General features: G+C 49.0%; 1 long non-coding RNA gene across 1 annotated transcript; it reads right to left on the bottom strand.

The window, feature by feature from the left end:
* Nucleotides 1-17,032: 17,032 nt before the first annotated feature.
* LOC138498544 (uncharacterized) lies at nt 17,033-35,019 on the bottom strand. The gene is made up of 6 exons (XR_011278735.1): nt 34,939-35,019; nt 34,698-34,810; nt 34,502-34,604; nt 32,768-32,850; nt 32,459-32,570; nt 17,033-24,839 (listed from the first exon to the last, which is right to left on the bottom strand). It is a non-coding gene; the product is annotated as an uncharacterized lncRNA (long non-coding RNA).
* Nucleotides 35,020-72,089: the final 37,070 nt, after the last annotated feature.

Genomic DNA, 72,089 nt, shown 5'->3' with positions numbered 1-72,089 from the left:
CCCAAGGTGGCGTCGGACTTCCACCTCAACGAGCCCTTGGTGTTGCCAGTTTTCTTCCCATCGCCTTTGTCGCCGGCTGAGAGGACTCTGCACTCGCTGGATGTGGCTAGAGCACTGAAGTTCTACGTGGACCGCACGAAGAGTTTTCGGAAGACATCACAGCTGTTTGTGAACTTTGGACCTGTGAATCAAGGGAAGGCTCTCTCGAAGACTTCCATTTCCAGATGACTCTCCGGCTGCATCATGCACTGTCACCACTTGGCAAACCGACCATTGCCAGGCCGTCCGAGGGCCCATTCGACCAGAGCGATCGCTGCTTCTACGGCGTTCCTGTCTGGTGTGCCCCTGCTCGACATCTGCAGGGCTGCTACGTGGAGGTCGACGCACACCTTCATGAGATTCTACTGCGGCGACCGGGATTCCAGGGAGGAGTCCAGAGTCGGCCAGGCAGTGCTGCGCAACCTGTACGCCTAAGGTGAGCCTGGTGAGGAGGTAAGAGTTGCTTAATGTTGAGTTGTTTTATTGCTTGATATTGAGCCTTGTGCCACCTCCCGTGGTTGTGCGTGTGTATACTGCTATGTATTCTTATATTCATGAGCATGTGAATCCATGCCAGACCCCAAGCTGGAGAAGGAACAAGTTACTTACCTGTAACTGTTTTTCTCCAGCATGGGTCTGGCATGGATTCACAAGCAAACCCTCCCGCCTACCCCTCTGCGGCTCTTCACTTGGTCATACTGCCACTTTACGTGCTACCAAATCTGAGGATGGCTGCCAGGGGCGGGGCTTAGGGAGAGGGTAGTCATTGGCTGGGGGCAGTATGACCCAGAGACCAGTGATTGGTTACTACTGAGAAAGACAGATCAGAAACGAAACTGATACTGATTTTTTTCTATTACGAGGATTCCCGGCCTGACGACGGGGAATATTCATGAGCATGTGAATCCATGACAGACCCATGCTGGAGAACAACAGTTACAGGTAAGTAACTTGTTCCTTACAACAATGCAATAACATATAAGTTGAATCTTTAAAAGTGTCTCTCGGAGTGATTGTAGGTTGGGAGCGAGGATGATGCTGGTCTCCTGGCCATTGACGGCAGGTCATCTTGGTCACGGATAGGTGTCCGACTTGACTCTGGCGAGTTTAGGGGATCTCCTGGGTTCAGAAAAGTGGGCTGCATTGGAGCCACCTGGTGAGTGGGGGTCTTCTAGTGAGTGCTGGGAATTTGGCCGCATAATCTAAAAATGGGTCCCACATATTCCAGGTTCTATTTAGGGAGACTGTTCGTATTGCCGTGATTTGATTTTTTCAGCTACTGCTATGTCCCAGCATTTGGCCCACCATAGGGCAATCGATGGGCCACTTTCGTCTTTCCATAGTCGGGCCATTGCGATTTTTGCACCTAATAGGTGATTGCATAGGCTAGGTATTTGTCCTGAGATCGGGAATGCTCCGGTCTCCGGTTTCGCCTATAAGGACAATTCCTGGGTCCCAGGGAATGGAGAGTCCGGAAATATCTTTGATGTGTTTTAGGACTTCCTTCCACTATACCTCCGCCTTTGGGCAGGACCATAGCAGGTGGAATAGGGATCTGGGCTTTGTGGATTTGAGTAGGGGTGATATAGTATCTGTAGCACAGTTTGCAACCCCCTCCCCTGTTCGTGATGCATTGTGAGCTATTGTGCAATCTAGCCCATATTTTCCCCCATTCTTCTACCGCTATTTCTCACCCAAGATCCTTTTCCCATTCTGTCATGTATCTTTCTTTTTTTGTAGGGTCTGACCTGTCTAGGAGCTGGTAAATGGTGGACGTTCTGCCTCTGCTGGTTGGCGTTGTTAGCGTGAGTTCCAGCGCTGGTAGTTCTCTAGAGCATTTGTCTTGGGTTTTCCTGTGGGACATGCAGTGCCTGATTTGGGTGTAGCGGAATCTTTCTCGCTCTCCCACTCCGAATTTTATTTTGCATCTTTCGAATGTGATGGGCCCCCCTTCGTCTAGAAAGTCGCTAGTTTTTGCCAGGCCCCTACTGTCCAGGCTTGCGGGGGATTTCCTGGTGAGAATTCAGGGTTGTTCCATATGGGGGACAAGGGACCCAGAGCGCATCGTACTCCCCATTTCCGTGCTGCGGATTTCCAGCAATGGGTCGTTACATTCATGGCTGATAGGGGCCCGCTGTTTGCCTGTGGCTTTATGGGTGGTAGGGGCGGGAGATCGGGTAGTGGGACCGGGCACCAGGATTCTTCGATTTGTCGCCATTTCGGAGGGTCTACTTCTTGCACCCAGGAGAATGCATGTGATAATTGGGTGACTAGGGAGTATCTGGCCAAGTCAGGGACTCCCAACCCCCCCTGTGATTTCCCCTTTAGCATAATTTGTTTGTTAATTCGAGGCCTAAGTGTTGAAGGACCGCTTGGATATAGCCCCAATCCGCCCGGTCAAAGGCTTTGTGGGCATCTAGTGAGATCACCGCCATCCCTATCTTTGTTTTGTGGGCGCACTCAATTAAATTTATCGTTCGCCTGATGTTGTTGTGGGTCCCTCTTCCAGGGATAAACCCTGTCTGATCTTGGTCGATTAAACCTGGGAGGACCGGCCCTAGTCTTCTAGCTAATACTTTGGCGAACATCTTGCCGTCGTTGTTCAAGAGTGATATCAGACGGTAGGAATTGGGGATCCTTCCCGGGTTTGTGTAGTAGGACTGTGATTGATTCGGCCATTGATTTCATGACTGTTCTTGTGGATAGGAAGGAGTTAAATAAAGCGGCTAGCTGTGGAGCCAAAACTCTGGCAAATTTTTTGTAGAAGTTTGCGGAAAGGCCATCTGGGCCAGGGGTGGAAGATTTGAGGGCTTTGATATATTCAATGACTTCTCCATCGTCGATAGGGGCTTCCAGGGGTTCTAGTTGAGATGAGTTGTGGATTGGCAGCGCCCTCAGATATTCTGGTAGATCTTTTAGGACCGTGGGCTCTCCGGCCATTATGATCAATCATGAGTTCATTGATTTTGTCCGACTCGGAGTAAAGCAGCTTTCCATTTACCCCTCGTAGCTTTCGACTTCGGATCGCCCTTAGCCTCTGCACTAGTATCCTTTTTGCTTTGTTCCCTTTATTATAATAGAACTGTTTTGTATGTGCTAGGGATTTGGCCGTCCGGTCGGCGCAATGCATTTCCAGGGCGATCTTCGCCTTCCTCAAGACTCGTTCGGATTTTCTATCGTGCTTTTAGCTGTGCTTCCTGTTGGAGTACCTCTTTTTCCAGCTTGGTTGTAGCTATGTTTGAAATTCTTCGCTATTCCACTCCTGCCCCAATCAGCACGCCTCTGACCACCGCCTTCATTGCGTCCCAGATTATGTTGATGGGGGATGACTCCATGGTGTTTTCCTTGAAGTAGTTGGATATTGAGTCCTCCACTTCGGCCCTTATGCTAATGTCTAGTAAGAGTGAATTTAGCTTCCAATACCTCTGGATAGGATTTCTTTGTCCTGATATGGCTAGGTTCACGGAGACTGGAGCGTGGTCGGAGATCATGCATGTGTGGATTTCCGCATTGTTAACGCATGGGAATAGTATTCCAGAGATTAGAATGAAGTCTATTCTTGAATAGCCCTTGTGAACTTTGGAGTAGTGCGTGTAGTCTCGTGAGGTATCTTTGTATAGTCTCCAGACATCTACGGTCTCTGTTTCCCTAAACAGTTTGGCTAGGGCCTGTGTGAAGTCTGCGCTTGTGGGGGGGAAGCGTTTTGTTTAGCTGCGGGTTCGGCATGGAATTGAAATCTCCGCCGATAATCAGGTGGCCTTCGTGGAAAGCTGAGATGGTCGGGAGGATTTCTGTGATGAAGCTACCTTGGGAAGTGTTGGGGCTGTAAATTGTCACGATCGTAATGGGGAGCTCCTCGAAGAAACCTTTGAGTTGGAGATATCTGTCCTCTGGGTCTCTCCTTATTGTGATCTTGGACAGTGGGATTTTGTCGCTGAGTAGTATTGCTACTCCCCTTTTCTTCGACCCTGATGAGGCGAAGAAAGCCTGCTTGAATCTCTTGATTTTTATGCAGTGTTCGTCTTCCATTAGTAGATGTGTTTCTTGTAGTAGGACGATGTCTCTGGACAGATGACCCAGGCAGTGTTCAACTGATCTGCGCTTTCTTGGTGAATTCATCCCTTGGATGTTCCAGGAGAGGTTTCTTGTTTTGTTCGTATTAGCCATCCACTGCATTGTTGTGCTGAGTGTACCTCATGGATCTTTCCCCCAACCTAAACTGTGAGTCTTGGAGCGGCTTTTGCGGTTGTATTGAAGTGATAATATGCTTTCTGTTGTTGCATGTTGCGTTGAAGTACCATAGGACAAAGTCAGAGACGCCTGATGTCCATTGCTTTGGGTTTGTCCGTCTGGATGGAGCTCTGGTGATTGTCCTCCGTGCCCCACCGTAGCTGCCGCCGGATATGGAGATGTGAGATCTGGGCGTTGGTGGTAACCAGGTGGTGGCGGTGGGCTTGGGGGTCGGGGGGGGGTGTACATTGGTTTTAGGTATAGGACCGGGGTGGCCTGCTGTTGAGTGTTCCTGGATACCGGGCCACTGTGTCTGCGGGAGCCATCTCCAGGGACCCAGCCGGGTCAGGGCAGGCAGCTCTACTCTCCCTGACTCCTCACCTCTTATCTCTGGAGTTGGTATGCCGATGTGATGCTGTGCGGGACTGTGGCTCCAGGGTCTTCCCGTTCCTCCGGGGGGAACTTTTTGGGGCGCAGCTTTCTCTTCCTTGGAGCTGCAGGCCGCCTTTCAGAGCTCCCCTGTGAGTGCGGGAGCCAGTCGGGCGATGGAACCCATGACAGGGGACCGCCTGGACAGATGGACGGGTCTGTAGACCCTGCAGGCCCGTGGATCGCCGGTCCCAGGAGCCAGAGGGCCAGAAGGTGCCGAAAAGCATGGCGCAGATAGCTGAAGGGTGGTGCATTTCCGGGGGTCTACCCCCGTAGTTGAAGTAGGAGTCCGTGCCCTCAGCGGGATCAGAGGGTGGGGTCCGCGGCAGAGGTGGCTGGTGGAAAAGCCTTCCGATGGTGCTGGAGGGGAGCGGGCGGCAAGCCCTGCTGCTGTGCTGGAGGATTTGAGATCCGGCGGGAAGTTGCGAGATGGCTGTCGGGCCCGGAAGGTCCAGGGCCCCCAGAGGTTGCTGCTGGAGGTGGTTGCGAGAGGCCGCCTCAGGGGGTAGCTGGGACAACGTTTGCTGGGAACGCTTCCCGGCTGTCTGGCACCCAAAGCTGGGGAGGTGGAGACCTCGGACAGGAGCCCCGGCGGAATCGGAGCTTGTGTTGCTTCGCCAAGGGAGACTACGGGGGCTCTCCTGGCGGGCTGGGCTGGAACCGGAGCACCCGGGCTCGATCGGGGTGGGAGGGAGGCTGATGGGTGTCTACGCCGGGTTTGCGTGAGATGAGTCTACTTGGTTGCTCACGATAAGTTGGGCGAGGTAGCCTTTTCCCTGATCCGGGAAGAGTGTAGCCGGGCGGGAGACAGCGAGCCAGCCCTGGCAGGTGGGGGATGGTGGAGAACTGGAGATCCTCCTGTGTCCGCAGCAGAGCGCCGCTTCAGCAGGCGATGAGGACGAAAGATGGTCAGTGGATCCGACGCATGTGTAGCTCAAAGGCGGGCAGCGAGCAAGCTGAGGTTGGCTTATTCCACTCGGCGGCTGTTCGGCGACGATATTATGCCTGCTCCGCCCCTCCTGGGAAGCCTCCCGGCCGAGGAGATGCGGTGGCCATTTTACCACTGAATGTGTCCCAGAGCTGGAGAGGGACCGCATCAAGCCGTATGAGATCGGAAACGGGACCCACTCGAGCAGAGGGTGCAGAAGAGGATCCCCCACCGGTGGTTTCAATTCCGGGCTCAAACAGGTTCAGAGAGCGGCATTTATGATGACAGGTGTAATGGGCCGGGCGGGAGCTCTCAGGCAGACATGCCAGTCGAAGCAGCTCCAGGCCATGCCCCCACTCTCCCACCTTTTGATGGTTCCGCTTTTTAGCCTCCTTGGCTAATATAATTGGTTTCTTATATATGGTCTTTGTCTCATATGCTTGCAGCATGCATTGACTAACTTGAAAGTCTCTCCTCTTAGAAAACTGCTCTTTCAGTCTTTCTCTGGGTTTAGAAACTGTTCATTTTCTCTCTTTCTTGGTTTTGCTATCGGTAATTTAAGTTTGGTGCAGCCGCCAATACATCCCGGTTTTCTCTGTCCGTTTATGGGTGCACTGTTCTTGATGGCATCTCGTTTCTTCTACGGTCCCCTGTTGATGGTCTCCTGTTGCTTTCTGCTTGCAACCGTTTCTCCACTGTTGTCATGCTTCCTGAAGCTTCTGCTGTGCTTGGCTGCTTCGCATGGGATTCTGGTAAGCAAAACGCTGTGCTCCAACGCCAGCAAGTGCCCAGGAGCCCTGCACTGGCTTTTTGCGTTCTTGCTGTGTGTCATCCACTTCCAGCAGCCTTCTCCCTTCAGGTTCCTAAGCCAGTTAGCTTCACCAACTTCCTGCCAGGCGTCACTTTGCACAGAGACATGTAACTCTCTCCTGCCAGCAGCCTGCTTGCAAAGCTTTAAAAAAGAATTTAGCACTTGAATTAGGGATCTTTGTTTGTTTGATGTTTTTTGATTTCTTTTGCTGTTTACATTTAACTTTTTCAAAATGTTTGGAAGGAGAACGGTGAGGTTCAGGGCCCAACCCTTCCACTTCCGCTCTTTCTTCCACTATAAAAACCTCCTCTGTACTAGGACACCCTAGATCACCCCATGACTGAGACACGCTCAGAGTTGATTGTCCCAGTTTCTAAAACACTCTTGTCCGTCCATGGGGTCTTTTATTAGCAAATCGACATTCATTTTCTGTAAACTTGAGCCAGTGTAATTACATTTTTCCAAAATAAAACCTCAGAACCTTGTTTAATTCCATAGAAATGGAGTCTGTTGCCCCTCCCACTAATTGATCAATGTTCCTGATCGTTGTGGACAAATGTTTATGTTGTGCTGGGGCCGGAGTTGAAGAATAAGAGGCTATTGAGGAGTCCGACTCTGTATCTGCAGACTCTGAAAATACTGCCAGGGTATTAAAAATAAAAATCCTCTGTACCGATCGCCTCTTCTTCTCCCTCCTGTACCACAGAGAGTTCCCGGTCTGTCACCAAGGGTAACAAGGGATCACTGTACTCCGATCCTCTCTCCTAGCCAACGTGCTTGGTGGTTGTTGGTCATTCACTTTACTCCTTGGTAATGTAGAGAAATAGGAGGCAATGGGCCTCATTAAGAGTTTGGCGGTAGCCATGCCTGTAAAACAGGCACGGCTGCTGCCAAACTCGTGATTTTATTGGCACCCACAAATGGGCAATTACCGGGTTGTGATGAGTTCGGTGGACCCGGTAATTGCCTATTCGCGGGTGCCTGTAATAAGGGGCTCCCCATCCCCATTCTGTCCCAAAGGGCTGAATGGGAATGGAGAGCAGGGATGCACCGGCACCGTTCATAACAGTGCCCGTGCATTCACGAGTTGTGCTCATGGGTGCCCGCACTTCCCGCCAGGTCAGACCTGGCGGGCAGAGTGAGACCCGCGAGTACAACTCGGAGTATGGCGGTACGGTGACAATGGTGCCAGGAAGCTTACCGGCACCGTTCTCACCATACCGCCATACTCGTAATGAGGCCCACTGTATTTAGAGACCGAGGTCTTATCTCGTGGAATGGGTGTGTCGCCCCCCACCCCACCCAGGCATAGCCGGTGGCAATGGTATAGATAGAACAGGGACTTATAAGGCGGGGGCTGTAACTGTAACCAGAGAAATAGGTAAAGGAAGTTCCATTTCGAGAGACATTGCTGCTGAGACATTCATTACTCCTGCTTTGCCCCACTCCTCAATTCATATATGGATTTTATTAGAAAGAATCGCTTGGTCTGCCATATTTTCCTACTTTAGGAACCACGTTTCTAAGATTATAACCCAAAGTGGTCAACTTGAGAATACATTTCAGTCCAGTTTGATGATTGTAAACATAGGTAAAAAGAAGCCTTGATAAAAATGTTTATCCACAACTTTCCAAGCCCTGATGGTTCACCTACCGCTTTAAGAAGAATGCTGCTGACAGGAGAATATTTCAGGGAAAGCGATCCAGCCCTCAAGCCAGCAAAACTGTAACAACTTGACTTTCTCCACGACTTCGCATGCCCATCGTGCTGGGCGGGGCTTTTGTGTAAGCAGTAGGAATTAGAAGAGCGTCTACCTCGCAGAGCTCGAGAAGCTCCCAGGCATGATAGGTAGAAATCAGATACAGCACTGAGGGGTAAAGAGAAAGAGCTGGTAATGGGTTCAGTGGGGGCGGAAAGAGGTGAACATGGAGGGAGCTCGTAGTGACACAGGAGGTGGGGGTAAATATGAGGTGGTAGTTCCAGTGGAAGGGTGGTAAGGAGGTAAAATATGGACCGGGTAGTGGCAGAGGAGGTGGAAATAGGTTTGGTGGAGACGTGGAAAAGAGCTGAAGATGGAGGGAGCTGGTAGTGGGTAAAGAGGTGAACATGGTGGGAGGTGGTAGGGTCAGAAGAGATAGGGTAAAGAGGAGGTGATAATAGGTTCAGTGAGTGGATGGGTGTGATAGGTGAGCATGGAGGGAGGTGGTCATGGTGGAGGAGGTGGGGTAAAGAGAAGGAGGTTGTAATCTTTTCAGTGGAGGGGTGTGAAAGAGGTGAACATGGAGGGAGCTGGTAGTGACAGAGGAGGAGGGATAAAGAGAAGGAGGTGCTAATAGGTTCAGTGGGGAGGTGGGGAAGAGGTAAACATGGAAGGAGCTGGTAGTGACAGGGGGTGGGGTAAAGAGGAGCAGGTGGTAATAGGTACAGTGGAGAGGTGGGAGAGAGGTGAGCATGTAGGGAGCTGGTAGTGACATAGGAGGTGGGGTAAAGAGGAGCAGGTGGTAATAGGTACAGTGGAGGGGTGGGAAAGAGGTGAGCATGTAGGGAGCTGGTAGTGACAGAGAAGATGGGGTAAAGAGAAGGAGGTGGTAATAGGTACAGTAGAGAGTTGAGAAAGGTGAGCAGGGAGGGAGCTAGTTGTGACAGAGAAGGTGGGGTAAAGAGAAGGATGTTGTGTTGGTAAAATCTGCAGGGTGTGCCCTTCCATACCTTAACCCTCAGCTAAAGAAGATATGGCATTAAAGAACAAATTGAGGAAATTAAGATAAAAGTGCTCACAAATCAATGAATTGATAGAAAATGATTAATCAATCCAGTGAATTAAACCCACGTTCTACATTTCCTGTCTTTGTAAGTAGAAGAGGATGATACCTTTAGTCATCAAACTAAGCTTGACAGGTTGCCACGCCCCTTTAACCGGATGTCCCGCCCTAGCGGAGGTCCCGGGGTCGGAAGTACCATCATTGCGGGGCTTCCCCGGAAGTTCCGCCTGAGCAGAATTCCCATCCCGGAAGTGATGTAGGGGTGTTTAACCAGAGCTTAGGTGCTAGCGGGTGTGTTCCACTGGATGTGACATCATAGGTGCTAGCAGGAAGGTCCCCCCAAGGCCTGGAGTCCCTAGGGCCCCCACTGGTGCTGCCACCGGATGACCCCCACAAAGGCTGATGTCCCCCACAGAAGTGTGTTGCAGTGTTTTTACAAGGTGGGGTGTCTGAAGGTGATGTCTGATCGGCGGCCATCTTTAGGGGTGTGGCATGTAGGGTGTATATATACAGCTGGGGTTTGGGCAGGAGGTACAAGCCACTCCTGAAGACCTGGAAATATCCCATAGCTCAGCGATGGCCATCCCGGGAATTATGAAGCGCTACAGCTACTACTCTAAGAATAATACAGAGGCCGATGATTTGAGCACCCTTCAGAAATACTACAGCCTTGAAAGTCAGCCGGCAACGACAACTGTTCGTCGAAAACGAACCTGATGACGCTGCGGTTATGGATAAGATGTGCGAAAGCCAGCCTGTGATGACTTGTGATTACTTGACAGAGCCTGTTTCTACTATCATGCCCTCTGATGGTGTAGATGACTCCTACACAGATGCCGACTATGCGGATATGGAAGAGTCAGTTAAGGCTCTTAAGGAGCACCCATATGAGAATCGGGATGTTTTAGAGAGCCTGTTTCCAGAGTCCGCAATGACACCTTCGTTGGAACCAGCGTCCACTCAAGACAAGTTGTTTATGGATATAACTATCGCCTCTTTGCTGGAAGATGCTGGCTCTGAAACGTGTACTATGGTAAGTAATAAAGTATGCCACGGTGTGGGTGTGTGAAAAAACCTGTGAAAACATGGGCTCAGGAGTTAAACTTCTTTCTTTATTTAATTGCAGAAAACGCCAGATAAACCTGACCAACGCATTCAATCCTGTCAATTATTATTGCGCGTGCTGTCCAAAAACGATTGAAAGTCCAGCATTCCCAAAAGGTGATATGTATAAGAAATGTGACATATTAAAACGCTTTGAAAGCTCTGATGAAGAAGAAAATTCAACTATGACCCCTTTGGAGCTTTTAGCAGTTCAAGCTTTTGCTGCGTGTGTTGTGAAAACATGTTTGAAGCAGGGCTATTACCGATGGTGTGAAGGGCATAAAGGCGAAGACCCCAGCAGGATGCTCATGATTATTTACTCCTGCATCATCATGCAGGAGCAATACGGCGGATATGTTTTATGTTGATTCATATAAAGATTTTCAGATGCTTAAATGTGTTTATAAAGCCATGGGTATGTGTGTACATGCTAGTGTGTGGAGGGGGGAGGGGTCTACTAGCAAAAACAGTCGTGGAAATATACACATGTCGCAAGCATGAGAAAAAAATAAAATCTTTACAACTGGCAGGCCGCATGGTTTTTAGAAACCATGTAGCCCATTTAATGCAAAAAGACTTTTCTAACCTGTACAGTGTTAGGAAGAGTATCCACAATATTGGAACCTGGTTGGGGGATCTGTAGCTCAAATCTTCCCTATCATCATATCACAAATTAGTTTGAGTACATTCTATTCAAGTATTGCTTTTTCTTATGGGGGATTCACTCTACAGTGTTAAGTTCCTGTTTTTTCTTTATCCTTCCAGGTTTTTCACATAATATGTTGTTTCCCAAATAAAACTGAACAATTTTATTTCACTTCTTTTGAATGCAACCTTTATTAAAAAACTAGAGGTGTTGATCTAATATCTTTCAGCTACTAAGAAAATGATATAAGTCGAGAGGTAGACTTCATGAAACTGTTTCATAAGTCATATTTGTTAAAAAACATCATTTGGGCGTGTATAGCATGTTTTATAATGTTTTATAATGCGTCCAATAAAATATCAGTGGTGGTAACACTGCATCACACCCCACTTGTATAAGACCCGTTCTGAAAAATAAAACCTTATATAACAGCTTGGTCTCTGGTTATTTATTTGTAGTGCTTCAATGGATAACAACATTCAAGATTGCATAAAAGCTATTATGATAAGAGTGGTGTTGGGAGTTATGGTGGTGTTGAAGGGCTTTATCGGAAATTACAGCGTGATAAACACACCATCACATGTGGAGATGGCTATCTGGGCAGGAGACATATACCCTTCATAAAAATGCTAGAAAACATTTTAAAAGAAGAATGACCGTTGTATCCTCCAAAGACCATCAGTGGCAGGCTGATCTCGTGGATGTTTGTCCTTCTGAAAAGCAGAATGACGGTGCACAGTACATCTTGACGGTGATAGATGTTTTATCAAAATACACCTTTGCAGAGATCTTGAGGGATAAGACTGGTGCAAGAGTGGCCGCGACTTTCAAGCATATCTTCAGCAAGGGATGAGTACCGATAAAATTACAAACTGATGCCAGTGAAGAATTTCGGAATAGGACCCTTCAAAACCTTATAAAACAACACGCCGTGCATCATTTTATAACACACATGGAGGTTAAAGCAGCGGTTTTTGAACATTTTAATAGAACCCTGAAATCTAAACTATGGAGATATTTCACAGCCTATAATACACAGCGCTATGTGGATATATTACAGCCTTTTATAGATGTGTATAATGACAGCTATCACCAGTCTATTAGAATGACTCAAAAATCTGTGACGTCTGAAAACTCATTAGACGTGAAGAAACCTGTAGGCTGGAAGGTTAACAGAGAAGATCAAGAAAACAACCTTACGCATAGGGGACCACGTCCAAGTATCCAAGTTAAAAGGTGTCTTTACAAAAGTTTACAATCAATCCTTTACCAATTAAATTTTCATTGTGACAAAAGCAACCGTGAAAGAGGGGGTGTACATATACCATCTGATGGATTATGCTGGTGTAGTTGTAAGCAGTAATTTCTATACCGAGGAGTTACAAAAAGTGGTTGATGATCCCGAGCGTCTTTATAGGGTTGAGAAAATGATTCAGAGTAAAGGTAAGGGGTCTAAGAAACAGCACCTGGTAAAATGGGTAATTTGGCCTGAGAAATTCAACAGTTGGGTCAACCCGGCTTCTCTAGAGGATGTAAAAAGCAGAGGAGCTCCGTGAGAAGAAGAAAAAGATGTAAAACACCAGCTTTTATATCACCTTGGCCAGCAACGCCTCTTTAGATATATTCCCCAACAACAAAATAGCAGATTATTCTGTTAAACTGGCTAAGCGTGTTAATTTACAAGGTCAGTGGGAAGTGAGCCTGATGGAGATTCAGTACCCCCATACGTGGGACACCCTGGACAAAAAAGAATCCTGGTATACCATCAAACGTGGAGAACCTGCTGAATTGATAAACATGGGTTTTCCTCATGGCTTCTACCCCACAATACAAGTGCTGCTCGATACTATCATCAAATCGATCGCAAGCATTGAGCGCTATGCAGATATACAGCTGTTTCTAAATAGCTCACGGCCGAAAGTATTTGTAAGATTGCCCAATCTTACCGTGGAGTTTATATGTAGCGGAAAACTTGCTATGGTGTTGAGGAACATTCAACATGTAAACAATTATAATAAAAATACGGAATAGGACAAAATTACCGAAATGGAAACGTCCGACCACCAAAAGTCCGACCCCCATTTATTCGCATATGTATATGTGGGGGGGGTAATGTTAATAAAAATGTATAGGTGTAAGGTGGGGAGGGGCTTTGGGAGGTCTCCCCCACATATATATGTGAACAAATTAAGAAAAAAAAATGTTTGGTGGTCAGACTTCTCAACTCAGTAATTTCACGCCCATCCTAAAAATATAGATAGAACACATGCTGATATTGATGGTGGATTTTACAGCCTCATGATCTACAGTGATATAGTAGAATACCAACGGGTTGGCGACTCATATGCCCCCCTGATGGGAACCGCACAAGTCAAGGGTGAAAATAACAGCATTGTTAATATACAATACATGAAACCTGATTATATTCCTGTTTCTAAGTGTCATTTTGACACCATCAACATACAATAAGGGACGATCAGGGTGAGCTGGTCTCATTTAAATACAGGAAGGTCCTAGTGAAACTACATATGCGCCCTAGACTAGAGAAAGACAGTTAGACCATGGTAATCATGAAGAATTACGAGGAGCCGCATGCTTATAGCAATTATTACTGCAGACAGGCCGTTATGGAGATCACCCATACTTCCAAGGAGCGCTGGTTATGTATGGTGAGAGTCTAGGAAATATTTTCAGAAATCTTTTTCAGAGAGCCATGCCCTTCCTGCGCAAAGGGTTTGAATTAGCCAAGCCGCATATGAAAACAGCTGCTACAAATATTGCTAAGGATGTGGTGTCTACGGCAACAACCTCCATCGCAAATCGTTTCAACCAACCAGCACAAGAGGGTTCGGGCCTGGTTTATGTAGGTAAAATCCCAGCAAAATGAAAAAGGCGAGCTTCGCACAGACGGCGGCATCCGAAGCCGCATGAAAAACGAAGATCAACAACTATAGCCCCTCAGAAGAGAAAACGCACGTCAAAGAACAGACGGGGCAAGCGAAATAAAAGCAGGCCAAGCATCAATATTGTCTAAAAGAGGGCCTTTATCCATTGTACCTCGGGGGAGTGTGTGAAATCTGAACTAGGCCTGTTAGTCGTACCCCTGACACAGACGAGCATCGAAAACAGTTATTTCATGGAATTTGTGCCCCTAGCAGCACTATCTCCTTTAGTGCCCATAGGGTTTTACATATCGGGCTCAACGGAGACGTACCTGGATCTGAATGACACCTTACTCTACCTATCCTGTAGAATAACAAAAGCGGATGGGACAGCTATCGGAGCTGCTGCTAAGGTCACCACGATTGCCTATCCCGTGGCAACCCTTTTCAACCATGTGGATATTATTCCAGGCGATTGACTGATTACACAGTGTGACAATATGTATGCCTATAGAGCGTACATAGAAAGCATTCTGAACTACAGCAATGACACTTTGGACACACAGCTCACTGCAGGGCTTTTTTTATAAGGACACTGCGGGGCCTTTGGAGTATTATGCTCTAGATGGAAACAACAAGGGGTTTATAAAGAGCACATCATTTGCGCGCAATAGCAGAACTTTTGATTTACTAGGGCGTCTACACGCGGATCTGTTTTTCCAGGAGAAACTTATGGTGAATGGTGTTGAACTGAAAATTAAACTCTCTCGAAATAAAGACGCCTTCTGTCTTAACAATGATGTTGCAGAAGCATACAAGCTGGCAATAGTAACAGCTAGTTTATTCATTAAAAGCGCCAACATGTCACCCATGTTCAGACTCGCTCATGCTGACACTCTACAAGTATCTGTCACGCCCCCATCCACGCTCCCCTCTGACACACCCCGAAACCTGACCCCCACCACCACGAAAACACGGCAGGCACATAAAGCACACCAGGTCCCCACACGTGTCAGGACACGCTCTCACCTGCAGGCCTGCCGGCAAGGGGTTGGCCAGGAACGTCAACACTGACTTCTACCTCGTTTCCTGTTTCAGTGTTGGCAGTTGCCATGGAGACGCGCCACAGGTGTCCTGCAACGTCTCCGTTTCCGACGCCTGGGGAGCCCTTCTCAGCACGTTCGGTCACGTGACGGGTGACGGAATCACGGTCACGTGATCGCGGTTCAGCGTTCAAAAGCGACGCGCTGACTGCCATTCAGTGCTTCACAGCTGATTCCTGTTTAGCGTTCTTCGGACTACGGACTAACTTTGCTACCTCGACCTCGGATTGATTTTTGGATACTGATTTGGTTCTTCCCCTCATTGAACTTTTGCCTGGAACGTGCTACCTCCTGGATACGACCTCGGCTCCTCTCTCGATTGGTTTGAATTTTCTTTTTTGTACCTCTGGAGGAATTTGCTTTCTCCTGGACACGACCTCGGTTTACTCATCGGACTGCTGTTGGATTTGCCCTTTGTTACAGCTTTTGACTCTGTTCTTTGGATCACGTACTATTCAGGACTCCTCTACCTGATTGGCTCATAGTTTCAAGTTTCCTGCATCAGGTGGTGACTACACCTTCTCAAGTGCCTTGCCAGGCTGCCACCCTGTCGTCAACTTCTGCCGGCTGCCTCAGACAACATTCCCTACACCAACATTGGGTTCCGACCAACTACTCAGGGTAAGCCCACTTGTAGATTCATTAGGTTTTCGGGTCTGGGTTCGTGTTTATTATCTAACCCACTTGTTTGCCTTACAGTGGTCTGGGCGGGCATCTTCCGGCATTCCTGGTTCCGGCTGACGACATTCACCACCTGTGGTGTCAAGGATCGCTCGGGCAGTAACTTATTGTTTGCTCGAGTGGTACTTGGGGACGGAGGTATCATCGTCTACACGACCATCAAGTGTTGACAGAATCTAACTTGAAATACCCAGTGGAGAGGACATCCTTAAAAATCTTCAGTGTACCAGCGGGCATTTGGGTCACCAGTCAAGATAGCTTTTTCCTGGGACAGCTACCTAAAATAATCATTATTGGTTTTGTGAATAATACTGCTTTTTCAGGGGATTACGAGAGCAATCCTTTTAATTTTAAATATTACAACATTAACAATGGGGTCATCATACCTGCCAAGGCCTACAGCCCCAGTTTTGAACACAAAAATACGATTAGGGAGTATCTGGGACTAGTCGCCATCAGCGGCAAGCACATGCGTGATAAAGGATTTGTGATACCTCGTGGTTAAACCTTGTTGGCTTTTGATTTGAGACTCGATAATGCATCATCAGGCCATTATAATCTGATTATGAATGGTAATTTACGCATTGAGGTCTGGTTCGCTGCAAATTTACCAAACACTCTGAATCTTATTATTATGGCTCTATTTGACTCGGTCATAGAACTCAAAAGTTAGCGGCAGGTGCTATATGATATGTAATGGATACATACCAGATCATGTGTTTCCTACGTAAAGACAAACAGGCTATGAAAACATTCCGGGGTGTGTTTTCGTGTGATGACATTCCAAGGGCTAAACCTGGTGAGCGGTCCGTGAGCTTTGTGGTGAACACTGATGCCCAGCATCAAGAAGGCACCCACTGGATAGCAATGTTTATAGACAATGGTGCAATAACTGTTTCTGATAGTCTGGGGTACTTCCCAAGCCACCCTATATACGGTGGTGCTCTACTGGCCTATGTTAAACATACATCACCCATATTACATTATAATAGAACACAGGTGCAATATTCTGAAGATGTGACATGTGGGCAGCACGCTTGTTACTTTGTATCTAAAATGTCTGAGAAACAGTTGTTGCGGGCCATTATACAGCCCTATTCTCTTGATCTTAGACAAAATGATCGGATTGTGACTGATTTTGTTAACAAGATCAAATATCGCCGTCTCCCTGTAAATGTATATAGCTTTAGTCAGAAATGTACGCTTGTTACTAAACACTAGCAGTGTGTACATGTCTAAATAAAAGAAAAACATTCTACTTTTAAACAATGGCCTCTTTTCTTACTTGTCTAATTTCTAATTAATATTTTAAAATACTAAATGTTGTGATATACATTCTTGAAATAATTAGATGCAAAAATGTTTGGTTGGTATAAATAATCAGTGTATTTTATTACAAGCAGATCCTTTGTTTATACAGTTTGAAGTGGTATACATATAAAAGCATTTACATGAAAACTTATTTTATTACAAACAGCGCCTTTCTTTAATCAATCTGGCTGGTTGTACTTATAAAAAACATTTACATAAACATATATATATATTTGAAAAAGGGGGACAACAGCCGGACTTCCGGCGCCCCAAAGAAGGATCTGCACTCCAATCGATCCGCACGTCTGTGCTGTGCTGAAACTTCAAGAATCAGCCTGAACCAGCCTGACTCGGTTGTTTCCTCTCGCAATGTCAAAATTAATTTTGTTATTAAACCATTAAAAAGGATTATAAAAAGGAGAACGCCCAGTATGACGCGTTTCGAAGCGTGCTCGCTGCTTGTTCACTTACAAATGTTTCAAACACCAAGGTGATACATATACTTGTTCACATTTTTAGTCTCTATGGTTTCCACTCCACAATTGTCCTATGTCTATTTCCTCTTTTCCCCACGTTCAATGCATTCTGTTTGTTATTTTACACACGAATACCATGGCGGCCATTTTAAGCCATTTTCTAAACCAATAGTGGTACGCTTGTGTGAGCTTAGTTATGGCATGTTTTTCACTAGCAAATATGATTAGCCATGTTTCAGAGGCTATTTTCCTGTGTAGAAAATACAATTTTACAAAAAGGGGCAATTTTTTGTAAGTTGCTAAAATACATCAGAGACATGACCACAATAATTATTGTGGATCCAATGAAAACATATAACACTTGAGTAGTGCTTTGCTCGTAAATAAAACCAAAGCAGCAGTTTTTTCCGGCATTGTGATCATAAAGTGCTTAATGCATTTAAAGAAGGTGAACAATACTGTTCTTGTTTTCATTAGGATTGTAAAGTGCTTAGTGCATCAGAACCATAACAGCAACATTTGCTGTTTCCTTAATAAAGTGCATAATGTGTAAGAAAGTGCTTAATTTGTTAACAAAAACATAGCAGCAATTATTTTTCCGCTTGCAATTATATTATTGAATATATATATTCACTGACAAAAAACGTTGTTATGGGATGTTATGGTTAAGTTGCACTACTACAAAGCTATGTAATTCACTGACAAAAAACGTTGTTGAAGGGACAGTATGTTTCAGTTCCCCTAAGAAAAACCTATCAAATTCAGTGCAACAAGTACTTGAAAGGAACATTACACTTACTTTGCACTAATAACAACCTATCCATCTTATGGTTACAAGTAAAACCAAAAAACATTACAAATTCGTCAGTTATTGTAACCTAAGCAACCATAACTCGCGCCACCACTTTGCACTACTAAGACTAACACCCAGGGAATCAAAGATGACAACACATTACAGTAACATTTTAAAAGAGAGTAAACTTAATTACATGAAATAAGACAAACACACATAAAAAGAAACAAGAAGGCCAGGCCAGGGCTAGAAATTATAACTAATCAAAAAGAATTAAGATAAAGGACACAGGTCAAAGGACATAAGATACAAGGAGCACAGCAAACTTACATCGCAGGTTCCTTAGGCACGAGTTACACAAGCAATATCGAAACATGTGGTATATATAATAACATAGGGCATAATGCCCAATTGTCAGACATACAATAACCAACCTACCAGCCAGGTCAAATAAGAAAACATAGTGACCATTAGCATCTTTACTTCTAGGCTAGGTATCTCGATCCATCAGCAATTTGACCTCCTCTTCAAATGTTCGCAGGTGTTCATTAACCACCTTACAAATCTGGGAAATAGCAATGACCAAACTTGTATTCATCCCAGAGAGGCACCTCAGCCAGAAGATTTCACTTTCAATATATACCTGATAATATTCAAATTTGGCAAAATATTTGTCATAGGTCGATCTCATCATCGGACAGCAGGTGAGTACATGCCTAGCAGTTTCCACCACTGTATCATCTAGACAGAGTCTGCAATTCCATCTCTCAACTGGAACACCAGACCAGGCTCCTCGTATCCCTAATACATTCAAGCAGCTAAGTCTAATATCCAGAAATATTATATGATTGGCCTGAGACGGCATCAATTTTCAGTTTTGAGGCTTTTTATATGAGAAAGGCATCTTGGCAAACGTAGACAGAGAACTCATAGTAGCTACCTTATAGTGGCTGGCAACTCAGTCCCACTTCTCTATCGAATCCTTGAGAGATTTTAACACAGCCCCTTCCCCATATTCCCATTTGGGAGACCATCCGATTCTATCAAAGAGTTGATCATTTAACTCCTGGAATGTGTTCAGGGAATCCGTTTACCCCCCTCCAAGCCTTCCCGAAGGATATACAACAGGGTTTCAGGGCGGGCATAGTTGATTTTTACATAGAGCCTAGCTCTATTATGCTCTGTCTGTGCAGAAAGGGAGATAAGTCCTGCTGCAATGACTTACAATACTAACCCTATTGGTGCTCACAGAATTGTGAAACGTAAATTGTGTAATATGTAGTGCTTCATGTACACCTCATACATTTTCTTTTCCGTAAGAGAACATATTGGAAAGGAAAGCAAGGCAAAGCAAGGCAGCACAAGCGACACCCCTTCCACAACAGTATACGGGCATAGGAAAGGAAATCAACTCTGTAAATAGCAAAATGGACAGCCTGGAAGCCAAAATGGAAGATTTGGTGTACAATTGTGCCGCCTTAAAAGATTGCGTACAAGGGTATATTATGGACTAAAAAAACAGGACCGTCAGACCTGCACGTGTACCCCTTCCCCATGTCACAGCCCGCCATCCCCTCAAAATCTGTGGGATGAGAGATGGTACGGTGATACCTCAATCTCTTCGTCCCCTCCCCTCACAACCAATGTGTGGAAATCCCCAAATCCTACAATAAGTATCCACTACTGCTCACCCTTCCCTTTCCTAATGCTGTGTATGAATGTGTGGAAGTAAACGTTGATATTTAAATTGTTGCTGAGTGTAAATGTGGTATTGTTTGTTTTTTGAAATGCCGTTCTGACACTGCGGCTCACAGTCCTCGTAGGAATGACTGCAATTTATGAAAGTTTGGGTGTCCTACAGACACTGCACCTGCCGGGTCTATCTGCAATTACAATCGAGGCATCCGTACCACGTGTTAGGCAGAATCCTGTGCAGTTCCCTTAGGGAACACTGCAAAAAGATTAGGACTACAGAAGTAAGCAGTAAAGCCACTTGGTAGCAGTCCGCACCACCCAGATTTACCTGGTAGCTGTGGCTGAGCAGTCAGACTTCTCTCAAGGTGAGTAGGGCAGTATATAGAGCATTCACAATAGGGCTGAAACACAGTAGAACAAGCAAACACTGACCAGAGCTTTGGTGTCAAAAGTATATAATTATTTATTTGACACACACTTTACAAATTACACTAGCACTATATGGCAAAGCAAGTTCAAAAACACAATCAACCAAGTATACACACCTCCCTTAGTAATTATTAGACAAGTCTAGGTTAAAACACCACTATTTGTCAAAACAGATGTGAGCGCGTAACTTAGATGGCACTACAATAATTAAACTAAAGGGAGAGAAAAAGGCAGGTCACGAATATAAAACAGTTACCAACACTTTTAGGAGATCACAGCAAGTTAGTGAAGGCAGAGTCTACTGTAGAGTCAACGTTCACAGGCCAGGCCCACTTTGAAGAGAGCAAGGCGGAATGTGTCCAAGATCACACAGTTAAAACGGCACTAAAAGTCTTTGCGAAATGTTCAAAAGAAGTTGGTTCAATACGAGAGGTAAAGTTAGAAGGTCTGGGGCCAACCCAGTTGGAAAGCCCAGGATTTTAGGGTCACCTTTAGCAATCCGTAGAAAGGGAGGCCAGCCGGAACACAGTACCTTGAAAAGTGAGGAAGCTCCAGCGGTGGCAGTTGTTCCTTGCAGCGGGTGCAGTTCATTGTTTCAACCAGGGGAAGAGATGATCTTGTCGAGGAGTCGTGCACTGCCCAGGGATGAAACCAGCCGCGGAGTTCTTCGGTTAAAAGGTGTGTTCATTTTATTCGCGGTCACAGTGGTGAAGCTTGGCTATCCGGCCGCCGGGGTGCTTGGGATGGGTGATTCAACCAAGAGACGTCCTGGAAGGCGAATGGCGAACTGGTTGGTCCCACCAGCTCAAAGGAAGAAGACTCTTTCAGCAGAAGATCTTCGCTTGTCGTCGGGAAAGTGGTGAGGTCGTTGCAGCAGGGCTCCACCGGTGGTGTCGTCGTTGCAGATGGCTCAGCTTCTCCCCTCTTCAGATTCTTTAGGTCCTGTGGCGACTTCTGAAGGTCCAGTCCCCAAAGCCCTGCTTTTATGCAGAAAACCCCCCATTCAACAGCCTAGCTGTTACTCAGAATAGAGTGCGACTTGAGTTGCCGAGGCAACACATTCCAGGGTGCCTATGCCCCCTCCCACACATCCTGTGGACCCCAGACAAAGTGGCACCATTTGGAGGGCTTCTGTGGAGAAGTCCGGCAAAATAGTGGAACAAAGGGCTCGACCTGGGTCAGAGTTACAGAGACAGACACAAACGCCATTTTGGAACCGAGTTCTGGCAAAAAGACCCAACCGGTGATTTGATATTAAATAAATAAACCGGCGGTATCTTTAACATTGCACCAAAAAGTGGTGCATTTAAAATGAATGGGAAAATCCAATAGGAAATATTCTGGTGGAATATTCCGAGTGATAACCACTGCCACCAGCCAGAAACTTGACAAGGGGGGACTGGACAGTGCCCCCTTGAAGACAGACCCAGGGGTAATCTAATTAACCCCTTCCAGTACTTCCACAATATGATGGTTTGTACTGGTTCTGTTCACAATTTAGGACTAATAAAGCCAATGGTGACTTTACATGCCCTGGGAGACAGTAGTCAGTCCCAGGGTATGGAGTCTATGTTTGGGGGTCACTATGACACCCTTGTGTTACTGCACTGAGGGTGCTGTGTAACACACATACAAAAACAGATGATACCCTATGGAGTGAAAGACCCCATAGCCCCCCATAAGCACACAAACAGTCAAGACATACTTCAAATCATGCTTAAGAGTGGGAAGAAAACAGTCTCACTCTTAGCAGGAGAAAAAAACAAACATCAAAAATCCAGCAAAGCTGCTGGGGATCTCACTAGGTTTGGGAAATCAGCCTTATAAGAGGATTCTCCCTAACACCACGCCAGCACAATCCTCATGTCCGCATGTTGTGCACCACCTATAATTACATGTGGGAGCAGACGTTTGTTTGTTGTGCTAGTAGGCGCATGTGTATGTGTTCCTGTGTGTCCTGGTAACACCGCCACTGTGCAGCATATGCGACCAAACTTTATTTAGCTTGAGGCGCCCACCCACGTCCTACAGGTAGCTATACAGATAAACATCCCACCTGCTACACCTTGTAAACAACCAGCGTCTCCCAAAATGGCCGGCGCACATGTGTTGCACTATTATTCAGCAGACAAGTGGCAACTGTGTGCATCGGACACTTATGCTCATGCGCACAATGTATTCTACCCAAAACAGCCGTCCCAAGAGAGAACAGTGGCGCCATCACAAGGTGAACGTACCCACGCTACCCCTGGGCCCTTATTCCGGGGCACTATCTGGACCCTTGGACAGCAGAAAAGTACAGTGTTGTGCAATGTACAGTGTGTTTCAGAAGGTACACACTTGCAAACACACCAGAATGTGCCTTTGCACATGTATGTATGTTTTTGAACAATGTAGGCCTGTTTTCCGGGTGCAAGTTCTCCATAGCCGCGCTATAAAAGGCTGCACCCCGGAGCTGCTCTGCAATGTGTTTGTAGCTTTTCAGAGCACACTAACAGGCCACATAGGTTTGCCCTGTAATTGATGTCGGACCGAACGTGCTGTGCTACACTGCCTTTGCAAGCAATGGCAACCATGTCAGTCCGGCTCGCTACGCAGAGTAATGGAGAAAAGTATTAACGGCCCTTCCGATGAACCACACCCTCTTTTTCGATAGTCCCCACTGTCCCATTCCCATGGGTAGCATACTGAAAACAGTAGTATGTGGCACATGCGTTTTCTCCAAGTACGGCGAGGGCCGTTTCCCAATGAAGCAGAAACATTCCTTCTTCCCTTTCCTCTTCCTTCTTTCCAGCACGCCGTCATTGGTTGCTGTTAGAAGGTTCCACACACATCCACCAATCACATTGAAGAGCTCTCTATGTAACAGTATCAGTTCTGCACACCAGTCCTCTATGTACACACCACACCCAGAAATGGTATTGCGCAATTCCTCAGCCTTCACAGTCCCATTTCCATGGCCATCCTCCAAATACCCGAATGTGGATTTTGTGCTCCTTGCGGGTGTGGGGGTATAAATTGCAACCAGGGTAGGGGGATTTGTGTGTAAGGGCGGCTCTGAAAAGAGCCTTTTTTATTTTATATTGCAGGTGCTTCTAGTGAAACATGCTTTTGTTTTTTCTTGTGCTCACATTGTTACAGTAAAGGCAAACAAAACAACATTACCAATGGGCGACAACAAGATGCCATTTGCTCGGAAAAACTCTGCATTTCCACAACTAATGAGTTCATTGTTGCAGAAGAACATCCCACAAGCGGACAAAAAAGTATACATGCTTCTGTTCAAGAGACACCTTCCAAACTCTTGCTCGGAACAACCTCCATGACCATTGTCCCATACTCTTCTTAGTGTTATGGATGAGCAAAGCACTTTGGCAGTGCGAAAAAGCCATTTTACGACATTTAGCAACCTCTTCAGTCGACGGAGGAAACCTAAACAAGCCAGGTAAAACATATGCATACCACCGTAGTGCATGACGAGAACATCGACAGTACGAAAATTTTCCAGGTCTCTGCAAAGTGCATACACATCAGCAAAACTGCGGTCATACACAGCACACCACAATGTGTCCACTCCTTCGAAACCGAAATTGCCATCAAAGTGTCTTTCCAGGGCATACTTGTGCAGATCTATCACAAAGGCATCACCCAAAGCCAAGTCAATGCGTTTCACCATGTCAGACAGCCTCACTACGCAGAGTAATATACAACAGTATGACCGCCCCTTTCCATGAACCACACCCACAGTACCTGATTGATAATCCCCGCAGTCCCATTTCCATTGGCTAGCATGGTGAGAAGCGCAGAATGTGGCACGTGTGCTTCCCAAAGAACCGTGAGGGCCGCGCCCCACTAAAGCAGGAGCAAATATTGTTCCCATTCCACTTCATCTTTCCAGCATGCCGTCACTATGTACTGTTAGAAAGTTCCACACGCATCCACCAATCACATAGAAGAGCTCTCCATGTAACAGTATCAGTTCTGTATACCAGTCCTCTCCGTCCATACCACACCCAGAAAAGGTATTGCACAATACCTCAGCCTGCATAGTCCCATTTCCATGGCCATTATCAAAATCCCTGGATGTGGATTTTGTGCTGCGTACGGGCGTGGGGGAATAAATTGCAACTAGGATAGGAGAGTTTGTTTTTAAGGGCAGCTTTGAAAAGAGCCTTTTTAAAATAATTTTCTGTTTTAGGTGCGTCTAGTGAAACAACTTTTTTTCCAGTTTTTAGTCAATTTTGTGTGTTTTTGTGGTCACATTGCTACAGTAAACTCTTCAACGCATTCTGTAGATTGGCAAACAAAACAGCATTGCCAATGGGCGACAACGAAATTTCATTTGTATGGAAAAACTCTGCATTTCCACAACTAATGAGGACATTGTTGCAGAAAAACATCCCACGAGCGGACAATCAGACAGGCTTCTGTTGATGAGACACCTCCCAGCGTCTGGCTCAGAACAACATACATTAGCATTGTCCCATACTCTTCTTGGTGTTATTGATGAGAAAAGCACCTGGGCAGTAGGAAAAAGGCAGAAAACAAAAAGAGTGGGCACCACTGCGAGATGTTCACGTTTCTCAAATATTCGTTTCTGTGAAAAAGTTCATTTCCTTGAAAATTCCTTGTCAACAAATTATAAAAAGGAGCAGACTGTGACGAATAAGGAGACACCCAAATTCAAAATACACAAGAAGCCAAAGAACATGTGGGATGCAAGGTCACACAGCCGCTCTCTTAGAAGACCCTATCAGGGTATAGAAGTAATGTAAACTCTCCAAAGCTTGATGAATTCCAAAGTAAAATGTTTACATATTCAAAAATGATGATAATTATAGAAGTTCAGTGATTTTTCCAAAAGCCTTTTATCAACAAATGATTTTGTAAAAGAATAATTCGTCTCTTGATATGAGGCATCACTAATATCTTCTTAGGGAGGAAGAAAAATCCACTAGCATTTTACATCAGACCAGAACATTTTTGCCAATGCATTTCGGATTTACAAATCCTTCATCGGGGCAAGTCTGCAATTAACATGTACGATTTCATAACATCCAAAAGACAGTGTATCAAAATGCACATTTGCATAAAAAATGTAAATAACATACCAATCATTGTAGTGGTAGAAGAAGTCGAGATTGATTGATACATAGAATATAAAACAGAAAGAGAAAGAGCAATGAGAGGTCTGTTTATAATGAGGTTGGCGGTGACAAGAGATGCAGAAAGCATTTACCCGATGAAGGATTTGTAAATCCGAAATGCATTGGCAAAAATGTTCTGGTCTGATGTAAAATGCTAGTGGCTTTTTTCTTCCTCACTAAGAAGATATTAGTGACGCCTCATATCAAGAGATGCATAATTCTTTTACAAAATCATTTGTTGATAAGAGGCTTTTTGAAAAATCACTGAACTTCTATGATTATCATCATTTTTGAATATGTAAACATTTTACTTTGGAATTCATCAAGCTTTGGAGAGTTTACACTACTTCTATACCGTGATTGGGTCTTCTAAGAGAGCGGCTGTGTGATCTTGCGTCCCACTTGGTCTTTGACTTCCAGTGGGAAAAAGGCGCCACACTGCATTCAACAACTTACTGAGTCGACGAAACAAATGTAAACAAGCGACGTAACCCATATGCATAGTGCCGTAGTGCACGACGACAACATCGACAGTCGCAAAAGTGGCCAGCTCTCTGCAAAGTGCATGCATATTGACGAAACTGCAGTCATAGACCGCTTTCCACAAAGCGCCCACTCCTTCCAAACCGAAATTGCCATCAAAGTGTCTTTCCATGGCATACTTGTGTAGATCTATCACAAAAGCATCACCCAAAATCAAGACGATGTGTTTCGCCTTGTCAGCCACCCTCACTATGCAGAGTAATGTAACACTGTATGACCGTCCCTTTCAGTGAACCACACCCGCAGTATCTGATTGGATAATCCCCACAATAAAATTTCAATTGGGCCGCATGGTGCAGAGCGCACAATGTGGCACGTGCGCTTCCCAAAGTACTGCGAGGGCCGTACCACAGGAAAGCAGGAGCAGTCCTTCCCTTTCTACTATTTTCTGTCCACCCCTACCTCATTGGGTACAGATAAACAGTCACACAGTCATCCTCCAGTGCCATTCTAGATGTTAGCATCTAACACTGTCAGTTCTGCACAACACTTCATATGTACCATTATAAAATCAGCCTGCAAGTGTCCTGTCATTAGAAAGCACGTCCAGTAGAAAGTTCAGTAAACGATTGCAAGATTTTAGCATCCACATTCATCCACATGAGCACCCATCACCACAAAATGGAGGTATGCAAACCTTTCCGGCAATATGTTTACAACTCTGTTATAAGTGCCTCTGCGCACGATATGTGGCACTGAGATTACGTTACGTTCTTAGAAAGCATACTGTTTTTTCCCATCCCCTACCATCAAGTGGAACTTCAATTCTATGTGCTTGCAGCGTTTTCATATACCCATATCTTACATTGTAATATGAAAACAGGAACTCTGCTTTCCTTCTGACAATGCTATGATTAGTTTTCCCCACTAATCCATTTCCTACATAAATCGTAAAAATATGCCACCAAAAGCAGTAGTGAATGTATCTTACCAACCTAAAGCAAGTTTCCAAAAGGTCACTGTGTGCACAGCTGTGCTTCTCTCTGGGCTGCACTATTGCAACAGGCTCTTTTTTAATGTGCCCGATTCTTCTCTCCGCCCTCTGCAACCCATCCACAATAGTTCTGTATCCCTAACAGTTCCACCACCACCTGATGTCTGCACTTATCCTTCCACTTGGCACAATCAGGACACATTTTTACTTATTGTCATTTGTTTTTCTTCTCATGTACTGGACTTCCCCCTGCCCCTATCCATGCATTCAGCTGTTGCGAGTGACACCTGGCCAGGTAGGTTTGTTATCTCTGTCTCCCCTCTGTACCCCCTCCCTTGCCTCGTTGCGCCTTGCAAAACTTGTGTATAGGTGCATTATGAATGCCATATCATATGATATCAAACACACATTGCATTCATGACAACAGGATGCCTGCCACTTACCTTGTACACTTCACAGGGTTTTCCCCCGTACTCCACTTACTACACATATTCAAACATTATTGCCCAAAAGCAGCACTGAATGCATGCTACCAACTTCAAACAAGTACATACAGTTCATGTATCAAACAGGATGCCTGCCCCTTACCTTTCACAGTTCCACCATAGCCATCTGCACTTCTAAGTACAAAGAGACTTCTGCCACAGTATTTGCATACATACCACAACCACAAACCTTATTGAGCAATGTATTTCACTCCACAGTTCCATTTCCATGGCTCCCATCCTGAAAATGTCCGGATGTGGCATGTGTAATCCTGATCCGCAGAGTTTTCGTGCTACAAAGGAAGGGGGGTGCGTGGGGTAAAGTGTCAAGCAGGGTAGGGGAATGGGTCTTTAGTGGTCCCTCTGAAAAGATTTTTTTTACATGTTTTTTTTGTTACGTGTTTGTCAACAACCTTTTTGTTTTTTTCTTTGTATAACTTTCTGTTTGCTCCTCCTCCTTCAATTTCTACTGAATTATAGTCCACAATCTTGCACAGTGTAAAAGAAACTGGTATTGCCAATGGCGTTCAAAGAAATGCCATTTGCCTTGAAGCACTGTATTTATTGCAACTGCATGCTCTCATAGTGCGTGGAGAACATCCCATCAGTGGACATAAATGCAGACATGCTTCTGTTTATAAGACACCTTCCGAGCTCTGGCTGGGGACAAATTACACCGGCATGGTCCCATGCTCCTCACGGTGAAATGGTTGAGAAAACGACCTTGGCAGTGGGAAAAATCCACATCACTGCATTCATCAACTTCTTCAGGTGACGGAGCAAACGTCCACATGACATGTAACCCAAATGTAAACTTTCATAATGCACCACCACAACTTCAACAGTAACAATAGAGGCCACATATCTGCAAAGGCAAACCATCCCGCCGAAACTGCACTCATAGAGACTGGCCCACAAAGCGTCCACTCCTTCCAACCCGAAATTAGCAGCAACGCCTCTTTGCACGGCATACCTGTGCAGATCTTGCACAAATGTATCACCCACGATCAGCACTGTGCGTCTGTCCATCTCTACCAACCTCATTACACAGAGAGTATAGGAAAAAGTAGTACCACCCCTTTCTGTGAACCACACCCTTCACACGTGATTCCATAATCCCCACAATTGCATTTGCATGCCCACCATGGGAAGAATGGCAGGATGTGGCGCATGCGCATATCCAGCTACAGTGAGGGCTACACCCCTGTAAAGCCGACACAACCCTTCTCCATTCTGCACTGTTATTCTTCCAGCAGTCCCTCATTGAGTACTGTGAAATATTCACACATGCATGAATCAAAGGCAAGAACTCTGAATCCAACACTATCATTTCTGTACAGCACTGCATATTTACCGTTCAACACTCTGAGTACACGTCGCGTGTTCTCCCAAAACACATTCGGTACAAAGGTCTGCAAAATAATCCACGATTTCAGCATCCAAAATCATCCAGAGCGGCACCCATCATGCCTTTGACAATGCACACAAGAGTCTACTGCTTGCCCACACCCAGCACAACATAATGTAGACATGCATGTGAACATGTGGCCAGAAGCCACAATCCACAAACGTAAATTAGGCAGCAGCACTTGTACCCACATTCCACAAACATACAACTGCCTCCATCACCCCTACCCACTTCCATTCACAAAGTATTATGTCACTGGCAATCAAACCACACAATCTTCACAACATTGGGCCTACTCCCAGGAAGCTACACAAACCAGAATATCCGAGCACATACAATATTCACTTCATCCCTACCCTCTTCTATACAGACAGTGTTCCAACACTGCACCCAGTGGGCACACTGCAAGACCTTTGACTGCACAATCTCCAGCCATACACCGAATACCGTAGTATGTTCGCACAATGACCACACCCATAGAACCAACAATATGTGCATGTCAGCGCACTTCTGGTGCTCTATCAAGAGTAAAATGTGCTCCTCAACCATTCTGTAAAGGTGACCACCCTCTGAGAGATGCAGTCAAAACTGCATTGCTGCAGTGGGTGTAGTGAAGGCCTTGGCTTTTGGGTGCATGCCCTACGGCCTACCGCCTTTGGCAATGCACCCAATAGTCTAGGCCTTGGCCACACCCACCGCAACATAATCCAGCCATGCATGGCAATATGACTCAAACTACTACAATCCACACATGTACCACAGCCACCGGCACGCCTACCCAACCTTCACACTGTTATACAGCTATGCATAGAAAGATGCACCGTTTCACAGAATCTACAAACTTAACACAGCCTCTGGCACCCCTACCCACTTTCATTCACATACAATGGTGTTACTGCCAACTGAACCAACCAACACTATATGCATGTCAGCTGACTTCTGGTGCTGTAGCAAGTCTAAAATGTGCTTCACAACCATTCTGTAAAGGTGAGCACCCTCTGACAGATGCAGTCTAAACAGCATTGCTGCGGTGGGTGTGGGGCAAGGCCTAGACTTTGGCCATGCACCCAATAGTCTAGGTCCTGTGCACACCCACCAGAACGTAGTGCAGCCATACATGACAACATGTGCCCAAGCACCACACTCCACACACATACCACAGCCACCACCACTGCTACCCAACCGCCACACCATAATAGCAGGCAGCCAATGTATGGAAACATGCAACAGTTAGCAGAATCTACAAACATACCACAGCCTCCGGCAACCATACCCACTTTCATTCCCATAGTATGGTGTTACTGCCAACCAAACCAAACATTTTTTGCAACACTGTCCCTGCTCCCATCACTCTATTCAGTACACAAAAGCAACAGCTCATAGTGCAGTACAATAGTCAACAGTCTGCGCAATGTACACTACGCAATCCTCTGCGCTATGCAGTTTGCCCTTATCCACTTCTATGAACACACTACTTAACTATTGCATCCACTTCACACACTGCAGTATTCATGCACAACTTCAACCATACCCTCTTCTGTACTGACAGTATTCCAACACTGTACCCAGTGCACACACTGCAGAACTGTTCACTCCATTAGCTACAGCCATAGTGTAAGTAGTGTAGGATGCGCTAAGAAGCGCTACACCCATGGAATGAACAATGTAGGCAATGTTGACGAACCACACGCAGAAGCCAACAATGTGAAGCCTAATTGTAACCACGGCACATAGTTGTCGGAGCAAGGCCTCCATCCGTGCATCGAATGGCCTATGGCCTTACCACATGCAACACACCGCAGTAAATGCTATCTTACAATGTGCATGTCATGTGCAATGGACTCCCCTTCTGGAATTGAGCTCACACCAGTCACCACAGAAAGAGGTCTCTGCACCAGCTATCATGATGTGACAAAGCCTGCCTGCATTCAGTGCACACGGTAGGCGGCTATGCAGAGACACGCGAATTGGTGCTGTACGCGCAGATACTGTAGGTACATCAACGTCTTCGTCCACCTATTGACATATCTCAGATGAATCACTTCTCACTCCTCTACCCTTTCCATGCCTTCCTCCCACCACCACATGGCATACTATTTGTTTTGCTATGCACTCCCGTCTGCTATTCAGCTTCCACCAGTCAGCACGGTAAAAGGTTGCAGCACAAGCTATTGTGCCGTAACAAATGCTGCCTACATTCACCACACATGCTAGTCGCCTGTGCAGGGACCGGCGAATTGGCGCAATATGTGTGAATACTGCAAGCTCCACTGTCTTTGTCCACCTTATAATCACCCATCTCAGATGACCCACTTCTCTCTCCCCCACCCTTTCCATCCCCTCTTCCCACCACCTCATGCCGTACATTATGTTTGTCAGTCCCTTTCGGCACCGCACTGTCCTCTGCTACACAATGGCAGTGTTTCCCGAAAAACTTTGACGCAAAACACGCTTCCCTCCATCCAACCACCGGCCACGTCCTAAATTTGTTGCCAGCACAGCGTTCTGCAAGCCAAAGAGAATTCTGTCTGCGGGGCGAACAGGGAAATGGGTCCGCAGTGCGGAGCCAGATATCACTAATTTTAATTAAAATAATTTAAACAAAAGTACTGGTCATTTTCCACCAAACATACAAAAGCACGCTTTCTGAAACAAGCCCCCACTCTTGCCGCAAATTTGGTGCAAATCCATCCAGCCATTCGGGCTGTAGCCGTGCGCAAAGGTTTTGCCCATTCAGTCTATGGAATAAAAATAAAAACTCAGGACCCCCCTATAACTTTCCCCCTACATGCAACCTCACCAAACTTGCCGCATAAATTCAGAGCGGGCCATATACTTTACTTGCAAAGTTTGGTGAGGATTCCTCCAGGGAGAGCACAGTTGTAAGCTGCCAAAAAAGTGGTCTTCCTATGGGATTAGCAACTTAACCATAACTACACGGCCGTGTAATATATACATATAACAAGGGTTAAACAGGGTTCTTAAAATTAAAAAAAAAAAAACACACACCCTGTTACACGCTAAAGCATGTTGAGCGTTTGCATTTCTGTTTTTCTTTTTTCCTTTTTTTCTTTTCTTAAGGGTAATATCTAGGGAATCAGCATCGTCTGACAGGGTTTTAACACCAGAGTCTTTGAATGTCTCGAGCAGTTCCTGATGACCCATATTTCCCACTAAAGCAGCAGGGAGGCTCAAATCGGCAGCGGATTGCATGAACAGATCCCAGCCTCTATGTTTTTTGTGTCTTCCAAAGGCCTGAGGATTGGTGATACTGAGAACTAAATTGTGGATGTTTGAACCTTTGACAACCACCCTGTTATACACAAACTCTCCCTTTGCGTTCCAGGGTACCCCCTCAGCACCAGTCATCTTGTTAAACAATAGTTTATCATTTTTACGATTGCGGGGGTTAATGGTGTTCAGGACTTCAGCCACCAGGGTGTCTGAAACGGGGTTGTCCGGGGCTTGTGTTGCCGAGACCTAGTTGGTAAAAATAGTCCAAGCAATACTCTATAATGACATGAGCAGACCAGTATAGGGTTTTAAAAAAAGACACACTGAAATATTAACGGGCAGCGCTGTGGAAAAAGGGCTTTTTCGTTAGTAGTCATACAAACGTACAATTTGTATCTCCGGAGGTTGTTTCCACTTTAACAACGGGACATCCAATGAGGTTCTCCAGCGTGTGCATCTGACGGGGCAACCAATGGCATTGATCCTTCAACGTGTGGATCTGAAAAAGTCAAAGAAAACTGTTACCAACATGCTCTACATCGAGCGTCCACACGGCCCCCATATGCTTCAAATGCATAACACTATTTTACACAAAAGACTCAAATCTTGGAAAACAACTGTTACCAAATAAAAAACATACAGGCTTTACATAGATCGACCTTTAACTAACATAGCTAGAGTGACAGCAGTCATTACCTGCTACAATGATTGATGCCTCTCTCCCAGCCTCAGAAGACACTGCATCAAGCTGTTGAGTATCAGCGTCATCGGGCCTGTCACTGCAACAAAAAAAAGAAACAGCACACATTATTGTAAAAGTAAAATTATAATTCAAAATCTAATTACACATATTAATACACACCAAAAGTCTCAACATTAATCCTGATTTCGTTCAAGACGTCAGTCAGGGTTTCGGAATCTAGACAGACTGCCTCCAAACGGGCGATCCATGTAGCATATTCCCCGGCTAGAAAAAGATGGACAAGCACAAGCCTCTGGCCTCACATACTGCAAATGATCAAACCCAGTGGCACCAGACACATGAGCGCACAAGAGACACAACATGCCATGCTTGGGGCCCTTATTCATTGGGGACCATTGGGGGCTGATTGTGGGGTTACTGCACTATGCGGCTAATAGTTTTGACCAGCATTGCTAAATAAACATTCTTTAAAATGTACACTATCACATTTGCTCAAAAACAACCCCCTGGGGGCCTGTTCAAACGGTGTCACAAAAGGCATGGATTACAATATGGATCTGGGGCCCCTGGGGGCATTTTGATGAGTTACTTCACTATGAGGCTTATAGTTTTGACCAGTGTTGCTGAATATTCATTAAAATGGACACTAACACATTTTATCAAAAGCATCCAATTTGGGGTGCGGTTCAAGCCGTGTCACAAGAGGCTTGCATAGATAATTGCTGCTGGGCCCCCTTATGTGCAGGGGCCCTACCCACGGGTGGTGCGGCATCACCCGGCAGAGCCCCTTATTGGGTGGGTTGGCCCGCACCCTGTGGTGCGGCACCCCCTCGTTGATTGGGCCAGCAGGGGTGAAACGTGAAGACCCAGCCCTGTCACGGTTCACCCTCCAGCCCCAGCCATGAAAATAAAGAGGTAAGAAGTTTGGAATGCCTCACTATCTGCACTGCCAACCTGGATCAATGTGAATATGTGGCAGAGCTAATAGTAATTCCAGGTAATGCAATTGAGTATGAACTTTAACAACTTGAGAATTACCAAATTGGTAAACATACAGTAACATAAATTGAGACTATCATGCATCCAAAGGAGGTTCCAGATGAGATTATTGGAAATACGCTTAGCCTACTCAGAATTTCCAAGAAATTGTTTTTAATGTTCCATAAGCTTATTCAGCAAAATCGCCAAACTTAATCATCAAAAACGCCAATAAGTGTTTCAACCCTAACTGGGCCGTCTTTAGAGCGTAAAAAATGTATCGCTGATAGAGTACGTGGTGCTGGCTGTGTGCCAAAGGTTGTGTGTGGTTAGGTAGTTTTTTCATCTAATCTCTGCGAGAATTCCATGCAGTATTTTGGATCTGTAAATCACAGGATTTATATGATAACACGTGTTTCAACCCTAACTGGGCCGTCTTCAGGGCGTAAAAAATGTATCGCTACCAACAGACATAACAGTTTGGACATGTTTCAACACATAAATCATCAACATAATTGTAGGTAAAAAACAACGGTTATGGAATTCCAATGAAGATATAGAAGATATAGAGGCATGAATACAAAAGCGGGGTAGGGGAAAGGGAAGGGAAAACAAAAACAAAAGAAATAGTCAGCGAAAAAATGCACCATCTTAACTGTGCTTTTTCATTAATATTATAGTGCAGTCAAAGGTAGTAGGTGAGCATATCCACATCCCAAAGAGAATAACAGTCTAAACAAGAGGGGTACCTGATAAATAGTGCACGTGGTGCTGGCTGTGTGCCAAGGGTTGTGTGTTCTTAGGCAGTTTTGTCATCTAATCTCTGCGAGACTTCCATGCAGTATATTGGATCTGTAAAAGCAGACACGGCCTGCTCTTATAAATCTGAGTCAGTAGTCCCGTTTTCCAATGCTAAATAGGAATGAATAGCGATCTGCCGCTTACCTCTAAGTCACAGGATTTACATGATAAGTGACGCGAAGTCGTTGCAATGCAGCTAGATGTCCTATTTTAAACTTGCCAAATCATGTCGTGAGGTCTAGTTGCCAACTCGTATTCTAAATAATAGAATAAAACAAAGAGAGAAGGAGAGAAGACCATAGGTTGTGTCAGCCTGTGTATCTTAAACAACAGGCAGGAAACGCCATGTAAAATGCGGTTTGCAGACAACGCTTCGGAAGCTTACCCATTAACTGCTTGAATGCGTAGGTGACTAAGGATTACTGCCTTCTGGCCGGTAGCAGCCTTGTGGAATGTGGGTGTTGTCTGGACTGTCCTATAACAGCTCAGCAAGTAAATATGGTCACTGGTCATGTGACCTGGTTGAGCACTGGTTGCCTAGCAACCCTGTGCTGTGCTCCCACATAACACCCTTTCAGAACCTCACTCGTCTGTTTGCTGATTCACAAGGAAGTTTTACTGCCCCAATGCATATAATTGTCCTGAAGTACTGAGCATTTTCACACACGTCTGTTTCCAAGTCGCATGGGTCGTAAAGCTGAAGTAATATGCAAAGTCGAGCTGTGGTTTAAAACCTCTGTAATATGTTGGGTAAATGCCTTAACTGTCATTAGGCGAACAATGTGCATAAACGAGCTGTAATCTGAAGCCACTAAGCTATGTTGGGTTACCGCTGAAAATGTTACTAAGCGAGCAGGCGTTGAATTAATAGTTCAGCTGTAACCCGCGCTCGGATCGTGTGACTGGGTGCTGTTCTGATCGCAGCATACCCTCAGCAGTGTAACACATGTGCGTGTTAATAAGTGAATTCATGTTAAAGGTGGGCCCCAATGTGCGCAACTGTACTGATATTGGTAGAAAAGTATAATATCAGACGGAAAAAAATATCCAATGAAAGTGTAATGGCTACACGCGTACCGAGGCATATAGCTAGAGTCCCTTATTCATGCATAGTTCATTATTCGTGTCATGAGGTGCCTGGAGATATATTAAAGTATGTGTGCCAGTAATAATTAGGCACTGAGTTGATATTCTCATATGAGAGGTATACACGGGTAAGTGAGGTAATAGAGAATGGCAGAGGTTGGTCACTATCCAGAGCAAGGGACTAACCTGCTATGGTGCACTAGGTGATGAGAGTTACACACGGTCACTGGCCACATTACTAAGTCAGGTTAGTTCATGACCCCTTTGTTAGCTGCTCTGTCTATTGCGATGTGGTAGCATCACCAAGCCTCATCATTGCAAAATTTGCTTAAGTTAGCATTATCCAGTGTGATCATAGTAATACATTCAGTTCATGTTCTTGGTTTAGACCAAGCTGGACACATCGTAACCTACAAATCATACATGCTTCTGCTTGTCGTAATTTCAATTGTCTGTCACCACCTCTTGTGTGTGGCTTGATGTGTTGTAAACCCACAAATCTTATGTCGCTTCGATGTGCCATTTGATGTTCCTTTTGCCAATGTGATGTGAAAGGTAGTTTGGCATCCTGACTATTTAAGTTGGCCAGATGTTCTCTTGTCCTTATTCTCAGCTCCCGGGTGGTACTGCCAATATACACTTTAATGTACACAAAGTATGTCAGCGGAAAAATCAAGTTAAAGGCGGAATCCGGCTAAAGGACAGGGAGAGGGACACCCAAACTCGGAACCACGGATCAAACCATACCAAAAGCAACATAATTAGAAAACATGAATATTTTATTTGTATTTCATTGTTTGTTTAAAATATACATATTAAATCATGTTCAAGCTCGTTATCTAAATGAAAACATTTAATTAGAAAGTAGAATATATAATCAAACAAAGTGCTTATCTAAAAACACGACTGATAATTCAGTCAGTACTGGCTTAATGTAGCCGAGCAATCTGAACATCATGCCGGTTGAAGGGGATCATCCGGCTGGTGGTCAGAGGTTACGGCCACATTTAATGATATAAGAACAACCACAATAACAAGGCAATGTTGATTATTTCTGGAGTTGGAACTAAAAGAGAGGAGGGGGGTGCCGTACGTCAACTACTATACTGTCATGACCTATTGTATACACTGGGTCTGACATGGAAACAAACAGTAGTTTCGATGGTACAGAGCATCTAAGCTGTTTCACGATTGATGCCCATCTGCTTCAGGACGGTGCACTCCCATCAAGATGTATGCCACTGGAATTTATAATGTGGAAAAATGCATATCTTGGGCGATAATGCATTCAGCTGTAGAGATTTGTGCAGACTGAATCCATAATTTTGCCTAAAACATCAAATAAAATAGAAAAACACAAAACCCGATCAAACAAATTCATAAATGAATTATGCAATAAATATAAAACTAAAACTAAATTACTAACGCAATAAACTAAAAATGTGGTTTTGATAAGAATGATCTTGTGAATAGCGAACAGGATGAACACCTCCCTCCAAGATAGTCTGGCAGAAAATCCTCCATACTTGTTAACGGGAGAAAAAGGTTTAGCAATTAAATTCTCAATTTACCATTATCTCAACCTTTAAACTGGTCACCTTTTCCCGAATATAAATCCTGAGAAGTGAATGTAGACCAATAGAGACAGTTCTCTACCAAGTAGAACTGCAAAAAACCGAAAACAAGAAACAGGAACATGTTATAATCGGGGAGGGGTAGTGAATGACTACAAACCTCTGCGGAAACCAGTGAAAAACCACTGAATTGCAGTCCTTCCCAATGTGACCATTGGATCAAAAAATTATGCTCACCTGAGTAAGAATAAACAGGGCGAAGAAAAAATCAATCTTGACATTGTATTGCAGGCGACAGATGGCGTTAGGGCATCTGGGAAAGAAATGTCCTGCCAAGACAGAATGATATTCGGCATGGTGTAGTAGGCAGACCAGGAACTGAAACAGCGTGAAAAAATAACAAATAAATAAAGAAATAGATAAGCAATGTACCACCAATGCATTGAGTTTTCATAACCGATCATGCTTGTATTATGGTGATCACCCTAATGCTAATCAAATTGTATTCCTAAGTGTTTCCAAGCGCTTCAACAGATTGCGCAAACGATGTAATTGCTGCCGTATTCATGGGAGTAACGGCATTGCAGAACAAGAATGAAAGGCATTCCTTGGTGTTTCATGACATTTACGCGACATTTTCAACAAATGGTTAAGGCCGTAAATTTGCTGTAACGCCCATGAAGATAGCGACATTACCGAGCGTAATAGGAAAAAGAGCAGCATAACAAATGATGGCCAGCAGTATCCCAAATGTTGGAAAAAGCCCAATATGCCGTCTTAGGAACAATGCCCAACATAGTTTAAGGACTCGCGGCAGACAGCCGAAGCTAAAGAGGCCCATACTGATCCCCTTCCTTGCAAACGGCTGAAAGCAGGCATAAATTAGCAATTGCTGCCCGTTACCGCAAACGCGGTGCCCCAGCTCTCAGCATAGGGCTGTCTTACCTGAGTTACATTGGCGTCTGGCACTGCATCCGTACTGAACCCTGGCACCGCAGAGGACCTCCCAAGTATCCAAGCGGGCGGATACTACTAACATGATGCACCATCCGCCTTCAGGAGCTAAACAGCAGCTGGGCACGCAGAAACAGGAGCCCACGCCGGGAAGGAAAACCCCACCTATGGGCAGCGGCCATAAATAAACAGCAGCTGGGCACGGAGAAACAGGAGCCCACGCCGGGAAGGAAAACCCCACCTATGGGCAGCGGCCATAAATAAACAGCAGCTGGGCACGGAGAAACAGGAGCCCACGCCGGGAAGGAAAACCCCACCTCTGGGCCGCGGCCATAAATAAACAGCAGCTGGGCACGCAGAAACACGAGCCCAAGCCGGGAAGGAAAACCCCACCTCTGGGCCGCGGCCATAAATAAACAGGAGCTGGGCACGGAGAAACAGGAGCCCACGCCGGGAAGGAAACCCCACCTCAATGCCGCGGCCATAAATAAACAGCAGCTGGGCACGGAGAAACAGGAGCCCACGCCGGGAAGGAAAACCCCACCACTGGGCCGCGGCCATAAATAAACAGCAGCTGGGCACGGAGAAACAGGAGCCCACGCCGGGAAGGACAACCCCACCTCAGGGCCGCGGCCATAAATAAACAGCAGCTGGGCACGGAGAAACACGAGCCCACGCCGGGAAAGAAAACCCCACCTCTGGGCCGCGGCCATAAATAAACAGCAGCTGGGCACGGAGAAACAGGAGCCCACGCCGGGAAGGAAAACCCCACCTCTGGGCCGCGGCCATAAATAAACAGCAGCTGGGCACGGAGAAACAAGAGCCCACGCCGGGAAGGAAAACCCCACCTCTGGGCCGCGGCCATAAATAAACAGCAGCTGGGCACAGAGAAACAGGAGCCCACGCCGGGAAGGAAAACCCCACCACTGGGCCGCGGCCGTAAATAAACAGCAGCTGGGCACGGAGAAACAGGAGCCCACGCCGGGAAGGAAAACCCCACCTCTGGGCCACGGCCGTAAGTAAACAGCAGCTGGGCACGGAGAAACAGGAGCCCAGGCCGGGAAGGAAAACCCACCTCAATGCTGCGGCCATAAATAAACAGCAGCTGGGCACGGAGAAACAGGAGCCCAGGCCGGGAAGGAAAACCCACCTCAATGCCGCGGCCATAAATAAACAGCAGCTGGGCAAGGAGAAACAGGAGCCCACGCCGGGAAGGAAACCCCACCTCAATGCCGCGGCCATAAATAAACAGCAGCTGGGCACGGAGAAACAGGAGCCCAGGCCGGGAAGGAAAACCCACCTCAATGCCGCGGCCATAAATAAACAGCAGCTGGGCACGGAGAAACAGGAGCCCAGGCCGGGAAGGAAAACCCACCTCAATGCCGCGGCCATAAATAAACAGCAGCTGGGCACGGAGAAACAGGAACCCACGCTGGGAAGGAAACCCCACCTCAATGCCGCGGCCATAAATAAACAGCAGCTGGGCACGGAGAAACAGGAGCCCAGGCCGGGAAGGAAAACCCACCTCAATGCCGCGGCCATAAATAAACAGCAGCTGGGCACGGAGAAACAGGAGCCCACGCCGGGAAGGAAAACCCCACCTCAATGCCGCGGCCATAAATAAACAGCAGCTGGGCACGGAGAAACAGGAGCCCAGGCCGGGAAGGAAAACCCACCTCAATGCCGTGGCCATAAATAAACAGCAGCTGGGCACGGAGAAACAGGAGCCCACGCCGGGAAGGAAAACCCCACCTCGGGGCCGCGGCCATAAATAAACAGCAGCTGGGCACGGAGAAACAGGAGCCCACGCCGGGAAGGAAAACCCCACCTCTGGGCCGCGGCCATAAATAAACAGCAGCTGGGCACGGAGAAACAGGAGCCCAGGCCGGGAAGGAAAACCCCACCTCGGGGCCGTGGCCATAAATAAACAGCAGCTGGGCACAGAGAAACAGGAGCCCACGCCGGGAAGGAAAACCCACCTCAATGCCGCGGCCATAAATAAACAGCAGCTGGGCACGGAGAAACAGGAGCCCACGCCGGGAAGGAAAACCCCACCTCTGGGCCGCGGCCATAAATAAATAGCAGCTGGGCACGGAGAAACAGGAGCCCAGGCCGGGAAGGAAAACCCCACCTCTGGGCCGCGGCCATGAATAAACAGCAGCTGGGCACGGAGAAACAGGAGCCCAGGCCGGGAAGGAAAACCCCACCTCTGGGCCGCGGCCATAAATAAACAGCAGCTGGGCACGGAGAAACAGGAGCCCAGGCCGGGAAGGAAAACCCCACCTCTGGGCCGCGGCCATAAATAAACAGCAGCTGGGCACGGAGAAACAGGAGCCCACGCCGGGAAGGAAAACCCCACCTCTGGGCCGCGGCCATAAATAAACAGCAGCTGGGCACGGAGAAACAGGAGACCACGCCGGGAAGGAAAACCCCACCTCTGGGCCACGGCCATAAATAAACAGCAGCTGGGCACGGAGAAACAGGAGCCCAGGCCGGGAAGGAAAACCCCACCTCAATGCCGCGGCCATAAATAAACAGCAGCTGGGCACGGAGAAACAGGAGCCCACGCCGGGAAGGAAACCCACCTCAATGCCGCGGCCATAAATAAACAGCAGCTGGGCACGGAGAAACAGGAGCCCAGGCCGGGAAGGAAAACCCCACCTCTGGGCCGCGGCCATAAATAAACAGCAGCTGGGCATGGAGAAACAGGTGCCCAAGCCGGGAAGGAAACCCCACCTCAATGCCGCGGCCATAAATAAACATGGGGCCAAGTCCGAAAATGCCCAAACGGAGCCGCTTGATGAAAAGTCAGCCCTGCTTAAGGGCGCATTGAAATAAATGTTGAACGTCATGTTCGAATATATTGTGTCTATAATGTTGTTGATTAGAAAAATGTAAAATGAAAAAGATGGGAAAGGGAACAGCAACAATATAGAAAAATACAATAGGAATATAAAGTAACATGAAAAAGGGTTTCTTGTCTTTATATTTACAAGTTACTGGAGGGAAATGCCCATCTGGAACTTTAAAGAGCATAAACAAAACAAAAGAAACCCTAAAATAGAAAATGAAATAGTTTCTGAAAAAAACCCAGAATAAGATGAAATAAAATAATCTAGGCTACAGGAGACATAGCACCTAAAATAGAAACTGCTCTAGTTTCTGAAAAAAACCCAGAATAAGATGAAATAAAATAATCTAGGCTACAGGAGACATAGCACCTAAAATAGAAACTGCAATAGTTTCTGAAGAAAAACTGAAAATAGGATGAGATACACACATTATTCCATATATAATGAATTTGGAGCGACAATTATATTAACTTTCAAACTTCCATGGCAAATGAATACTTTGGTGGGTGACAGGGCAAACTGTCAAAATAAAGAGGGCGGCCTCAGCCCGCCTCCAGGCGCACCTTCTAGGCACATCAAAGCAAACAGGGTGTTACCGCCTTTGCTTTAATGCGCCTGCAAGGATTTTTTTTGTAACACGAATGTGGGGAGCTGGTAATTAGATGGCTCAGCCCCCCGCATCCGTTTTACGAGGCTTGCAGTCGCATTAAAATAAACGCGGCGCGGTATTACCGCATTTGCTTTAATACGGCTGCAAGCTTTCTTTTTTTGGGGTAAAACGAATGCGGGGAGCTGGGTCGTCTGATTGCCAGCTCCCCGCACCAGTTACACCGCAGACAATAAGAGCCTTTAGCAGTCTGCATATGGAAAGGGCTGGGATGCCGTTCATGCCCTGGACATCTCCGCCCTTTCAATGGCAGGTCGTTAACGGTTCTTATTGCCCGCTACATGCCGGCGGCGCACAGCGGGCTGCAAGAGCCCTTAAGAACATGTCGTTGGAAAGGGCGGGGAGGCCGTTCATGCACTGGACATCTCTGCACTTTCAATGGCAGGTCGTTAACGGTTCTTATTGACCGCTACATGCCGGCGGCGCACAGCGGGCTGCAAGAGCCCTTAAGAACATGTCGTCGGAAAGGGCGGGTAGGCCGTTCATGCACTGGACATCTCCGCCCTTTCAATGGCAGGTCGTTAACGGTTCTTATTGGCCTCTACATGCCGGCGGCGCACAGCGGGCTGCAAGAGCCCATAAGAACATGTCGTTGGAAAGGGCGGGGATGCCGTTCATGCCCTGGACATCTCCGCCCTTTCAATGGCAGGTCGTTAACGGTTCTTATTGCCCTCTACATGCCGGCGGCGCACAGCGGGCTGCAAGAGCCCTTAAGAACATGTCGTTGGAAAGGGCGGGGATGCCGTTCATGCCCTGGACATCTCCGCCCTTTCAATGGCAGGTCGTTAACGGTTCTTATTGCCCTCTACATGCCGGCGGCGCACAGCGGGCTGCAAGAGCCCTTAAGAACATGTCGTTGGAAAGGGCGGGGAGGCCGTTCATGCACTGGACATCTCTGCACTTTCAATGGCAGGTCGTTAACGGTTCTTATTGACCGCTACATGCCGGCGGCGCACAGCGGGCTGCAAGAGCCCTTAAGAACATGTCGTCGGAAAGGGCGGGTAGGCCGTTCATGCACTGGACATCTCCGCCCTTTCAATGGCAGGTCGTTAACGGTTCTTATTGGCCTCTACATGCCGGCGGCGCACAGCGGGCTGCAAGAGCCCATAAGAACATGTCGTTGGAAAGGGCGGGGATGCCGTTCATGCCCTGGACATCTCCGCCCTTTCAATGGCAGGTCGTTAACGGTTCTTATTGCCCTCTACATGCCGGCGGCGCACAGCGGGCTGCAAGAGCCCTTAAGAACATGTCGTTGGAAAGGGCGGGGATGCCGTTCATGCCCTGGACATCTCCGCCCTTTCAATGGCAGGTCGTTAACGGTTCTTATTGCCCTCTACATGCCGGCGGCGCACAGCGGGCTGCAAGAGCCCTTAAGAACATGTCGTTGGAAAGGGCGGGGAGGCCGTTCATGCACTGGACATCTCTGCACTTTCAATGGCAGGTCGTTAACGGTTCTTATTGCCCTCTACATGCCGGCGGCGCACAGCGGGCTGCAAGAGCCCTTAAGAACATGTCGTTGGAAAGGGCGGGGATGCCGTTCATGCCCTGGACATCTCCGCCCTTTCAATGGCAGGTCGTTAACGGTTCTTATTGCCCTCTACATGCCGGCGGCGCACAGCGGGCTGCAAGAGCCCTTAAGAACATGTCGTTGGAAAGGGCGGGGAGGCCGTTCATGCACTGGACATCTCTGCACTTTCAATGGCAGGTCGTTAACGGTTCTTATTGCCCTCTACATGCCGGCGGCGCACAGCGGGCTGCAAGAGCCCTTAAGAACATGTCGTCGGAAAGGGCGGGGATGCCGTTCATGCCCTGGACATCTCCGCCCTTTCAATGGCAGGTCGTTAACGGTTCTTATTGCCCTCTACATGCCGGCGGCGCACAGCGGGCTGCAAGAGCCCTTAAGAACATGTCGTTGGAAAGGGCGGGGATGCCGTTCATGCACTGGACATCTCCGCCCTTTCAATGGCAGGTCGTTAACGGTTCTTATTGCCCTCTACATGCCGGCGGCGCACAGCGGGCTGCAAGAGCCCTTAAGAACATGTCGTCGGAAAGGGCGGGGAGGCCGTTCATGCGCTGGACATCTCCGCCCTTTCAATGGCAGGTCGTTAACGGTTCTTATTGCCCTCTACATGCCGGCGGCGCACAGCGGGCTGCAAGAGCCCTTAAGAACATGTCGTTGGAAAGGGCGGGGAGGCCGTTCATGCACTGGACATCCCCGCCCTTTCAATGGCAGGTCGTTAACGGTTCTTATTGCCCTCTACATGCCGGCGGCGCACAGCGGGCTGCAAGAGCCCTTAAGAACATGTCGTCAGAAAGGGCGGGGATGCCGTTCATGCATGATTATTGGTCATTGTAAGTGTGACATTTTGAAGAACAATTGAATTTGAATACTGTTGTGCAAAAGTGTTATATAAAACGACACAGAATATTGAGGTAATGAGAACTGTGCCCATATAAAACATACTAGGAGAGGCAACAGAAGGGGTCAGAGGACAGGATGGGTGCAGAGACGCCATTGGCCCATATATGTTAGAGTTTGGCAGGTTATGCAGATAGAATGACCAAATATCATGATCAATGGATCACGGAATTGAAGGGGGAGGGCCTACCCCAGGTATGGCCAAAAGGGGGATTGTTCGATAAGAATGTCCTAGACATGGTGGCCACGTGTCTTCACATGAAATATAAAGGGAGGCAATACCACAGCAGAAATGAGATACTAGATTTATGGAGACTTTTTCAAGAAGTCCTGCCAATAAAAGTAAAGGAGCTGGTAAAGGAACATAATTCATCTCCCCTGGCAACAAGCAGTGGTGGGAAAGAGGGAGAAGAAAAGGAAGGTCCAATAGAAGTTGTACGATTATATCCCCTTTACCAAAACCAGTACCAGCTGAAGGATACAGTGATCCCGTGTATGTGTCAAAGCCCAAATTTTACAACCACACCTCAACACACAGCGCCTCCCCCATATGAGTGCCCAAGATCAGGTGGACAGGTGAGTACCCCGGCAATAGACATTGAAAAGTTTACACAAGAATTAGACTTAGGGTTAACAATGGCCTGAAGCGTACTATCCAGACTAATAGACATGTGTGAACAAAGTGGATCAGGCACCTCCAGGATAGAACAGACATAAATGTCACAGTCACTCGACAGGTCTACAGAAGAAGGGTGGAAGAAGGGGGAAATACTATTTCGGATAAACGATACACCAACAAGGATAATAGAGATAGGGCAAGACATGACCGAGGGGGAAACAATCGGAGGGGGCATGGCATCAGAAAGAGAGGAAGAACTTTGGTGTGACATAGAGGTACAAGAACTAGAAGAAAGGAGAATAGGGATTGCAGCAGGAGGGGCGCCAGCGGGGATGGAACAGACGTTGCTGGGACGAGCAATGGACGAAGAATGGAATGGGAGGTTAAGAAACAAAATGGGGCGGATGACAGTGCTAGGGAAGAGAGGGACGAAGGTGAGTACGGGGAAAGGGACCAAGGGGAAGATGCAACTACCATTGATACACAGGGGAGGGGGAAGGCCAAATTACATACCCTGGGCCCAGATGGATAAGGCAAATTTATTAAAATTGTTACCCCCGCTATCAGGAGGGGCAAGTAAATGGATATATGCATTTGAAAAAAACAATGCTGGGATCCCTTTACCAGTAGATGATGTCAATAGCTTGCTAGTATCTGCAGTAGGTGACCAAGCTGACAGGGTCTGGGTGAAAGCAGGCTTCCCAGGAATAACATTGGATTGTGACTGCCATGATAGCGCCTCCTTTAATACGGTGAGGGCAAGAATATGGGATGCACTAAGAGATACTTTTCCAGACACACCTGATTTACAGTCAGTAATGTGGTGCACAATGGTTGATGAGGAAGATGCAATGACCTTTATTTTACGGGTGCAGGAGATGTGGAGGGCGGAGACGGACACGGCCTGGGATCAATCCACCTTCCTGTTCTACTTCATAATAAAGAGAGGTTTCCTGAAGGAAGTTCATAAAGCCCTCAATAAGATAGATAGATACAGATAGATACAGAGCATCATAGTATACCATTGCAGACAAGGCCAAATTAATTCAGACGAAACTAGTGAAGGTCACAGCAGCTGTAGCCGCGCTGCCCACAGACAGGGAATGAGAGGAGGAGGAAGGGTCAACAGCAATACAAGCTAGAATGGCAGCTAATTGGGCACGAAACGGTCACGAGCAGTGGAATGATGAGGAGCAATACAGAGGGCCACAATGGCAAGCAAGGAATGCCCGTGGAGGACGAGGTGGGTACAGAGGTCAAAGGGGGGGTGGATATGGGTATGGAGGGTCCAGAGGTTCAGGTCCATGTGGGGGACAAGGGAATTGTTGGAATTGCGGGAGGTGGGGACATTTCTGGAGGGAGTGTTGGAGTAGACCCATGAATAATTATCAAAACGAACAGCAGTATGGCCACCCCCACCCAGGGAGCCCACACGGGCTGCCAATGGGTGGTGGAGGGAGAGAAGAACAACATGATCAGAGGTGCACAGACGAGCACAGAGCACCACCGCGTAATGTTCAACAGCACCCAAAATCCCGCGAACACATGACCCATGTACAAGGTAACCCGTTAAATAGAACAGTAAACGGTGCCCCGCACCTTTTGGAGGGGTGGCAGTGGTGTCGGGGAATGTTTTTGACAATGGGGAAAACACAAGATATTCATTATAGGACAGCCCACAGAGAGCACTTGCGTGTCCAGTACTATCAACGACCCTCGATGCAGCTGAGGAACCACTGGTGGGGGCGGAGATAGGAAACAAACAATTCATTTTTATGGTAGACTCGGGAGCCAATAAATCATGCCTACGAGAAGGCAGGTTTCCATTATCTAATCGTAAATTGGAAACAAAGGGGTTCTCTAGGGTAGTGGTCAAGGTTCCATACATAGAGGATTTGGATGTAACGGTGGGCGAGAAGACAGTTCGAGCACCTTTACTGTACTATGAAGAATCACCCATTAACTTATTGGGGAGGGATCTCCTCAGTAAACTCAATATGACAATATCCTTTACTGAAAGAGGGATAGTTTGCTCAACCCCGGGGATCTGTCCAATGCGAGTGATGTTGGTGTGTGGAATACCAGTTGATCCAGACATGTTCATCCAGGGGCTAAAAACACTAGCACGGGTTGTACCTGAGTTGAAGCGTCAGGAGTGGAGAGTGCCCGCAGAATCTGTTTTTCACCCTATAGCACGGCCAGAAATAATGCCAGGAACAGTGATGTCCCTAGATTTGCATGGAGTACAGGTGTTCGCGCAAAGAATAGCGGTAATAGGAATGGACATACATGGGTGTCAATGGCGAACAGTATTGTGTATCAATCCGAACATAGCTCTGCGAGCCCTATCTGACGAGGACCTCTTCACTGACTCAGACAGAGACCTATCTGACGAGGACCTCTTCACTGACTCAGACAGAGACCTATCTGACGAGGACCTCTTCACTGACTCAGACAGAGACCTATCTGACGAGGACCTCTTCACTGACTCAGACAGTGATGGGGAGATAGTGATGGAGATAGCAATCCCCTGCGACATCATGATTCAGACAAGGCAAGTGCCAGTACAGCTAATGGCAGTAGTAGGTACTCCACCTCCCTTTTTCGATGATGAAATGTAGTTAGTGCCACAGGAGCTATGGACAACAGGCCTGCATGATGTAGGACTGTTGCGCGAGGTGACACCAGTAAAAATAAAACTCAAACCAGGGGCATTTTTACCCCGGGTAAAGCAATAGCCCTTGTCCCCAGAAGCAAAAGAATGGATAAAAGAAACAATATATTCCTTGCTAGTGCAGGGGATAATAGTGCCCTCAAATTCGCTGTGTAACACTTATATTTACCCTATCAAAAAAGCAAAGGGAAGGACGTGGAGGATGATCCAGGACCTACGCCCACTTAATTACGTCATACAAAAAGAATTCCATCTGGTTCCAAATCCTGCATCAATAATGTGTAGCATACCCAAGGATGCATCCAGTTTTACAGTGGTAGACTTGAAGAATGCATTATTCTCAGTCCCACTGGATCCCGAGTCACAGTATTTGAAAGCATTCCCCCTGGGAGGGAAAAGATATGAGCATTGCAGTTTGCCTCAGGGATACTGTGAGAGCGCAAGCATATTTAACAGGATTTTACATGACGATCTAGGAAATATCGACACAAAGAGCATGATCATTCAATATGTGGATGATCTATTGATCTGTGGGAAGAAAGAGGATGAGTGCAGGCAGGACTCTGTTGCACTATTGACATTGTTGGCCCAGAAAGGCTACAAGGTAGATCGAGAGAAGCTACAATACTGTCTGACAGAGGTGTTGTACTTGGGACAGTTAATATCTAAAGATGGAAAAAGAATCATACCAGAAAAGGCTTCTGCAGTACGTGCAACTACTGCCGTGCCTGGATATGTGAATAGGCAGGGTACGCGAAACCACTATTACAGGGACTAAAAGAGGCACAAAGAGAACACACAGCCATACAATGGACAGCAGAAATGGACACTGCCTTCAGTACACTAAAACACAGCACCAGTACTCGCAAACCCAGATTATGAACACACATTTTATTTATTCTTGCATTGTGATGGGACCCTCATGACAGCAGTACTGACACAAAAAACATCATTGGGTCACAAGCCTCTGGCGTACTACAGTGGTACATTAGATGCAGTAATGCAGGGACACTTCGCTTGCAAACAATCTCTCGCAGCCGCAGCGTTTGCAATTGAGAAAATTGCCGCAATTGTGATGGGGTGTTCTGTGACATTGTTCATGGAACATTCATTATTCACAATATTAGAGAGGTCAAAGAGCACACTAGCAACACAGAGAGCTACAGCATACGAGATAATATTATCAAGTGCCAACATGCAAATAGTGAGGTGTAAAACAGTAAACCCTGCAACATTTCTCACAGAAGCATGCACAGTGGAAGACATGCAAACACACGCCTGCACCACATGAAGATGCATTGTCAGAAGGGGAGATATATTTTATAGATGGATCAGCATCCATTAACTCGGAGACAGGAGAAAAGCATGTGGGGGTCGCTATTGTGCGTTTGGAGGAAGGTGAATATGAAGTAATTGTTCAAAGAAGATTAGAATTACAACAAGGAGTAACCGCTGAGGAGCAAGAGTTGTGGGAAAAAAGAGGGTGTAGCCAGTCATCCACTGATCTCCTCTGGTGTCAAAATAATACAGGGAAAGTAGTGATGCCCCAAAAACTACTAGAAATAGTGTTCCAACAGCTTCACTTCCCAGCTCATAATGCCAAACAACACATAGCAGCATAAATACAGGGAAATTGGTTTGTACCAGGGTTGCAGGAGCAAATATCAAAAATGGCCATGGAATGTACAACATGTCAGATATATAATTCAGGAATGACATTAAGAACACTGCAGGGAACACTGCCAAAACCAATCGGCCAATCAGAGAGTTACACATAGATTACGCCGACATGGGCGAGAGATGCAACAGATCATGCTACATGATAATAGTGGTGGTATGCCCCTTTTCAAGGTGGGTGGAAGCAGGCCCCTGTGCCCACCCAGATGCAAAATGTGCAGCGAAGTTCCTAGTGCGGGTAGTATTTTGCTCGGAGTATTACTCTCAGACAACAGGACACATTTTGTCAATTATATGTTCAAAGAAGTAACAGCAATGTTGGGAATAGCACATAAATTGTGCATGATTTATCAGCTGCAATTGAACGGCGTGGTTGAGAAAATAAATGTCCTCTTGAAAGGAAGACTCTCTAAACTGTGCTACACGCTAAAGAAAAATTAGGTGTACTGTTTACCACTGCCCTTGTTTGAACTGAGAAATCCACCCAGCAAGGACCGCCATTGTCCCCCCCATGAGATAGTGACAGGAAGACGCATGCATACAGCACACTCTCCACTGCGCAGACACTCAGATGCTCACAGGAGTGTGGCAGTACTCGGAGAAGAATTAAATGAATATCTGACAAAACTCACAAAAGCAGCTCACATGATCGCCAGGCAGCTACACTACTGTTCACAAAAGAAGCAGCAAATGACATGGTAACGCCAGCCGCGGATAGTCCAACAGGTCAGCTCTTGCCAGGGGAGATGGTGTACGTAAGGAGTTTCGTACGTCGGTGGAAAACTTTGAAGATTGCATGGCCCATATGGAGTGGTGTACTGCACACCCACAGCTGTAAAGGTGAAGGGGCTGAGGTACTTGATACATTTGACTGACATCCGAAAAGCTTATGATAGTGTGACACAGGTAACAGAGACAGGAACAACAGAGGAGATAACACAAACCTAGGAGGGAAAAGTTGGGGACTGGAGAATGTGAACGTGGCAGGAAATGAAAAGCAGAAATAAAAGACAAAATTATGTTTATGCCAAATATGATGTGATAAAAGAAATGTCTCTTTCTCCCTATCTCTCTCTCTCTCTCTCTCTCTCTCTCTCTCTCTCTCTCTCTCTCTCTCTCTCTCTCTCTCTGTCTCTCTCTCTCTCTCTCTTTTCACTCTCCTTCCATGTATCCCTCCTCTATTAAGATAATAAGAAAGATTACATACATAGCAAACATAGACTAAGGTAGTAAAGAGTAATGCACAAGTAGAAAAAGAATGTAAATAGGAAAAATTCTTATGTATATGTGTTGCTTAATACACCTTTATGTCTCATTATGTAGGAGAAACCATGGCAACGGAAGGGGCCTCAGACATCAACAGCATTAGGATAGATAGGAAGGCCAATAGAAACTTTGACTTGCGTAGATAAAGTTACGAATGTGGACTGTTTATGTGTGCAGTGATATTCTTTTCCATGTTGTTTGGACTGATAGTATACTGTGCAATTGCATTTATATCGGTAGATATAAATGAGGGTGGAGGAAATGGGACCAACATGGTAAGAAGGGGAACCTATCTTATATGGGATGGGTTTAAACTAATTTGGGAGCATGGGACACACAATAGTGGCACACGGCATACAAACAACACAGCCAATATACCTGTATCAGTGCGCCCTACTGCCTTATACAATGCCTCCACATATAACATATACAGATTAAACAACCCTGGTTCTTCTGAATTGCCCTGGCTATATGATGACACTGATCCAACTATAACACCAGAAACAACCGAAATGGTAATGTCCTCTAAAAATGTAGAACATGAGAATGCGGAAACTGTCAAGAAATGTATTGCCCTGTAAAATGTGTGGGAACGGGGGGGGGGGGCAAGTGGAATACCCTTAACCCAGTACGGAGAAGGGAAAGACAGAGAGCACTCCAAAAGTAATGAGACGGAAAAGGGGGCAGGGAAGAGAAATGATGATGAATATTATGGGCTGGGGCTAGACACAATAGAAGACCCACAACACCAACACCAGTCCAATAAATGGTACGTAGACATGAGCTCCACTGCAAAGCAGGCAGCCAATGAGAGCTGTTATGTGTGCTCTCTAATACTTCATGCCTCGGGTACTCCTAAAGTACTGCTGCCACAAGAGTCACCTTCATCTCACGCTATGCATAATAAAGAACACCTTCCAGGCACACACCGTCACTTTTGAAATGTTACAGAATGAAAAAGCATGCCACAAAAAACCTAAAGGAGTGGTGTGCCTGAAAGAGCTGTTTTTAGTGATCAAAGGGACATTGTATTTGGACAATAAATGGCAAGATGAGCAGATCACATGCAAAGCAGAGGTGCTGCGAGGGTTGGCAGCCGTAAAATTGCAATGGATACAGAAAACATGCGTCCCGATATGGACCCACAACATCACAAAGCTCACTTGGGTCACAGCCCTGGAAAAGCCCTTCCAAGTGCAAAAAGAAATCGCCTACGACCTGTGTTTTCTTGGAGAAGGAAAAGTAAATATGGCCACAAACAAGAACTGTAACAAAATGCTCATCATCCCAGACATGAAAAAGGGAACAGCTGCTTTAATGGACACATATTGGGTTTGCGGCCAACAGGCGTACTCCCACAGTCATGGAGGGGCACTTTTTCCCTGGCTACATTGCATTCTGCCCTGATGGTGGTTCCTGAAAGTCACATCCAAAGTGGGAAGGGGCTGTCGGCTGTCCAGGAATCAGGAGCCCCACAACCAACTGACGAGGCCCCAGTGTATGCCTTATCCGCCGAAAACATGCAAAGCTCAGTATCACGAAAAAGAAGGTCATGCAATTACATCTCCAATGCATCTACAGAACTCTTGGCACAAATTCCAGACAGGTTCCGGTTGTTCAATTCTGCTGAAACGTTTTTCGCCTCCCCCATCCCCAGCATCCAATCACGAGCCAATGCAAAATGGCTCCAAATCACTCGCTGGAAGCTGATTCAACTGGCCAATGACATAGAGAAAGGATTTAACGTGATTAAGGTGGAGCTAAGGGCCCTACGGCTGATGATGATGGAGAACAGGTATGTCCTAGACCGGTTGACGGCCATGGATGGAGGTGTTTGCTGAAAAATCAGGAGCGCATATTGCACATTCGTACCTTCTGCAGACGCGGACAATGGAACTCTTTCGCACATGATTGCAGCCATGCACAACCTTGGCGAGCGGATGAAGGAACAAGGAGGGGTGCAGCCCAGCTCATGGTTTGATGACATTTTTTCGTGGGTCCCTTACTGGCTTGGGATGGCCGTCAAACTATTAGTACCCACCATCGTTTTTTTGCTCCTGATTTTTTGTGTGTGCCAGTTGGGTGTTCAGTGCTACGCTGATGATGCAGTTCCCAACAGTTCTATGATGATGGTGACAATGGGCAACGCAAAAGGAGTGATGCAGATGACACACAAGGCACAAGTACAAACAGGAGACGACCCAGGGCCTAAATATAGATTGGCAGCAATGTATTATGACGGGTACATCATAGACAACTTTATTCACACTACAATAAAAGGACTCTGCACACTAGAGTGGTATGACAAGGTGTGGGTGGACTTGGAAGGATATAGGGGGTGTATATATATGACGTGCACTCCTGATGAATACAAGGAGTGTGTAGAGCCTGGATGCCACGAAAGGGAACACCTGCCTGGGACGAAGCCGTGGCTGAGGAGGACGAACGAAAGAGGCTGGGTTAACTGTTGTATCCATTACTTAAGTAATGAAAGGGGGGAATGTATGGAAGGAAGGGTCTTCAAGACCCCCCCTGCCCTCCATTATCACTAACATGCAGACTATGACTCGTCCAGCAGCCACCCATGCACCTGTGGCCAGGGATGCAGGATGGCTGCGGGTCAACATGTGGCTGCAATACTGTTATGCTCACCTGGTATCCACAGGGACGCCACCCAGCCAGGTGACTCGCTGGTATGCTTCTCAGCTTTGCCCAGATGTGGTCTGCGGGGAAGGTTCTGCCTGAAAATACAGGAGGACTGTGTTCAAGGCTGACTGACCTAGGTAAGTATCCTCCCTCCAACCGGTATGATTTCAGCCCATCTGGGTCCCTCTCCTCACTTTGTGGTAGAATTAGGCGTGCTCTCCGTCCTGCCTTCTTTGCAGGGGCGCGTTGTCTTTCATGGGCGTGTATGGTACAGTTACTTCACTGACGCCGGCCCATTTGATATTGTTCAGGTAGGTCTTATTGCTGTCCTTTAGTTTTGTTGCTATCCTGCATGCCTTTCTTTGTTTAAAATGTCTCTTTTTTCTCACATAGGTATGCAGAGCTTCAGTGCAGCAAACTGGCTTGGTTGAGCCCCACTGGTAAATGATGGTGTATTAAGAGTGCTATGCTGCGGTAAGTAAGTGCAATGCGCAGCGCTGCAAAGTCTTGCCTTTGCTAACCTGTGTTTTCCTTCCTTGTAGGTTGCGGTGTTCTTCAGCGCGAGTGGAATGTCCCGAGTGGTGTCAGCCGAGAGACGACCAACCAAGTAAGCCTTTTGAGCAGTTCGTAACTTGCAAATGTCTCTACTGCTTTCTTTAATGTTGCCTCTATCTTCCTCTTTCAGGTCGCTCTGTCCGGGAGGCATGCAGATTGGAGGAAGCTGTTCTCAGTAGCTGCGAGTGGCTAAAGATGAAGACTGCAGGTAAGATGCTGCTGCTAATGATGTTACTTTTGCCTCCTTGCAGGTTCTGCTTCTCCGAGGTTCGAGGGAATAGCTGGACACAGTGAGCGTCACATTCCAAGCTGCAAAGTAACACAAAGCATGTTGTCTTGCTCGGGTGTGGTTTAAATAGCCCCAACAAAATAGTCCAGGTAAAGTAGTCCCTAGACTACCACACCCAAAACACTAGACCGCATACCTTGGTTCCTTGGAACCAAGCTATGTGGAAGCCTCCATGTTGGCTTATAAGCCATTAATTAGTTTCCAAGCACATGTTTTTCATGGTTTGTGAGCCTGGCACCACAGGCACCAGGAGTGGCCCCAAGAGGATTTTGGAAAAGGATGCCAGGTTCTAGAGGCCCGAATCCTGACTCCACCTGGCCAATGGGTTTGCCGGAGTGGGTTTTGGGTGAGGGTCGTGACAAATACTCAGCCAGCAGCATGATCGCAGATTCCATTTTGTGGCACACTACGAATCCATTTTGAACATAACGACTTAGGCCGCATGAATACAAGCGGTCTGCAGGTCTGGGGTTTGAGAAAAACAAGCCATCTCCATAAACTTGTCCCGTCCCATTGCAGATCCTACATTTACGACATATGCCGGGGATAACCCCCCAACCCTGCTCCCGGTTTGAAGTACCAGAGTGTCAATACAAAATAACAACATATAAATAACATACAAAATAAATGCGGAAGATAGACAGAAAACAGGACACCGCGTGGCAGCCAGTGGGGGGAAGAGGGTTAGGGAGAGGTTGTGGACAGGGTGGGGTATTTTAGGAACAACCGATAGAGGGTAAGGGAGAACCTAGTTTGGATAGGACTGGGGGAGCAACAGGGAAAAAACCCTACACTGCCTAGTACCTTGTAACACCATCAACCATGTATTTCCTTGTCTCATAACATACACCTTTGGTACACCTTGATACATGCACCTATTTCACCCTCTGACATGAACAATATACATAGCAAGCAAGATGAGACATACAACTGGGAATGTTCCCATTATGAAAGACATAACACATGGCCCTCTGGGCTGGCGTAAGCAACACTGACAAACAATGAACATAACTGGTGGTGAACATGTAAACATAAAGATTTTGCCGTTTGCACACTCCACTCATGAATTTTCCCCAACAGGAACCTAGTTAGCAGCACTGGATAATCGGGGACATGAGGCACCTCAAGCGTTAATGAACGTGTATTCCCTAAACAAACAAAGGCTAAGTTCTTTCTTATAGGGGTGTTTTGCCTTGCACAAAGGACCTGCAGAGCTCCTGCGGAGTTCTAAAATGCTACTATGATGAAATACCGAACCACCATGAGAACAACGCCAGTTTGTACAAATAATAATGCTCGTGCTGAGCGCATCCACTTTGATGTTCATTAGAGCCCCTCCCGCACTTATCGTAAGTCCGGGAAGCTCCTGAGCCTTCCCGGACGTATTATGGTGTAGCCAGTAGCAGCGCAGTGATTTCTTCCCTCCCCGCAGCAAAACTCACGCCTGCAGCTTCCAACCAACAGTGGGATCCATATGCGGGCATTTCTCTCGTTCCTCCGACTCAGCTCCACACCGAACACAAAATAAGCAACACCCGCCGTGCGCCGTTGGCTCCTCATAGACTGTTGCTAATCAGGGTCAGCTGGCCACACGCGCGCACTGCCATTGACTACACAGTCTTCCCAAGTACTGCGCGGAAATGTAGTTTTAAATGTGTTTTCAGGCGCTAGCCCTTTCTGAGTCCATGACACACTCCCCTCTTGCTCCAACCCTTATTCCTGACATTACCTCCTCTCCCAGGGCCCTTCCCAGGACCTGGTTTACACGGATGTTGCAGATGAAATTGTTTGACCAACCTCGGGGCATGTACTGCTTCTGCCAGCTCCCAAGAACAATTCTCAGGCCCATAACCTTTCCATTGAATCAAATACCATAATCTTTGATTCCTTTTCTTGACGTCCAGAATGTGTTTAACTTCATATTTCATCTGACCTTCTTTCATGATCGCTGGAGGCCTCTTAGTAGCCATCCCCAGAGCTGCGGGTTTAAGTAAATATACATGGAATACCAGGTGAATAGGTAAAATCTTAGGCAAACGCAATTTCATAGCAGTTGCAGGCACACATTTAGTAATCTCATATGGCCCAATGAAACAAGGTAAAAATGTCCGTGATCCTACCAAGGATAAATTCTGGGTTGATAACCACACCTTGTCCCCCACTTCATATTTAGGACCTTCCTGTCGATGCTTATCAGCTTGGGTTTGTACTGTCTTTTGGCTCATTACATTTTTGCACGTGCCTTTTGCCTGACCTCGAGAAGCAACTGGTTGCGCTCCTGGAACACTGGCTTTTGCACTTCTGGCAAATGTTCCGGTATCAAATTCTGTTTGTGACCATATAAAAATTCATTGGGTGCCATTCCCAGGGAAGTGTGGTATGTGTTATTATAGGTAAACTCTGCCAACCATAAGGCCTGCAGCCAGGAATCTCTGCCATCACCCAAATAACCTCGTAAGTATTGCTCAAGTGTTTGGTACACTCGCTCTGTCTGGCTATATGTTTGAGGATGATAACTGGTGGAGAGAGCACAGTTGATTCCCAGCATCTGACAAAAAGCACGCCAAAATCTGGAGGTAAATTGCGAGCCCCAGTCGGAGACAATACTCTTTGGCAACCCATGCAGTCTTAACACATGTTGTAAAAATAACTCTGCCAACTTTCCTGCCCCAGGTTTTCCCACACAAGGAACAAAGTGGGCTTGTTTAGACAAGAAGTCCATAACTATCCAAATGGTATCAAATTGATTATCAGGGGGCAGATCTGTGATAAAATCCATAGAAATATGAGTCCATGGTTTCTCAGGGGTTGGCAATGGTTGTAACAAAGCTCTTTTCATAACGTGTTCTGCCTTGTTACATGCACAATTCTCACATAACCCCAAATATATCTCCATATCCTGTCTTACTGTGGGCCACCAGAAATATTTTTCATTTTCACATAGTTTACATTTTTCTCAGACCTGCAATACCTGCAAATGGAGACTTATGGCACCAGTATAAATCCTTGTCTTGTAACTCTTTAGTTGGTAAATACAATCTACCCTGATGATAGGGCAGCCCTTCCCGTACTGTTCGTGCCGGATTACTGTTCCGCCACTCCTGCAATTGTCTGGATGGTAAGGCTTTCTTGACCAGTTCAATGACCTGCTTCGTAATAGCCCCAATAATTCTTTCTGGAGAAATGATGGCCTTCACTTCACCTACTGAATTGTCCAAATTTTGTTGCCTGGATAAAGCATCCGCCTTTCCATTCTCACTACCCGGTCTGAATGTCACCACAAAATGAAACTCATTGAAGTACTGAGACCATCGTAGTTGTCTAGTACGAAGGGTTTGGGCCGTTTTGAAGTACTGCAAATTCTTGTGACCCCCACCACTTGATGCCTTGCTCCCAGTAAATAATGTCTCCACTCAAGGAATGCTAACCGAATGGCCAACAATTCTTTGTCAGCGATGGAATAATTCTGTTTGCAACCAGACATTTTTCTAAAATAAAATGCCACTGGGTACCCTTTTCCCTTCTCATCTTTCTGCGATAAAATAGCTCCTACTAAAACATTACTAGCATCCGTCTCTACCTGAAACGCTCTCTCTGTGTTAGGATGTCTTAGTACACGGGCGGTAGTGAAGGCTACCTTCAACTCCTAAAAGGCTGTCTCTGCTTCGGCACTCCAAGTAAACCGCGCCGCCTTTTTTAGTAAATGCATGATTGGAGTGACAATTTTAGAGAAATTGCTGATAAAGCGCCTGTAGAAGTCGGCAAACCCTAGAAAAGATTGTATGTCTTTTATGCACTGTGGAGAAGGCCGGTCCATCACTGTCTGAACCTTTTTTGGATCCATCACAATCCCTGTGTCAGTCAGTATAAATCCCAGAAACTCAACCTACGTCATATGGAACGCACATTTCTCCAATTTAACACATAATTGATATTCCTGTAACCGCTTCAACACAGCCCTCACATGTTTTACATGTTGCTCTGAGGAATCTGAATAAATCAAAATGTTGTCAATGTAGACAATGAAAAAAACATCAATGAACTCATGCAATACCTCTTGCATAAAAAACTGAAAAGCTGCTGGAGCATTACATAAACCAAAAGGCATCACGAGATACCCAAACAATCCAAACTTGGTCCTAAATGCAGTTTTCCACCCATCTCCCTCTTATACTCGCATCAGATGGTAAGCGCCCCTTAAATACAACTTAGAATAGACCTTGGTGGCCCTCACTTGATTTAATAGGACAGAAATCAAGGGCAATGCAAATCTGTTCTTTAGAGTTACCTTATTTAATGCACGATAGTCAATGCGTGTTCGTAATGTCCCTTTTTTCTTGGGAACAAAAAATAAAGGTGAGGAAACTGAGGAAGTAGAGTGCCTTATAAACCCCTTAGCCAACATCGCATTTAGATATTCCTGTAAATGCTTATTTTCCATTTCCGTGAGAGCACAAATTCTACTGCAAGGCAATTTTGATCCTTCTTCTAATTCAATAACACAATCATAGGGCCGATGAGGGGGCAACTGTTCAGCCACTCTTTTGTCAAAGACTTTAGCAAACTCTGTGTATTGTGAGGGAATTCCTTCTACCACTGCTCCCACCACCTAGTTCACTGGCCCTTTCTCAACTAACAATGCTGCTGGGCCTACTTAAGGTAGTATGTGTTCCTGACACATATGCTCATCAAACCACAATGTCTACCTTTCCCAATCAATTTGGGAGTTATGAAGTACCAACCAAGGCATTCCCAAAATCAAACCAAACTGAGGTGCTGCTATTAAATCAAATGTGATTTCCTCTCGATGACCACCTACACAAAACATTTCCAGTTTTTCAGTCTGTTTCCGTATGGATCCTGATACTAATGGTGAACCATCTACCAACTGCACTCCTTCCACCTTGTATTTATCCAACAATTGTAATCCTAAATGTGCAGCAAGTGTAATATCCACAAAATTGCCTGTAGTCCCTGAATCCACCATCGCCATGTCCTCCTGTTTAGTTAAAGTAAAACATAACGTCACCAAAATGTATAAGTGACAAGTTTTACCCCCCACTGTACCTGAAACCCATCTGGGGAACTCAACCTCAATCGGGCCTATCACCTGTGTTCCCCCTGAGGCCGACCCAGCTCTTTAACATTTACCTAACAAGGGCTCCATGTTGTTGTTGTTTCCTTCCCCATAACCCCATCTTCTGACTATTGGGAATTACCTTTATTGGGTATGTATGATTTTCCTTTACTTATTATATATTTGGTGATTTATGATCTTTAATGGCGGACTGTGTCAATGTTTATAATCTACTTACTGAATTCTATTGGAATTGTGATTTTCCTCTAGCATGAAACCAACATATGCTTTGTGTTGAAACTTTTTTGACTTGTTTATGTATTATAACAATTGAAGAAGCTATATTAAATAGTGTGGTTAACGCCCTGATGAAGGAGATCTTCTCCGAAATGCATTGGCATTAAAATAACCATACATAAAACTAAACAAGTCTGCTTCTTGCTTGACAGAATACCTAGCTGTTGACGAACTAGAGACTTAGTACCATTGCTTTGAAGATCAGTTTCGATTTGTTTCTAACAGCACCTTGGACATCTACTGTTTATTTACACATGACTTTTCAGTTGGATGAAAACTTCGATTAAGTTTTACATTAAAACACATGTAATTTAACGAATGAGCTCCACAAGAGCTCCCAAGGAGAGCACCAGACTTAGAGGCCGATTCATGGAATAATTAGCGCGGCGCAAGTGGGCAAAAACGTGCGATTCGCAGTGGAATAGCGAAAATCGCAGTGCAAGTGCGAAAATCGCACGAAAAGCAGCGCACGTCGATTCATGGAAGGCCGTGCGCGAGAAACCCAGCGGATGTGCGATAAAAAAGTGCGTGGCGCACGTTGGCGCACAGGCCATCTAACAGCGTGCGCCAGGTCACAGCGAAAATCGCACAGGCCACAGCGAAATTCGCACATAGCGCGGCGCACGCAATAAAAGTAGGCGGAACACGGGCGTAACACTCGGAATGGGGAACAACTTGCCAAAACGTGGGCGTCACGGGGGAAGTACAGGGCACAAGTGCGCGGAACGCCCACACGCTCGCCTACAACACGTATTCATGGAATAGAATAGGGGAAAAAAGCGCACGCTCAAACCAGCGCACAGGCACAAACACGACCGCCACACGAAAGGAGGCGGTAGCGTCTCTGCGGCTGTAAGAAATGTGCGCCAAAAGGTGCGCCAACAAATAGCACCTATATACTGCCATGATGAATGTCCCATACTGTGGGCCTCCAGGAAAAATGACGTGCAAAGGGGTACCCACAAACACCACAAACACGGACACCCGCTGACAAAAAATACGTGTGCATGTATACCGGGGTGCGCGGGAAGTGTCACACGCGATTTGCAGGGTACGTGCATCACAGGGGTTCGCGTGAAGTTATTCACGCGATCGGGCCTGGGGGAGCGGGCTACGTGTATTACAGGGGTTCGCGTGAAGTTCCTCACGCGATCGGGCCTGGGGGAGCGGGCTACGTGTATTACAGGGGTTCGCGTGAAGTTCCTCACGCGATCGGGCCTGGGGGAGCGGGCTACGTGTATTTCAGGGGTTCGCGTGAAGTTTCACACGCGAATAGCCTGGGCGCGTGAATTTGAGGGGTGCGCGGGAAGTTCCACACGCGATCGGGCCTGGGGGAGCGGGCTACGTGTATTACAGGGGTTCGCGTGAAGTTCCTCACGCGATCGGGCCTGGGGGAGCGGGCTACGTGTATTACAGGGGTTCGCGTGAAGTTCCTCACGCGATCGGGCCTGGGGGAGCGTGCTACGTGTATTTCAGGGGTTCGCGTGAAGTTCCACACGCGAATAGCCTGGGCGCGTGAATTTGAGGGGTGCGCGGGAAGTTCCACACGCGAATAGCCTGGGCGCGTGTATTTCAGGGGTGCGCGGGAAGTTCCACACGCGAATAGCCTGGCCGCGTGTATTTCAGGGGTGCGCGGGAAGTTCCACACGCGAATAGCCTGGGCGCGTGTATTTCAGGGGTGCGCGGGGAGTTCCACACGCGAATAGCCTGGGCCCGTGTATTTCAGGGGTGCGCGGGAAGTTCCACACGCGAATAGCCTGGCCGCGTGTATTACAGGGATGCGCGGGAAGTTCCACACGCGAATAGCCTGGGCGCGTGTATTTCAGGGGTGCGCGGGGAGTTCCACACGCGAATAGCCTGGGCCCGTGTATTTCAGGGGTGCGCGGGAAGTTCCACACGCGAATAGCCTGGGCGCGTGTATTTCAGGGGTGCGCGGGAATTTTTACACGCGAATAGCCTGGGCGCGTGTACTTCAGGGGTGCGCGGGAAGTTTTACACGCGAATAGCCTGGGCGCGTGTATTTCAGGGGTGCGCAGGGAGTTCCACACGCGAATAGCCTGGGCCCGTGTATTTCAGGGGTGCGCGGGAAGTTCCACACGCGAATAGCCTGGGCGCGTGTATTTCAGGGGTGCGCGGGAAGTTTTACACGCGAATAGCCTGGGCGCGTGTATTTCAGGGGTGCGTGGGAAGTTTTACACGCGAATAGCCTGGGCGCGTGTATTTCAGGGGTGCGCGGGAAGTTTTACACGCGAATAGCCTGGGCGCGTGTATTTCAGGGGTGCGCGGGAAGTTTTACACGCGATTTCTGCACGGTACGTGTATTTCAGGGGTGCCGGGGAGTCCCACATGTGATTTGACAGTGTGGGTCCTCCCAGGTGTACCCTGTACACCCTCCACGGCCCCTGCAGGCAGCCCACACCACAGGGGACTACCCTGCATCCCTGGTCATGTCCCGCAGGCAGCCCACCCGAGATGGGCATGCCCCCCAGCAAAGGCACATGTCTCCTTGAACTAATGAACACCAACACATGTCCCCTTGCACCCCCACCCCCCAGCACTGTGGGGCACATGCCAGCAGTCCCCCACCCATGTCCAACTCATGTCCCCCACCACCCCACACCCCCCAGCACTGTGGGGCACCTGCCAGTAGGCCCCCACCCATGTCCAACTCATGTCTCCCACCACCCCCACCCCCCAGCACTGTGGGGCACATGCCAGCAGTCCCCCACCCATGTCCAACTCATGTCCCCCACCACCCCCACCTCCCAGCACTGTGGGGCACCTGCCAGTAGGCCCCCACCCATGTCCAACTCATGTCTCCCACCACCCCCACCCCCCAGCAGTGCAGGGGCAGCCTCCACCAGGCCCCCACTCATGTCCCCTATCACCCCCACCCCCCCGCCACCAGGGGCACCCTCCACCAGGCCCCCACTCATGTCTCCCACCACCCCCACACCCCAGCAGTGCAGGGTCACCCTCCACCAGGGCCCCACTCATGTCTCCCACCACCCCCACTCCCCAGCACTGTGGGGCACCTGCCAGCAGGCCCCCACCCATGTCCAACTCATGTCTCCCACCACCCCCACCCCCCAGCACTGTGGGGCACCTGCCAGCAGGCCCCCACCCATGTCCAACTCATGTCACCCACCACCCCCACCCCCCAGCACTGTGGGGCACCTGCCAGCAGGCCCCCACCCATGTCCAACTCATGTCACCCACCACCCCCACCCCCCAGCACTGTGGGGCACCTGCCAGCAGGCCCCCACCCATGTCCAACTCATGTCTCCCACCACCCCCACCCCCCAGCCACCAGGGTCACCCTCCACCAGGGCCCCACTCATGTCTCCCACCACCCCCACCCCCCAGCACTGTGGGGCACCTGCCAGCAGGCCCCCACCCATGTCCAACTCATGTCTCCCACCACCCCCACCCCCCCGCCACCAGGGGCACCCTCCACCAGGCCCCCACTCATGTCCCCCTGCACCCCCACCCCCCTGCCACCATGTGCAGCCCCCACCAGGTCCTCACAATCCCCAATCATGTGCGTAATGGTCAGCCTCCACAGCCAAAAAGCCCTACCAAGTAACCCATTCACCCACATGGAAATGGAAATCACATGTTACACCCCCAATGTTCATGAAGCAAATGAACCCATGTCCGTCACACACATATTTTCCAATTGAATGGGAAAACACACAACATGACATGCATGAAACCAATGAGATGAAACCACACAGTGAACAATGTTAAAAAAAATGTATTAGAAAAAAATATGAATGCTAAAGAAAGAAAACTAACTACAATGTAAATGTGAAAAAAGAAGCTGCATGTCCGCATAAAAACACAAAACTAGAAAATCAAATCCAAAAAATTTTGTCCAAAGTGAAATGTCAAAACTCTCCGTGCAACAAAGAACTATGTACAAAAATAACAAGGGTCCATCATCCCAACAGAACTAAGGAAACCTCCTAAAAAACCTACCTAAATATCAACTATATACAAAAAGTGGAGCAGTGTCCGTCGACTCCAAATCATAAGAAAAAACAAAGGAAACCTAAAACTAAAGAACTATATACAAAGGCGGCGGGCAAGTCCAGCGGCTCACTCTGTGGTGTTCCGGGCCAGGGCATCATCGAACTCCTGTTCGATGTCCCGGAGGCGGTCCAGTTCCATGGCCCCGAGGGACCGCAGGGACGACGCCGTGTCCTCCTCCAACCCCCTGCGGATTGCCTCGAGGCACTCGGCCAGCCTCAGGGCCCTCCGCATGGAGTTCTCCGCCCTGACCATTGTGAGCCGCGCCTCTTCCGCCCGCCGCCGCTCCGCACCTATGGCGTGGCCCAACCGCTGCCACACGGAAGACACTCTCTGTCCTGGGTCCTCCTGCCCTCCGGCCGATGCCTGCCCCTCCGATGTCGAAGGCCCCGAGCCTTCATGGCTCCCACCATCTTGCTGCTGCTGCTGCTCTGCCTCTGCCCGTGCACTGCCTCCTGCTGCCTGCACATCCTCCGCCGGCTGGGGTGCACCTGTTGATGTGGCCACCCCTGCTGGACGTCCGACTCCCGACTGTGGCAGGGATGCCTCCTCCACCAGCCTGGCCGCACTGTCAGAGGCAGCTCCACAGGGCACCCAGGTGACTGATGGGTGGGAAGATGGCACAGAGGACGACTGGCGCGTAGGGGGTCAGGTTGAGGAGGGGGTCGGAGCAAGCCCCATCAGACAGCGGAATCCGGCCTGGGTGACCTGTCCCAGCAGGCTGACGTGGTCAACGAGCCATTCGAGATGACGTGCAGTCTCTCCATGAAAAGACTGCAGGTCACCTCGCATGGCCCGTTGACGCAACGCCACACCAGCCAGGACAGGCTCAACCCGGTCCTGGATGGCCACGTCCGCAGGCAGAGGAAGGCCAGTTGACGTCAGCTCATCCCCTGCCTGAAAACGGGTCTGGACGTAGGCATCCCTGCTGGTGCAAGATGATGCAGGGACAGGATCGGGGACAGGATTGCACACAGGCACCTCCGCGGCCGCCTGTGCTGCCTCCTGTCCCTGGTCCTGCACTGCACCACTAGCACCAGTGGGATCCCCACCTCCAGACCCTGTCTCTGGTGCTTGCGCGGCCCCCTCCTCCACCAAACCCCCCACCAACCTGGATGACTCTGTGCCATCTTCCCCTGTTGGGCCCTGTGGGGTCCCAGCTGCCCCTTCTGCTGCCGAGGAGTCCAACTGCAACCTCTGCCTCTTGGACCTCCCCCCGGCAGCTGCGGCCTGGGACGCGGCACCGGACTCCTCACTCCCCGACGAGATGACAACACGGGAGGGGAGCCGGGCCTTGCGTCTCCGGCTGGCGGTCGGATCCCCGCCGCTGTGCTCCACAGCACCTTCTCCGCCCTCTTCATCAGTTGACGCTGCAGACAGGGAGAAACAAAACACAGGCATCAGGGCACTGTACAATGGAAACATACACGCACGACAGTTGCACATGAGTGGCATTGGCAAACCTCAGACATGTCATCACAATCCCCAACACACATGTCATTGCAACTGGCACACATGAGCCATACCACAGCCATATCGCAACTGCCACCACCATCCCTACACATACAACAGCATCAGCAGCCAAAGGGGAGCCATACATCACATGCAACACAGGAAGTGCACCACACATGTACACACACCACCACACTTGCATGCATGTCTACACCTCTGCCAAGTGTCGCACTGTTCAGACGGGCATCCATGTCACATCTGCCAATCAGGCTTCCACATACCGCTGTCACATGCATCCATGTAGCATCACTGTTGCACCTTTGACAAATACACACACATGCACATGTACACAGTGCTCATACATGCAGCCGAAAACAACATACATGCCTGACATCACGGACATGTCTACTTACATACACATGCATCCAAACATGTGTGCACGCACAACTGCATTTGCCATGCAAGCCCACACACACAAGCACCATCCATGTCTCACACATTACAGCCCTCGCATGTGTCAGCCCCACGGCCCTGTACACCCCCACCCATACTCCACCCCATACTAACAGATGTGCAACCGGCACAATGGGGAATGATCACCACACGCCCTGCTCACAACCAGGATGCATGTACACTCACCGCTCGACTCCAGACGGCTCTGCTTCTCTAGGACCTGGACGTGGAGCGCTGGGGATATGCGTTCCAGGACCCCCATCTGTTCTTCCGACAAGTGGCCCCGGCGCCCCTTGGCATCAGCTGCCTTCAAGAGGCGCCGGGCCTTGTTCAGGGTCCTGGACCTGAAGTCCTCCCAGCGCTTCCTGACATGTTGTAAGTCCCGGACTGCCACCCCCTCCGCGTTGATGGCAGTCACGATGTCTGTCCAGATCCGAGTCCGTCCTTCCTTGTCGGCGCGTGAACTTCCAAAGAGGGCATCATACTGCCCCAGGACTTGCTCCACCAGGACACCAACTTCGGTGGCACTGAAGCTGGTGCCCCTCTGCCTCTCTGGCCGGGGGTTGTCAGTGGTCACAGATGGTGTTAGCCCCGACATGACAACCCCAGAGGCAGGAGTGGGTGGGCAACTGGGTCCTGGGGCTGGGCTGTGGAGCGATGGAATTCCAGTCGGGAGTCTTCTGTTCCAGCAGGGGTGGTCACAGCAACAGCACCCCTGGCTGATGTGCAGGCAGCAAATGGCAGTGCACGTGGGCAGCAGGCAGTCAGGCAGCAGCAGATAGCAGGTGGGAGCGTGCTCGGGGCTCTGGGGGGCAGTAATTCGGCCTTCTGGGCAGGAGCGTGGTCTCCCGTGTGCTCACGCGTGGCCAGCTTGGTACGGAGTGAATTGGCACGTGAAAATCCTGCACGTCAGCGTGAAAACCGAGGAAAGGCCCTTAGCGCGTAAGCGCGTCAGCACGCATACGCGATTCCATTGGACCAAAGGCCCTCAGCGCGTAAGCGCGTCTGTGACGTGACCCGCACGGGTGTTTCCCACACAGCACGTGATGACAGAGCACACGTGGAAAGACTGCACGTCAGAGTCTCATTGCGTGTGATTGGTGGAAATGGCCGTACACCGGGATACAGGTGCGCTGACGTACTTGCGTGTGTAAGTGTCCGCGCACACCTCATATACACGTACATAGGCCAATCGCGTGTACACGCACTTTTGTCCAACAGGTGCACCCCAGCCGGCGGAGGATGTGCAGGCAGCAGGAGGCAGTGCACGGGCAGAGGCAGAGCAGCAGCAGCAGCAAGATGGTGGGAGCCATGAAGGCTCGGGGCCTTCGACATCGGAGGGGCAGGCATCGGCCGGAGGGCAGGAGGACCCAGGACAGAGAGTGTCTTCCGTGTGGCAGCGGTTGGGCCACGCCATAGGTGCGGAGCGGCGGCGGGCGGAAGAGGCGCGGCTCACAATGGTCAGGGCGGAGAACTCCATGCGGAGGGCCCTGAGGCGGGCCGAGTGCCTCGAGGCAATCCGCAGGGGGTTGGAGGAGGACACGGCGTCGTCCCTGCGGACCCTCGGGGCCATGGAACTGGACCGCCTCCGGGACATCGAACAGGAGTTCGATGATGCCCTGGCCCGGAACACCACAGAGTGAGCCGCTGGACTTGCCCGCCGCCTTTGTATATAGTTCTTTAGTTTTAGGTTTCCTTTGTTTTTTCTTATGATTTGGAGTCGACGGACACTGCTCCACTTTTTGTATATAGTTGATATTTAGGTAGGTTTTTTAGGAGGTTTCCTTAGTTCTGTTGGGATGATGGACCCTTGTTATTTTTGTACATAGTTCTTTGTTGCACGGAGAGTTTTGACATTTCACTTTGGACTAAATTTTTTGGATTTGATTTTCTAGTTTTGTGTTTTTATGCGGACATGCAGCTTCTTTTTTCACATTTACATTGTAGTTAGTTTTCTTTCTTTGGCATTCGTATTTTTTTCTAATACATTTTTTTTTACATTGTTCACTGTGTGGTTTCATCTCATTGGTTTCATGCATGTCATGTTGTGTGTTTTCCCATTCAATTGGAAAATATGTGTGTGACGGACATGGGTTCATTTGCTTCATGAACATTGGGGGTGTAACATGTGATTTCCATTTCCATGTGGGTGAATGGGTTACTTGGTAGGGCTTTTTGGCTGTGGAGGCTGACCATTACGCACATTGTGAGGACCTGGTGGGGCCTGCACATGGTGGCAGGGGGGTGGGGGTGGTGGGAGACATGAGTGGGGGCCTGGTGGAGGGTGCCCCTGGTGGCTGGGGGGTGGGGGTGGTGGGTGACATGAGTGGGGGCCTGGTGGAGGCTGCCCCTGCACTGCTGGGGGGTGGGGGTGATGGGAAACATGAGTGGGGCCTGGTGGAGGGTGACCCTGGTGGCTGGGGGGTGGGGGTGGTGGGAGACATGAGTGGGGGCCTGGTGGAGGGTGACCCTGGTGGCTGGGGGGTGGGGGTGGTGGGAGACATGAGTGGGGGCCTGGTGGAGGGTGCCCCTGCACTGCTGGGGGGTGGGGGCGGTGGGTGACATGAGTGGGGGCCTGGTGGAGGCTGCCCCTGCACTGCTGGGGGGTGGGGGTGGTGGGAGACATGAGTGGGGCCCTGGTGGAGGGTGACCCTGGTGGCGGGGGGGTGGGGGTGATAGGGGACATGAGTGGGGGCCTGGTGGAGGCTGCCCCTGCACTGCTGGGGGGTGGGGGTTGTGGGAGACATGAGTGGGGGCCTGGTGGAGGGTGACCCTGGTGGCTGGGGGGTGGGGGTGGTGGGAGACATGAGTGGGGGCCTGGTGGAGGCTGCCCCTGCACTGCTGGGGGGTGGGGGTGGTGGGAGACATGAGTGGGGGCCTGGTGGAGGCTGCCCCTGCACTGCTGGGGGGTGGGGGTGGTGGGAGACATGAGTGGGGGCCTGGTGGAGGCTGCCCCTGCACTGCTGGGGGGTGGGGTGGTGGGAGACATGAGTGGGGGCCTGGTGGAGGGTGACCCTGGTGGCTGGGGGGTGGGGGTGGTGGGAGACATGAGTGGGGGCCTGGTGGAGGCTGCCCCTGCACTGCTGGGGGGTGGGGGTGGTGGGAGACATGAGTGGGGGCCTGGTGGAGGCTGCCCCTGCACTGCTGGGGGGTGGGGGTGGTGGGAGACATGAGTGGGGGCCTGGTGGAGGGTGCCCCTGGTGGCGGGGGGGTGGGGGTGGTGGGAGACATGAGTGGGGGCCTGGTGGAGGCTGCCCCTGCACTGCTGGGGGGTGGGGGTGGTGGGAGACATGAGTGGGGGCCTGGTGGAGGCTGCCCCTGGTGGCTGGGGGGTGGGGGTGGTGGGTGACATGAGTGGGGGCCTGGTGGAGGCTGCCCCTGCACTGCTGGGGGGTGGGGGTGGTGGGAGACATGAGTGGGGGCCTGGTGGAGGGTGACCCTGGTGGCGGGGGGGTGGGGGTGATAGGGGACATGAGTGGGGGCCTGGTGGAGGCTGCCCCTGCACTGCTGGGGGGTTTGGGGTGGTGGGAGACATGAGTGGGGCCCTGGTGGAGGGTGCCCCTGGTGGCGGGGGGGTGGGGGTGATAGGGGACATGAGTGGGGGCCTGGTGGAGGCTGCCCCTGCACTGCTGGGGGGTGGGGGTGGTGGGAGACATGAGTGGGGGCCTGGTGGAGGGTGACCCTGGTGGCTGGGGGGTGGGGGTGGTGGGAGACATGAGTGGGGGCCTGGTGGAGGCTGCCCCTGCACTGCTGGGGGGTGGGGGTGGTGGGAGACATGAGTGGGGGCCTGGTGGAGGGTGACCCTGGTGGCTGGGGGGTGGGGGTGGTGGGAGACATGAGTGGGGGCCTGGTGGAGGCTGCCCCTGCACTGCTGGGGGGTGGGGGTGGTGGGAGACATGAGTGGGGGCCTGGTGGAGGGTGACCCTGGTGGCTGGGGGGTGGGGGTGATAGGGGACATGAGTGGGGGCCTGGTGGAGGCTGCCCCTGCACTGCTGGGGGGTGGGGGTGGTGGGTGACATGAGTGGGGGCCTGGTGGAGGGTGACCCTGGTGGCTGGGGGGTGGGGGTGGTGGGAGACATGAGTGGGGGCCTGGTGGAGGCTGCCCCTGCACTGCTGGGGGGTGGGGGTGGTGGGAGACATGAGAGGGGGCCTGGTGGAGGGTGACCCTGGTGGCTGGGGGGTGGGGGTGATAGGGGACATGAGTGGGGGCCTGGTGGAGGCTGCCCCTGCACTGCTGGGGGGTGGGGGTGGTGGGAGACATGAGTGGGGGCCTGGTGGAGGGTGACCCTGGTGGCTGGGGGGTGGGGGTGGTGGGAGACATGAGTGGGGGCCTGGTGGAGGCTGCCCCTGCACTGCTGGGGGGTGGGGGTGGTGGGAGACATGAGTGGGGCCCTGGTGGAGGGTGCCCCTGGTGGCGGGGGGTGGGGGTGATAGGGGACATGAGTGGGGGCCTGGTGGAGGCTGCCCCTGCACTGCTGGGGGGTGGGGGTGGTGGGAGACATGAGTGGGGGCCTGGTGGAGGGTGACCCTGGTGGCTGGGGGGTGGGGGTGGTGGGAGACATGAGTGGGGGCCTGGTGGAGGCTGCCCCTGCACTGCTGGGGGGTGGGGGTGGTGGGAGACATGAGTGGGGGCCTGGTGGAGGGTGACCCTGGTGGCTGGGGGGTGGGGGTGATAGGGGACATGAGTGGGGGCCTGGTGGAGGCTGCCCCTGCACTGCTGGGGGGTGGGGGTGGTGGGAGACATGAGTGGGGGCCTGGTGGAGGGTGACCCTGGTGGCTGGGGGGTGGGGTGATAGGGGACATGAGTGGGGGCCTGGTGGAGGCTGCCCCTGCACTGCTGGGGGGAGGGGGTGGTGGGAGACATGAGTGGGGGCCTGGTGGAGGGTGACCCTGGTGGCTGGGGGGTGGGGGTGGTGGGAGACATGAGTGGGGGCCTGGTGGAGGCTGCCCCTGCACTGCTTTAGACATGAGTGGGGCCCTGGTGGAGGGTGCCCCTGGTGGCGGGGGGGTGGGGGTGATAGGGGACATGAGTGGGGGCCTGGTGGAGGCTGCCCCTGCACTGCTGGGGGGTGGGGGTGGTGGGAGACATGAGTGGGGGCCTGGTGGAGGGTGACCCTGGTGTCTGGGGGGTGGGGGTGGTGGGAGACATGAGTGGGGGCCTGGTGGAGGCTGCCCCTGCACTGCTGGGGGGTGGGGGTGGTGGGAGACATGAGTGGGGGCCTGGTGGAGGGTGCCCCTGCACTGCTGGGGGGTGGGGGTGGTGGGAGACATGAGTGGGGGCCTGGTGGAGGGTGCCCCTGGTGGCTGGGGGGTGGGGGTGGTGGGAGACATGAGTGGGGGCCTGGTGGAGGCTGCCCCTGCACTGCTGGGGGTGGGGGTGGTGGGAGACATGAGTGGGGGCCTGGTGGAGGCTGCCCCTGCACTGCTGGGGGGTGGGGGTGGTGGGAGACATGAGTGGGGGCCTGGTGGAGGGTGCCCCTGGTGGCGGGGGGGTGGGGGTGATAGGGGACATGAGTGGGGGCCTGGTGGAGGCTGCCCCTGCACTGCTGGGGGGTGGGGGTGGTGGGAGACATGAGTGGGGCCCTGGTGGAGGGTGACCCTGGTGGCGGGGGGGTGGGGGTGATAGGGGACATGAGTGGGGGCCTGGTGGAGGCTGCCCCTGCACTGCTGGGGGGTGGGGGTGGTGGGAGACATGAGTGGGGGCCTGGTGGAGGGTGCCCCTGGTGCCTGGGGGGTGGGGGTGGTGGGTGACATGAGTGGGGGCCTGGTGGAGGCTGCCCCTGCACTGCTGGGGGGTGGGGGTGGTGGGAGACATGAGTGGGGGCCTGGTGGAGGCTGCCCCTGCACTGCTGGGGGGTGGGGGTGCAGGGGGACATGAGCAGGTGTGCAGGGTAGTCCCCTGTTTTGTGGGCTGCCTGCAGGGGCTGTGGAGGGTGTACAGGGAACACCTGTGAGGACCCACCCAGCCTAATTGCGTGTGATAATTCCCGCACACCCCTGTAATACACGTACCAAGCCAAATCGCGTGTGATAATTCCCACGCACCCCTGTAATACACGTACCTGGCCAAATCGCATGTGAAAATTCCCACGCACCCCTGTAATACACATACCCAGCCGAATCGCGTGTAGAACTTCCCGTGTACCCCTGTAATACACGTACCCAGCCAAATCGCGTGTGATAATTCCCACATACCCCTGTAATACACGTACCCTGGCCAATCGCGTGTAGAACTTCCCACGCACCCCTGTAATACACCTACCCAGCCAAATCGCGTGTGATAATTCCCACGCACCCCTGTAATACACGTACCTGGCCAAATCGCATGTGAGAATTCCCGCGCACCCCTGTAATACACGTACCCAGCCGAATCGCGTGTAGAACTTCCCGTGTACCCCTGTAATACACCTACCCAGCCAAATCGCGTGTGATAATTCCCGCGCACCCCTGGAATACACGTACCCAGCCAAATCGCGTGTGATAATTCCCGCGCACCCCTGGAATACACGTACCCAGCCAAATCGCGTGTGATAATTCCCGCGCACCCCTGGAATACACGTACCCAGCCAAATCGCGTGTGATAATTCCCGCGCACCCCTGTAATATACGTACCCAGCCAAATCGCGTGTGATAATTCCTGCGTACCCCTGTGATACACGTGCCCTGGCTAATCGCGTGTAAAACTTCACGCGTACCCCTGATATGCACGTTACCCGCTTTGCGTTCCTTGTTTGGCAGCCCTGTGGACTGGTCCAGGGTTAGCGCTGCCCTTTGCGATGATTTAGCGATTTTTATGGCTTTTCCTTGCGCGAGGGCGTTCTTGGGGGCGTTACTGGCGCTGCTGCAGGGTCGCTGCGATACTCTGCGCCACGGCTGGTTTGGGAGCCTGAAATCCATGAATACGCTGTGCGCGGAAATCGGTTTTAGCGCACGTGCCTGGCGCAGTC

This window comes from Ambystoma mexicanum, chromosome 5q (genome assembly GCF_040938575.1).
Source record: "Ambystoma mexicanum isolate Mex_15411 chromosome 5q, UKY_AmexF1_1, whole genome shotgun sequence".
Taxonomy (NCBI): Eukaryota; Metazoa; Chordata; class Amphibia; order Caudata; family Ambystomatidae; genus Ambystoma; species Ambystoma mexicanum.
Note: the sequence above shows the minus strand (reverse complement) of the source record. Positions and strands in the feature narration are given on the sequence as shown.